The sequence below is a fragment of the Phyllobates terribilis genome, unplaced genomic scaffold, assembly GCF_046119375.1.
Source record: "Phyllobates terribilis strain yellow unplaced genomic scaffold, ASM4611937v1 Scaffold_69__1_contigs__length_7402412, whole genome shotgun sequence".
Lineage (NCBI taxonomy): Eukaryota > Metazoa > Chordata > Amphibia > Anura > Dendrobatidae > Phyllobates > Phyllobates terribilis.
Window position 1 is genome coordinate 1,493,652 of NW_027362829.1, and position 72,089 is coordinate 1,565,740.

General features: G+C 44.6%; 2 protein-coding genes across 2 annotated transcripts; both read left to right on the top strand.

Moving 5' to 3' along the window:
- The first annotated feature begins 4,842 nt into the window (after window positions 1-4,842).
- LOC141194317 (uncharacterized) lies at window positions 4,843-22,227 on the top strand. Its single transcript, XM_073662220.1, has 7 exons — window positions 4,843-5,046; window positions 13,905-14,054; window positions 14,184-14,363; window positions 14,446-14,566; window positions 14,650-14,747; window positions 16,585-16,675; window positions 21,240-22,227. Exons 1-7 carry the CDS (start codon window positions 4,843-4,845, stop codon window positions 22,193-22,195), a joined length of 1,800 nt encoding a protein of 599 aa, XP_073518321.1. The 3' UTR covers window positions 22,196-22,227.
- Window positions 22,228-35,321: 13,094 nt separating this feature from the next.
- LOC141194351 (uncharacterized) lies at window positions 35,322-55,116 on the top strand. The gene is made up of 7 exons (XM_073662254.1): window positions 35,322-35,384; window positions 49,796-49,945; window positions 50,075-50,251; window positions 50,335-50,458; window positions 50,542-50,639; window positions 50,838-50,928; window positions 53,431-55,116. The coding sequence occupies exons 2-7, from the start codon at window positions 49,868-49,870 to the stop codon at window positions 54,870-54,872; spliced, it is 2,010 nt and encodes a 669-aa protein (XP_073518355.1). The 5' UTR covers window positions 35,322-35,384; window positions 49,796-49,867; the 3' UTR covers window positions 54,873-55,116.
- The last annotated feature ends 16,973 nt before the right edge of the window (window positions 55,117-72,089 follow it).

A 72,089-nucleotide genomic window follows, 5' to 3' on the forward strand; every position in this document is an offset into this window, starting at 1 on the left:
AACATACAAGGTAGGAGACATGGTTTGGCTTTCAACAAAGAACTTAAAACTAAGAACTCCAACGTCTAAATTGGGGCAGAAGTATGTTGGGCCATACAAAATCGGTAAATTGGTAAGCCCTGTAGCCTGTCTACTCAAGTTGCCAAAATCTTTGAAAGTACACCCTGTTTTTCATGTCTCTCTGCTCAAACCGGTAGTACCAAATCCTTTTTCCGGACGCATACCTGTTCCACCCGATCCAGTTGTTATTGACGGACAAGAGGAATTCATCGTGGAGGGGATCATCGATTCTCGCATTTATAGAGGACGGCTCCAGTACCTAGTGAAATGGCAAGGCTATCCATCGGAGGAGAATTCTTGGGAACCTCGGGAGAACATCCACGCTACTCGTTTGATTAAACTGTTCCACAGCAGATATCCCAACAAACCGGCTCCAAGGTTGTCCGGAGGACACCCTTTAAGGGGGGTGTAATGTAAGGATCTGAGTCATGTGTCTGTTCTGTCCGGTTTCTGCCCTTGTCCAAGATGGAGCTGTATGTACATGTTCTGTTTGGTTCTGCCCTTGTCCAAAATGGAATTGACAGCCTCGGGGGCCATCTTGTTTCCTGTCTGATATCTCCTGCTTCCTGTGTGCTATATATATAAAGAGACTCCGGCCAATTATACTTTGCTTGTGTATCTTGTATCTTACCTGCTGCCAAGCTTGAAGGACTTGCATCTTGCCTGTTGCTTCTCTACACTGGGATTCCCCACCTGTTACCTGCCTGCCGTTTATCTGGACTTTCATCTGTGTGCAAAGACCCGCTCTGCATCCACCTGCAGTTCAGCCTGCTCCCTGCAAGGAGCCTGGTCCGGGCTCAGGATCCTGTGGACTGTGCACCTGGGACATCTAACGATTTGTACTGACATCACAACCGTTTTCCATAGACTGTTTAACTGATCTCCCACCTGTTACCTGCCTGCCGTTTATCTGGACTTTCATCTGTGTGCAAAGACCCACTCTGCATCCACCTGCAGTTCAGCCTGCTCCCTGCAAGGAGCCTGGTCCGGGCACTGGATCCTGTGGACTGTGCACCTGGGACATCTATCGGTTTGTACTGATATTACAACCGTTTTCCATAGACTGGTTACTGATTGCTTATTGCCTATTCCTGCCTGCTATAACATATGCTTGTCTGCTGCAATATACCCTGTTAATACAAAAATATCGTGTTTGTCTTCATTCCGACCCACGCTATCGATCTCCACAAGTATATAGTTGACAGGCAGACTGTCGGGCTGGAGAGTAGTCAGACTGGCGGACTGGAACAGTAGTCAGGCTGGCAACTGGACCTGAGGGCTGAAGCAGAGGTAAGTATGCTGTGCATCAACTTTTGCCTGGGCACCTCCATTTTGGAGGAGGAGCCTTATATATGGGAGGACCCTCGGCTATTGGCCGGGGACTCTTTAGGACGGCGCGCGTGGCCCCTTTAAGAGAGAGGGAGTGCGCGCGCACCCTAAGCACAGTGCCCGGGAAGCTGCGCGCGCCGGCAGCAGCAGGAAGAGGAGCGCAGGAGGATGCCGCGCAGTGAGCGGGGAGGTGAGAGGGACGGCGTCTCTGCCTGGCAGGAGGCTGAGACGCCAATGCTACAATACTGAAGCAACATCTTAAGACATCAGCCAGGAAGTTAAAGCTTGGGCGGAAATGGGTCTTCCAAATGGACAATGACCCGAAGCATACTGCCAGAGAGTGGCTTAAGAATAACAAAGTCAATGTTTTGGAGTGGCCATCACAAAGTCCTGATCTAAATCCTATTGAAAATTTATGGGGAAAGCTGAAAAGGCTGCGAGCAAGGCGACCTACAAACCTGGATCAGTTACACCAGTTATGTCAGGAGGAATGGGCCCAAATTCCAACCAACTATTGAGAGAAGCTTGTGGAAGGATATCCCAAACGTTTGACCCAAGTCATTCAGTTTAAGAGCAATGGTACCAAATACTAATGAAATGTATGGAAACTTTTCACTTTGCAGTAAGTAATAAAAATTCCTTAAAACATTCTCTCTCTCTCTCATTATTCTGGCATTTGGCAAATATTAAAATTTATGGTAATCCTAATTGACCTAAAACCGGAAAGGTTTATTCTGATTTCATGTCAGATAGTGAGAAAAACATGCATGTGTGTCTTTTTATATAGTGTATGTAAACTTCTGGTTTCAACTGTACTTGAACTTTATGTCCATATCTATATATAGATATATATGTGTGTGTGTGTGTGTGTGTGTATATATATACATATATATATATATATATATACTACAGACCAAAAGTTTGGACACACCTTCTCATTTAAAGATTTTTCTTTACTTTCATGACTATGAAAATTGTATATTCGCACTGAAGGCATCAAAACTATGAATTAACACATGTCGAATTATATACTTAACAAAAAAGTGTGAAACAACTGAAAATATGTCTTATATTCTAGGTTCTTCAAAGTAGCCACCTTTTGCTTTGATGACTGCTTTGCACACTCTTGGCATTCTCTTGATGAGCTTCAAGAGGTAGTCACCGGAAATGGTTTTCACTTCACAGGTGTGCCCTGTCAGGTTTAATAAGTGGGATTTCTTGCCTTATAAATGGGGTTGGGACCATCAGTTGTGTTGTGCAGAAGTCTGGTGGATACACAGCTGATAATCCTACTGAATAGACTGTTAGAATTTGTATTATGGCAAGAAAAAAGCAGCTAAGGAAAGAAAAACGAGTGGCCATCATTACTTTAAGAAATGAAGGTCAGTCAGTGCGAAAAATTGGGAAAACTTTGAAAGTGTCCCCAAGTGCAGTTGCAAAAACCATCAAGTGCTACAAAGAAACTGGCTCACGTGAGGACCGCCCCAAGAAAGGAAGACCAAGAGTCACCTCTGCTTCTTAAGATGTTTATCTGAGTCACCAGCCTCAGAAATGGCAGGTTAACAGCAGCTCAGATTAGAGACCAGGTCAATGCCACACAGAGTTCTAGCAGCAGACACATCTCTTCAACAACTGTTAAGAGGAGACTTTGTGCAGCAGGCCTTCATGGTAAAATAGCTGCTAGGAAACCACTGCTAAGGACAGGCAACAAGTAGAAGAGACTATTTTGGGCTAAAGAACACAAGGAATGGACATTAGACCAGTGGAAATCTGTGCTTTGGTCTGATGAGTCCAAATTTGAGATCTTTGGTTCCAACCACCGTGTCTTTGTGCGACGCAGAAAAGGTGAACGGATGGACTCTACATGCCTGGTTCCCACCGTGAAGCATGGAGGAGGAGGTGTGATGGTGTGGGGGTGCTTTGCTGGTGACACTTTTGGAGATTTATTCAAAATCGAAGGCATACTGAACCAGCATGCAAGTATATAATTCCACATGTGTTAATTCATAGTTTTGATGCCTTCAGTGTGAATGTACAATTTTCATAGTCATGAAAATAGAGAAAAATCTTTAAATGAGAAGGTGTGTCCAAACTTTTGGTCTGTACTGTATATAGTTGAATATTTATATATATATATATCTATGTGAGGACACAGCATTTCTTCTTAATTCTGCCAAATGCAGTTAGTAGTGGGCACAGGGACAGGAGCTATTGTCGCTGACTCTAGTTGTAGATGTAAATAATTGTTGGAATCTTGAATGGCTGCTGTGTACAGATTATAGCGCCCCCTACAGCTTATTGTCCTGCTGTCCTCGTGGAACAAAGGCACAGGATAACTGACAGATTGATCATTGTTAGTTTTGCTGTCTACCTGTTGTATTAGTGAGTTCAAGGTTGTTCTGCAAATATTGAAGGTCAAACTATGAACACTTCGACAATGAGAGATGACTTTCTCCCAATCCTGTAGAAAAAAATGCCTGAATACGAGGTGTGACCTAGAAAAGTAGGATCTGCCTCTTTTCCCACACACTCTACAGCAAGCCACCGACCAGCTGGAGGAACACAGATCTGCTCCACTGACCATCACTGAACCCTCAAAGACGCTGGAGAATCCAGGTTGGGACAATCAGGTCACCTGGCCACGTACCTCACTGCACTCACTCAGCTTCCTAAGCTTGCCACTACCTCGTCTCTGGTTGCCGGCCAATAGATGGGGTAGTCAGCCCTGGATGCTCCAAAGTCACAGCCCTGGATGCTCAGAGCCAGTGGAAAGGTGAGACTATGTCATGTGCACCATCTTTTGTACTTGCTGGGGCTGTACTGTATGTGACTGGCTGGTGTTGGTGCAATAAATTATTGCCGCACTGTGTTACCCTCACTCTGTCTGGTCTGAGTAGTGTCTGGCCCACGGGAAAGGAGATCGGGCGTTCAATGGAATGAGCCCTGGTCCATATGATTTTCTAAAGATGAGACCACCCACTGACCCTCGTGTCTCCACTCTATCTATCTATTAGATTTCAAAATGTTTATGAATTTCTCTAGAAAAATATTTAGATTTGAGAGTCCTCAGTGGTTGATACCTTTTAATGGCTAACTGAAAAGATGGTAACAAATTGCAAGCTTTCAAGACTACTCAGCTCTCTTCATCAGGCTAGTATACCACAAAATCTGAAGAGTCACATATTTATACACAATAAGGGTATGTGCACACGATGCAGAAATGAAGCAGAAAATTTCTGCATCATTTCTGCATCTCCCTGGCAGAAAAAACGCATGCGGATTGTACATGTGTTTTTCCTGCGTAATACATGCGGATTCACATGCGTTTCCGCATGCGGATTGACAAGCGCTTTCCAGGCGATTTTAGCATCACTTGGAAAGTGCTTGACAACTAGGTCACACTATATAAATCCATGCAACCGGCATGGATTTATATAGTGTGACCGTATAAGAATGTTTAAAAATAAAAAAATAAAGGTACACTTATCTTCTGATGCCCCGACGTGTGCTGCCTCATTCGTTCCTGGCTTGTTCCTGGCTGCCGGGATATCGCGAGACACTGCACTGAAGGGCCTGCGGTCACATGACTGTGACGTCACCGAAGGTCCTTCAGTCTTGCACGCGAGCAGAGGGAAGGAGACCGGGGGCCGTCAGAAGGTGAATATATCTTTATTTTTTATTTTATTCTTGTTTTTACAGTTTCTATGGTACCTGGGTGTGGAGGAGGGTCTCCTGTCCTCCACACCCGGGTACCATCCGCACATTAGAACGCGCCAATAATGCAAGTACAAATGCAGTCTTGCGGAATTGGCGCATTATAATGCAAGTCAATGGCGGCAAAAACGCCGCGTTTCCGCAAAATTAATGGACATGCTGCGGATATTTGAGCGCAGCATAAACGCTGCGGAAAAATCCGCAGCATGGGCACAGCACATGCGGATTATCATTGGGGAACATTGTTGCCCTTCTACCATGCGTTTTTAATGCATTTCCGCAGCCGCAGAAACGCTGTGGAAACGCATAAAAAACGCATCGTGTGCACACAGCCTAAGACACACAAATTATGCAATAGGTAAGACAGGTGATGAAAAGCAGAGTTATTATTAAAGAGATAAACAGTTCTGGCTATAAATATTTTTGTAGATAAGGAGTGTGAAGGTTTTATTGTCCTGTGTCCAGTGTTGTGATGACCTCACAGGTCTGAGTCTGAGGAGCACATTCCTTAGTTGATGTAGAATGACATAAATCCATGCGACACATTCATTCCTGTTCTGAAAGTGTTAAAGGTCACCATCAGTTTATATTCTGAGATTCTTCTTTTTCTTTGAGATTTGAAGTTACCTTTTAATACCAGTAATTTCATGGCTTTTGTGCTGTGATCAGGGGAACAAAAATGCTTGGCTACAGGCAGATCTATTCTTTTTTCTTTTATTGTGTGGCGATGATGATTTTTGCCCTGTCTCCCCTACATACAGACCCCCAGCTGGACATTTGGTACATATAATTAAGTATACTACATTAGATGTGATACAGCTGAACGTACCTGGGATCTTATAGTCCTGATGTGAATTGGGGATCTTCATCTTGTCTGTGGTCGTTATAAAAGGACAGGTTTTGCATTTTTTCTGGTTGCAAGGAAAGGTTCCTGTAGCTGGTGGAGATGACAGGGAGCTTCTGACTTTGTCAGGAAAACTTGGTCAGACCTTGCAGCCCTCTGGCGCCCCCTTATCCTGCTGGTTAAACACAGTATTGACCGAGGATAAGCAACAGGGCGCAGCTGCTCTCATTTATGTCGACTATTGTGGCACGTGATGTGACTGGACGTATATATACCACCAGTTCCTTGAATTTCTCTATAAAATGATCTATGACAATGATTATATAATGTACATTGTGGACCATTCAGCCTCAGATGCAGAGTGTGAACATTGCCAAAAATCTATATTGCACATTTAACTGAAATAAATGATACAATTCATCAGAAATGTTAACCATTTAGACGCTTTTCCAAAGTTCCGGATAAATATGAACAAAATGTAAATGTTGATTCATAAGCCGTGAATTCAGCGGGTCAGTCCTGAGGGAATTTACATCCCATGTAGGAATTCAGAGGATCTGGGAAGGGATTTTGCGACAAATGAACAACACCGGATGGAATGGGCCCAGATAACCCGGCACCCAGGCTGGAATAGATCCATAAGCTGGTTTTCTTCGATGCCGATATGAAAGAAATAAAAACAAATATTTTCTAACACTTTTCTATTTTTTTTATAATTATTTGATATTAACCCCTTTACTACCTTGGGTCAGGCCCCTGTGACGTGCCGGGGAGGAGGGGGGATATGGAAATGAAGCTAATAGGCGGGGATTTCTTCGCGTTCCCCAGACGTGAAGCTTGCCAAAACTAATTTAATAAAAAGCTATTACACAGCAAGTAGACCTCTAATATGGGACATACAGGTGAGTATAGATTCACACTTCTATCACCTGTATCCCCATATTAGAGGTCAGATAGGTCCCAGGGGGTGACAGATTCCCTGTAACATGTTAACTGCCATGGGTGGACTCCACCTGTGGCTGTTAGGGGCACATGACAGCTGTACTGATCAGCTGTCATGTCCCTGGAAAGGTGCGGTGTCATCACCGAAGTCCACACGCTTCGCACACGCGCAGTTCCACATGCGTCGTACACACGCGGCTCCTCTCCGTGCACCTCGTACACGCTTCTCCGTACACCTCGTACACACGCGGCTCCGCTCCCTACACCTCGTACACACGCGGCTCCGCTCCGTACACCTCGTACACACGCGGCTCCGCTCCCTACACCTCGTACACACGCGGCTCCGCTCCGTACACCTCGTACACACGCGGCTCCGCTCCCTACACCTCGTACACACGCGGCTCCGCTCCCTACACCTCGTACACACGCGGCTCCGCTCCCTACACCTCGTACACACGCGGCTCTGCTCCGTACACACGCGGCTCTGCTCCGTACACCTCGTACACACACGGCTCCGCTCCGTACACCTCGTACACGCACGGCTCCGCTCCGTACACCTCGTACACGCGCGGCTCTGCTCCGTACACCTCGTACACGCGCGGCTCTGCTCCGTACACCTCGTACACACGCGGCTCTGCTCTGTACACCTCGTACACACGCGGCTCTGCTACATCCACACTGTAAACCCCTCCTGACCCCACACATAAACTTCAGCTCATCCAGCACCATGACAACCAGCACAGCAGAGTCCTGCATCCACTGAGGCCCCTGATCATGTGACCCCTGACTCCTCCCCTCCTGTGACCTCATCACAGCTCCTGTGCGCACAGAGCAGCCATATATGTGGTGGCGGCTCTGCAGGTGGAGGTATGTGGAGACCCCCGTTACTGGGCGCAGGGGGCATTAACCCCTTCTGCACGGAGACTCTTTTGGGGTCTTGTGTTGCCCCTTTATAAGAATCATAAGGTTTTTGTTCTGTCTCCTGTAATAGATACATACGACCCAACTATGGAGACAGGAAGGGAGGAAACGTATTGTTCTCATAGTACAGGACCCCTTTACTGGCCCCACAGTGTAATGCCCCCAATATGCCCCTTATGCAGGATGTATGATGCCCCCACACAGTGTAATGCCCCCATTATGCCCCTTATGCAGTATGTATGATGCCCCCACACAGTGTAATGCCCCCATTATGCCCCTTATGCAGGATGTATGATGCCCCCACACAGTGTAATGCCCCCATTATGCCCCTTGTGCAGGATGTATGATGCCCCCACACAGTGTAATGCCCCTATTATGCCCCTTGTGCAAGATGTATGATGCCCCCACACAGTGTAATGCCCCCATTATGCCCCTTATGCTGGATGTATGATGCCCCCCACAGTGTAATGCCCCCATTATGCCCCTTATGCAGGATGTATGATGCCCCCCCACAGTGTAATGCCCCCATTATGCCCCTTATGCAGGATGTATGATGCCTCCACACAGTGTAATGCCCCCATTATGCCCCCTATGCAGGATGTATGATGCCCCCCCACAGTGTAATGCCCCCATTATGCCCCTTATGCAGGATGTATGATGCCCCCCCACAGTGTAATGCCCCCATTTTGCCCCTTATGCAGGATGTATGATGCCCCCACACAGTGTAATGCCCCCATTATGCCCCTTATGCAGTATGTATGATGCCCCCACACAGTGTAATGCCCCCATTATGACTCTTATGCAGTATGGATGATGCCCCCACAGTATAATGTTCCCACAGTACCGCCTGAGATCCTGCAGTTGGAATAAGTCCTGAGGTTTTACTGTTGGAATAAAACCTCTGGAACATGGTTTTCCCTTTTTCTGCTCCCCTACATAAATACTCTTGATATCGAGGCTTTGTACAATAATATACCGCATGAGGATGGTATCAGAGGAGTAAGACATTTCTTGAAATGGAGATCAGTAGAGTGTAGCAGACATAATGACTTCATGGAGGATCTTATAAAATTCACTCTTACACATAACTTCTTTCTTTTTGATAGGAAGTACTTCCCCCGAGCTCAGCGGTACTGTGATGGGGAGCCTCTGTGCCCCCTTGTATGCTAACCTTTTTCCTGGGCTGGTGGGAGGAAACCACAATATGCAGAGATGATCATAAGTGGTGACATCCATATATTGGGGTGTGGTATAGATATATTGACAAAATTTTTATCATCTGATCAGGGACGAGTGAACAGTTTCTTGAATTTGTCAGGAAACTCAACATCAATAGAGTGGGCCTGAGATTTACAACGGAGTTTAGTTATAACCCCTTGCCTTTCCTGGATGTACTAATCAAGAAAGAACTGGATGTGACCCTAGGGACATTCATCTACCATAAACCTACAAGCACTAATAAACTATTGAAGTGGGATAGCCACCACCCCATCTCCCTGAAAAAAAGAATACTCAAGGGCAAATTTTTATGGTCGAGAAGGACGTGTTCAAATGTCACATTTTAATATACAGACAATAGACATGAACACAAGATTAATGCAAAAGGTTACCCACAGTACATTTTGGATTTCGCACGATTGTGTACAGAAAAACGGGAGAGACAGACTCTTCTCCATACCTAACCAAGAGACCAAGAAAAAGATGGGATAACACGAGTAATAGGAACTGAGTAACCAAATCTTTAATATCTTAACAAAACACTAGGATGTACTTGTGGCCGACCTGGACCTGAAGGGAGCTGTGGGACCTATTCCCACAATAACTTCCAGAAAGAGTCGGTCAATTAGGGACCATTTAGTGCATAGTGTCTATAAAAAACCTGCACGCAAGGGGACTTGGCTGGATAGAAGAATCTGTAGTTTTTTTTAGATGTGGAGAATGTTGTACATGTAATTGGATGAGTGCATATAAATCTTTCTCGAGTTCCTCCGCCGGTAAAACCTTTTTCCAGAGGGATTAATCCAACTGTAAAACCTCAGGATGGGTATATATGGCCATATGCACCTGCTCCCTAGATAATGTAGGCAACAAGACCAAGACGGGATCTATGAGGAGGGTGGGGGAGCATTTGACCAATATACGCCATGGTCGGGACACCCCATTATCGAGACACATGAACAGTGTACATGTTACATAGTTACATAGTTTATAAGGCCGAAAAAAGACAAGCGTCCATCCAGTTCAGCCTATTTCTTGTGCACTGCAGCTATTCCGCAGCGTTGATCCAGGGGAAGGCAAAAAAAACCCATGCAGTATAGGCCAATTTACATCATTGAGGAAAAATTCACTTCCCGACTCCAATCTGGCAGTCAGATTAAATCCCTGGATTAATTAACTATCACTAAGCATAAGATGTAATTTTATTGTTCTCAAGAAAGGCGTCCAGGCCTCTCTTGAACTCATTAAGTGAGTTGGACATCACCACTTCCTCTCCCAGAGAGTTCCAGAGTCTCACGGCTCTGACCGTAAAGAATCCCCTTCTATGCTGGTGCAGGAACCTCCTTTCCTCCAGACGCATAGTGTGCCCCCTCGTCTTTGTCACCATCCTTGGTATAAACAGATCATGGGAGAGATCTCTACTGCCCCCTGATGTATTTATACATGTTTATGAGGTCTCCCCTAAGCCTTCTCTTTTCCAACGTAAATAGGTCTAATTTTGACAACCTCTCTGGGTATTCTAGTCCCTCCATTCCCTTTATTACCTTAGTCGCCCTCCTTTGTACCCTCTCTAGCTCCAATATGTCTTTCCTGAGCACCGGAGCCAGTGTACAGTGAAACCGAAGACATCTCCAATTGCATCATTGAGGTGGTTAAACCCAATGTAAGAGGAGTTGGTCACAATAGATGTATCCTCAAAAAGGAAAGTGAGTGGGTCTCCTGACTGTATTCACTAGTCCCGAAGGGACTCAATGAGCAAATTTCATATGCCTGTTTTGTGTGAATACAGCCCCATCCTGGATTACATTTTTGGATTTTATACTCTACCCATTGCTACTCAGTTCCCTGTGAATGGGGTTCACATTTTGTTGTACTTTATCGAGATATATTCTACATTTACTATATAGTAATTAACAAGTATGATGATACTTGTGTATCTCTAATTATGCAATAGGGTTCAAATTTGACCATTTAGGAATATACTGTGGGCCATCATCCAATATTTTTTGTAGTGATGAAGTAGATCTAAAAGCCTATTGCATGATGTGAGGCTGTGCAATATGTGACGCTGAGTCACTTTTCACGGCCAGGCCATGAGAAGGAATAGTCAAGGAGTCCGAAGTCAAAAGCCAGGAGGGTACGTCATAAACCGAGGGAAGAGGCAAAGGCATAGTCAGGTAACAGTCCATTGGTCAGAATACCAGAAGGATAGCGGATCAGAGCAGAAGGGGTCAGGCATCAGAAGATCAATACACAGAACACTAAGGCACAGAGCCACAAACCTCACACTACGTGAATGTACGTCTGGCAGAAAAAGCCCAGTTAAGTAGCCTGGCAGTCACCTGGAATAATGAACACCTGAAGATAGCCGGTGCCTCCCAGTCTCAGATTGGACAGCCGAGCTGTCAATAAACACACTGACTGCTTCAGCACGCCCCTGTACCTGACTGGATGACCGAGCTGTCAATCAAAGTACCGACAGCTTCAGCATGCCCCTGTACATGATTGGACGGCTGAGCTGTCAGTAACTGCATCCCGGACACAGTGAGGGGTGGAACCGTGACCCAATACTTGTTTTTAATCTCCCATGATGCTGATCTCAGAGACAGGACTTTTCTATATTGGTGGAATGCAATACAAATTCATTATGCACTTCGGCGTAGAACATATACTTCTGGACATGGGCAGTCACAGATAGGAGACTGGGATGCTCTTCAGAGTGGAAAGCACACATCCAGGCATACGTAATCTCCGACAATGTTCCTAGATACGCTCTGGTGTGTAACACATAACTACGGACATGCGCAGTCACGGATATGAGTGGAGCGGCAGCAATCAGTTTATCTGGAGTTTCAGTTAAAGCGCGTCACTTCCGGACATGCACACTAGGGGATGGACATTATCGGACCTCTAGCGCATGAGAATTAACGCAGGCGCAGTACATTATTGTAGACAGACTCCATTCTATATACACTATGTCAATTCACCTCTAGGAATGGGAATGAGTCTCCTAGTCTGGGGAGGGGTTTTGGATGAAGTTGAATATTTAAACATGGACACCTGGCTATTAGGCACACTCCTGAAGATGATGTGTGTTCAGATGTTTTAGCTGCCTTTGATTCAGCCTGTCTCATCTGTTTCCCTTCAAGCCAGGACTTGCGTTTTTTATTTGTCTCAGCTATCTAATAATTGAATCTACACATATAAAGCATACAGTGTATCACTTCCTCACAGTAAGACTCTTCTAGTTGTCCATAGCAACCAATCAGTGCTCAGCTTTCATTTTACCTCAGCAGCTTCATTGTTGAAAGCTACAATCTGGTTGCTATAGCCAACCAAAAAGATCTTACTGTGAGGCAATTCTCAAAAATGAGGCCCCAGTTACCTCTGCAACAGCCGTTGCTATAATTACAGACTTTAGACCAACTTATCAGGTTTCCCCCCCTTGCGACTATATGGTTGCTGCACCTTTAAGAGTGACTCCTTGGATGCAGTCTCTAACTCTTTGAGACCCTTTGGGCAAAAACTGTGGTTTGGCATTTGTGGCACCCCAGTGGTCCAGTTGCCACTGTGGCCTTGCCTCCCTCACAGGGGGTAATGCCATGCCTGGTTTACCAGTATACAACACTTTCCTGGCTCCAAACCAGAAAGGGGAGCTCCTCCCCTTCAAATTGGAATCTGGAGGCGGGGTTAGAAAGAGTTAGTGGAGAGGAGTTGGAGACAGGAGAGCGACGAGGAAGGACCTGGGGAAGGGAGCTGTGTACAAGCTCGCCCCAGAAGAGAGAAGCGCAAAGGAACCGGACACCGGAGTCCGTGGTTGTGGGGCACTGAAGGCCCAGCAGCCGAATCCGGAGGGCAGGAGACTGCAGGTCTCCTGGCCCCACCAGACGCCCGGCGGCACAGCAGCACGATAGGGCACAGCACCGCCACGTGGGAGCGACACTTAAGGAAGGCCCGAGCTGTCTGCCATACGGGTAAGGAAGAGACGTTTTACTCAGGGACAAGGGCCGCAGCATAGCTTCAAGTAGCAGGGCCAAAGAGAATAGCGCAGAGGGAAGGCCTACAACTCTACATGGCGAGGTGGATCCCCAACTTGCTTCCAGGCCGCCTGGACCTCTACTACCAGCTAGTATCCGTGCCCCGGTCTGCCTAACTACCGCAAGTAAAGATAAAAGGAAACCGCCATTAAGCTGTGGACTGGTCATTATCTGCGGTATCACCTGCATTACACCGTATCAACAACATAAACCTCCACAATTCTACATATACTGCCCTGGAGCTTAGCTCTGCCTGTGGAGAGCTGAACCAACTCTGCTGTGTGACCATCAGCTCCAGAGGATCTGCACCGCAGCGGCGGCCCCATATAGCCGCATGCCACAGGTGGCGTCACGAACATTATCTCTAAAAACTTTATTTCCCCTTTTACTTTCCCTTTAATTGACCGCCCTGGGTCACGGACCAGGTCACTGCCACCGTGACATCCCCAGCACCAACCGGCCCGTCTACTGAGTACCCCACGGCCCAGGGGGTGCATCACATTAAACACACAGACACCCATTTTTTTCTTTATTTCTATAGAGCCTAAATTCTGGGGACAAATCTTGTCAAGGTGAACAATTTTTAGGTTTCATGTTTGCAGTATTTTTAGTCTGATGTTAAAGACGGCAGCGCAAAATTTCACTCAAACCAGATGAAAAATGTTTTGTATTCTATGGGCTCCACACACAGATTTACTGCTTTATATATGTAGATATAAAGAAGAAAGCTAAATAGTGTAAAATAATAAATCTCATATCTTTCCCTTATTACCTCCAATAATTGTATTATTACACAGGATTTTTATGATGTTACATCTGCTCATCTTCGTCTCATTAAGGTCTTTACAATATTGGATCCTCTCAGCGAAGATCTCCTATATAAGAGAATTTTCCTTTTTGATCCATCAAAGATGGATATGGACAGAGACAAGATGGCGGAGAGGATATTACACCTCACCCTGGAGATCCTCTTCCGGCTTACTGGAGAGGTGAGAGATTCTGATGACGTCACATTACATCATTCTTATCTATGGGAATAACAGATGGACAGAACTGGAGAGGTGAGGACTCTGGAAATGTCTGGAGGGAGATTTATTAATGTGTCTCTCCATAACCAGAATTACACAGTAGTGAAGAAGACCTCTAGTGAGCGCTGTCAGGACCCTGTGTCTGAGGGATGGAGAAGACCCCTGAGCCCAATCACGAGACCTCCACCTCACCCCCTGATACATGAGGACATCAATGACCAGAAGATCCTAGAACTCACCTACAAGATGATTGAGCTGCTGACTGGAGAGGTGACACTGCTGGGAATGCTGGGACATTATACAGTAACACTATGAAGGGATCGGGGGGTGACGGTATCATTTTATATGTCAGGTTCCTATAAGGTGTCAGGATGTCGCTGTCTATTTCTCCATGGAGGAGTGGGAGTATTTAGAAGGACCCAAAGATCTGTACAAGGATGTCATGGAGGTTCCCCAGCCCCTCACATCATCAGGTAATAGACAGGACAAAATACACACGGCCTATAATTATTTGTATGGAAAGAATGAATTCAGTCCCTGTATGTGTTTCCTCCAGATCTATCCAGTAAGAGGACAACACCAGAGAGATGTCCCCGTTCTCTTCTTCCACAGGACTGTAAACAAGAAGATCCCAATGTTCCTCAGGATCATCAGGTAGATGGAGAGAAGGTGTCATGAGATCTTCCCTATGATGTGTAGACGGCTGTGAAAGTCTTGTTTTATCCACCAGTATTACAGTTATATGAAAAAGTTTGGGCACCCCTATTAATCTTAAGCTTAATGTTTTATAAAAATTAGTGTTTTTGCAACAGCTATTTCAGTTTGATATATGTAATAACTGTTGGACACAGTAATGTTTCTGCCTTGAAATGAGGTTTATTGTACTAACAGAAAATGTGCAATCTGCATTCAAACAAAATTTGACAGGTGCATAAGTATGGGCACCTCACCAGAAAAGTGACATTAATATTTAGTAGATCCTCCTTTTGCAAAAATGACAGCCTCTAGTCGCTTCCTGTAGCTTTTAGTGAGTTCCTGGATCCTGGATAAAGGTATTTTTGAGCATTCCTCTTTACAAAACAATTCCAGTTCAGTTAAGTTTGATGGTCGCCGAGCATGGACAGCCCTCTTCAAATGATCCCACAGATGTTCAATGATATTCAGGTCTGGGGACTGGGATGGCCATTCCAGAACATTGTAATTGTTCCTCTGCATGAATGCCTGAGTAGATTTGGAGCGGTGTTTTGGATCATTGTCTTGCTGAAAGATCCATCCCCTGCATAACTTCAACTTTATCACTGATTCTTGAACATTATTGTCAAGAATCTGCTGATACTGAGTGGAATCCATGCGTCCCTCAACTTTAACAAGATTCCCGGTGCCGGCATTGGCCACACAGCCCCAAAGCATGATGGAACCTCCACCAAATTTTACTGTGGGTAGCAAGTGTTTTTCTTGGAATGCTGTGTTTTTTTGCCACCATGCATAACGCCTTTTTGTATGACCAAACAACTCAATCTTGGTTTCATCAGTCCACAGGACCTTCTTCCAAAAAGAAATTGGCTTCTCCAAATGTGCTTTTGCATACCTCAGCCGACTCTGTTTGTGGCGTGCTTGCAGAAACGGCTTCTTTCGCATCACTCTCCCATACAGCTTCTCCTTGTGCAAAGTGCGTTGTATAGTTGACCGATGCACAGTGACACCATCTGCAGCAAGTTGATGCTGCAGCTCTCTGGAGGTGGTCTGAGGATTGTCCTTGACTGATCTTACCATTCTTCTTCTCTGCCTTTCTAATGTTTTTCTTGGCCTGCCACTTCTGGCCTTAACAAGAACTGTCCCTGTGTTCTTCCATTTCCTTACTATGTTCCTCACAGTGGAAACTGACAGGTTAAATCTCTGATACAGCTTTTTGTATCCTTCCCCTGAACAACTATGTTGAATAATCTTTGTTTTCAGATCATTTGACAGTTGTTTTGAGGAGCCCATGATGCCACTCTTCAGAGGAGATTCAAACAGGAGAACAGCTTGCAAGTGGCCACTTTAAGTAGCTTTTCTCATGATTGCATACACCTGGCTATGAAGTTCAAAGCTCAATGAGGTTACAAAACCAAAAAAAGTGCTTTAGTAAGTCAGTAAAAAGTAGGTAGGAGTATTTAAAACAAGAAAATGATAAGGGTGCCCATACTTATGCACCTGTCAAATTTTGTTTGAATGCAGATTGCACATTTTCTGTTAGTACAATAAACCTCATTTCAAGGCAGAAACATTACTGTGTCCAACAGTTATTACATATATCAAACTGAAATAGCTGTTGCAAAAAAACCAATTTTAAGAAAACATTAAGCTTAAGATTAATAGGGGTGCCCAAACTTTTTCATATAACTGTATATGCTCTATATTTGTGTCATGAGAATGGTGGAGATGGCAGGATTAGAGCTGATCATAGATATGACTTCTTATCTGTTTGTGACTATTACAATATTTGTTTCAGGGTGAAGATCTGACCCATATTAGTACTACAGAGACATATGTAAGGGGTGATGAGTGGTGTAAAGAGGAGATTCCTACATATGACCATCCAGGTGAGTAGTAACCACTAAATACAGAAAATAACAGATTTATCTCAGTCACCGGCTGTAGCTGTTTTATCGGTTGTGTAGTCCAATCTTATCACAATCATGTGACCACCATTTTGCCACTAGACCACAACATTCTCTTAGACCCAAAACTGTTCAAATGACTTCAGGCATTGAAAGCCCTCCTGTATAGAACTTACAACCTGAAGGATCCCCTTACCCCTGGGATTGGAAGACGTTGACCGTGACCTGCTCAGATCTGTAAACTACAAAGCCAAATGACAGCGTACGTAGAATGAGCTGAAAAGTTAAAAATCACTTGATAAAAAATTATCATGATGGGCCTTTAAGAGAAAGCGGAGGGTAATGATGCTGTTGGCTTCTTAGAACCCTGATATCTTATTGGATGAATCTACATACTCCATTCTGTGCTGCTGAATAAGCTCATATGGTCCCTACAAGACCAGGTCCAGTCTTTGCGGCCAAACTTGGCTGTAATATACATTTATTCACGCCTGCAGGAGATGTGTTGGCATGGCTTGAGCCCTGGTTTCATGGATTCACTCCACGTCATAAAGTACATTGTTTTCAGTCCCAAGGAATTCGGATTAGCACAATCTCTCCTGAAATGGGGGCACTAATACTTTCTCTACTCTCCTGAACGGAACTTATAGTAGCTCCAATGGTCCATACTACATGAGTGCATCTACGGTTTAGTGTTGTAGTTCTCTGCCGATACATACGTTCTTGATGTGGGTGAAACATGTTTTTTTTTATTCTATGTCTATTTGTTTACAGTTTTTCCTTTTGTATGATTTGTGGTGGGATTTGCCTGCCTCACTTACAGTTAGGTCCATATATATTTGGACAGAGACAACATTTTTCTAATTTTGGTTCTAGACATTACCACATTGAATTTTAAACAAAACAATTCAGATGCAGTTGAAGTTCAGACTTTCAGCTTTCATTTGAGGGTATCCACATCAAAATTGGATGAAGGGTTTAGGAGTTTCAGCTCCTTAACATGTGCCACCCTATTTTTAAAGGGAACAAAAGTAATTGGACAGATTTAATAATTGTAAATAAAATGTTCATTTCTAGTACTTGGTTGAAAACCCTTTGTTGGCAATGACGGCCTGAAGTCTTAAACTCATGGACATCATCAGACGCTGTGTTTCCTCCTTTTTAATGCTCTGCAGGCCTTCACTGCGGTGGTTTTCAGTTGCTGTTTGTTTGTGGGCCTTTCTGTCTGAAGTTTAGTCTTTAACAAGTGAAATGCATGCTAAATTGGGTTGAGATCAGGTGACTGACTTGGCCTTTCAAGAATATTCCACTTCTTTGCTTTAATAAACTCCTGGGTTGCTTTGGCTTTATGTTTTGGGTCATTGGTCGTCGTTTCATACTACAGATGGACAATCAGTTTGGCTGTATTTGGCTGGATCTGAGCACACAGTATGGCTCTGAATACATCAGAATTCATTCGGCTGCTTCTGTCCTGTGTCACATCATCAATAAACACTAGTGACCCAGTGCCACTGGCAGCCATGCATGCCCAAGCCATCACACTGCCTCCGCCGTGTTTTACAGATGATGTGGTATGCTTTGGATCATGAGCTGTACCACGCCTTCGCCATACTTTTCTCTTTCCATCATTCTGGTAGCGGTTGATCTTGGTTTCATCTGTCCAAAGAATGTTCTTCCAGAACTGTGCTGACTTTTTTAGATGTTTTTTAGCAAAGTCCAGTCTAGCCTTTTTATTCTTGATGCTTATGAGTTGCTTGCACCGTGCAGTGAACCCTCTGTATTTACTTTCATGCAGTCTTCTCTTTATGGTAGATTTGGATATTGATATGCCTACCTCCTGGAGAGTGTTGTTCACTTGGTTGGCTGTTGTGAAGGGGTTTCTCTTCACCATGGAATTTTCTGCAATCATCCACCACTCTTGTCTTCCGTGGGCGCCCAGGTCTTTTTGCATTGATGAGTTCACCAGTGCTTTCTGTCTTTCTCAGGATGTACCAAACTGTAGATTTTGCCACTCCTAATATTGTAGCAATTTCTCGGATGGTTTTTTTCTGTTTTTTCAGCTTAAGGATGGCTTGTTTCACCTGCATGGAGAGCTCCTTTGACCACATGTTTACTTCACAGCAAAACCTTCCAAATGCAAGCACCACACCTCAAATCAACTCCAGGCCTTTTATCTGCTTAATTGAGAATGACATAACGAAGGGATTGCCCACACCTGTCCATGAAATAGCCTTGGAGTCAATTGTCCAATTACTTTTGATCCCTTTAAAAACAGGGTGGCACATGTTAAGGAGTTGAAACTCCTAAACCCTTCATCCAGTTTTAATGTGGATACCATCAAATGAAAGCTGAAAGTCTGAACTTCAACTGCATCTGAATTGTTTTGTTTAAAATTCCTTGTGGTAATGTCTAGAACCAAAATTAGAAAAATGTTGTCTCTGTCCAAATATATATGGACCTAACTGTATGTGAGTCTGCAAGTCCCTGATAGTCTTTAAAAAAAGGTCTCCATTGACTCTTCCAAATGCCTGAGATCTAAATTTAAGACACCTCAGCTCTGCACTATTATAAAAAGTTCTATTTAGATGTCTAATATTTCTTCTTGAAACTAATCTGATAGAAAATATTGGCATTTTTTGATAATTTAGATTGCCAAGAGCCCCCGAGCCCCATTACCCCAGAGAGGTTTCACCACTAGTTACTCATCTCAATTTTTTTTTGCTGATGAAGACTGTTGAGTTTTTATTCATTTCAGTAGATGTGTTATTGTCTTTAGTCACAGTTTTGCCCATCAACATTTAATACCTCTACGTGGATATGGACTTACACAGAGACCCCTAGGCTTGGGCCACTGTGTTACCTTCTGTTCTGTGGAGTGAGATGGGAAGAATAGTCAGATAGCCGGGTGAGAATGAGGAGGGCAGAGAAAATACAAAATCAGAAGTCACAAGAGTAGTCATTCAACGTGCCGGGGTCACAACAAGAAACAAATACACAAGCCGGGAGCTGAGCACAGAGGACTGAACCAGAGGAGAACAAGGCTGTATCTGGCAGCTTCCAGCAATATGCTTCCAGCTTTAGTAGGGTGCGGTGCTTTCCAGTTGGCTGAAGCAGGGAGCAGATTACTCCAGCTGGACAGCACACACACCCATACTGCAAGACTGGATGGTACTACTGGTCCCAGGCTCCCAAATCTTAGTGGCTGGACAGATCCTGCGTTGCCCAGAGCTTCTGGTTCTGACGTCTCTTCCATCACCAGCGCCACCTGCAGAATGAATAAGGCGACTCCTGGTGAGAGAAGCAGACGTCGCAGGAGCAGATCCCAGAGGAGATGGGACACACCATTTGCAGAAGCCCTAATATGACAAAATGGTAGTAAATGAGAGCAATAAAAATCCCCATTGTGGAGATTATAACCCTCAATGAATAGTAGTGACTATTATGACTTCACAGCCACTTTACAGAAATTTGTGCACAGTGGATGTTGGAGAGTGAAAATTGCAAATATACCATTTCATTACCCAACACATAGTGCCCAGATTGTGCTCCAGGAGACACACACCGTAAATTAAGTGGGTTCTTCTCAATATAATAATGCCAAATACATGGATGCTAAATGTGGTTTGGGCGCGCTGCAAGGCTCAGAAGTGAGGGGGAGACTATACTTTGGGAGAGTGGATATTTCTGGATTGGTTTATGGGTACATGTTGCTTTTCAAGAGCTTTTGAGCCACTAATAATGGGGAAACCTCTGTTTTTCCATTGACAGATGATGGACCTGAGTGGGGACTTGTTTTTTTTTAGATGAGTAACAGTTTTTATTAGTATTATTTTTGCCTACATAATATTGTTTGGTGGTTTTTTATTCCATGTTTGGGAGGCAGGATGAACAAACAATTGAACACCACGCTCCACTGGTTCATCCTATGATGTTTTCTATTAGGCCGGAGTCACACCAGCGTATGGTATCTGATACAAGAGCATCAGATGTGATATGCTATTGACCTTCGGTTCCTGCTCTTCAGCGATCAGGAGCCGAGTGTCCTGCTACTGTGCTGCGATTTTCTTGCATGAGATGATCGCAGCACAGGTGCAGAAGAGATGGAGAAAGTATTTTCTCCATCTCCTCCATGGTCTGACCCGGCGTATATCGGACTGCACTGGGTTGACATCCGTGTGCAGTCCGTTGTTTCACTTCCACCCATAGACTTGTATGGGTGCGAATGAATCGAGTATCGCTGCTAATCACAGCATACTGCGATTGTCTTCTCATGTCGAATCAGCATGAGTAAATAATCGCTGATCTGAGCTGGCCGATATAATAACACTGGGCCGAGTGCTATGCGATGTTTTATTGCATAGCACTTGGCCATGTTATACAGTAGTGTTACTCCGGCCTTATACTGTGAACTGTCATTGTCTTGGTGAATAATTCAATATTTTTACATAACTTGGCATTTCTACTGACAGTTTAAGTAGAAATGTTCAAAAATATAAAATTCGAGGATATTTTATTCAAAAATAATAATTGGTTTTATTCTTGGCAGATGACTGTACCAGGAGATCAGAGGGACAGCTGACATCTTCAATTTTTAAATTAGTTGAGCTTGAGATCCCACAGGATACAACTAAAGTGAATGCCACTACTGCAGATATACCATCATCCCTTCACAGCAAAGATCTGTCATCTGATCCTATGAAACAGGTCCTGTCTTCTGATTCATTACCGACTACTAAGGAAAATCAAAGTCACAAAATAAGCATTAAAAAACAAACTACTGGTAAAGCTAAGAAGCCATTTTCACAATCAGAATATGGAAATAGTTTTCCCCTCGAAAAGTCTTTTCTTAAACATCCAAAAATTCACACAACGAAGAAAATATTTTCTTGTTCCACGTGTGGAAAATGTTTTAACCACAAATTAGGTCTTGTTAAACACCAGAGAAGTCACACAGAGGAAAAGCCATTTTCATGGTCAGAATGTAGGAAATATTTTAAGCAGAAATGGAATATTGTTATACACCAAAGAATGTACACAGGGGAAAAGCCTTTTTCATGTTCAGAATGTGGTAAATATTTTACATGGAAATCAAATTTGTTTCAGCACCAAAGAATTCACACAGGAGAGAAGCCTTTTTCATGTTCAGAATGTGGGAAATTTTTTACCCGGAAAGCGAATCTTGATATCCACCAGAGAACCCACACAGGGGAGAAGCCATTTTCCTGTTCAGAATGTTTAAAATGTTTTAATTTTAAATCGCTTCTTGATAGACACCAGAGAACCCACACAGGGGAGAAGCCTTTTTCTTGTTCAGAATGTGGAAAATGTTTTAACCAGAAATCAGATCTTGTTATTCACCAGAGAACTCACACAGGGGAGAAGCCATTTTCATGTTCAGAATGTGGGAAATATTTTACATGGAAATCAAATTTGGTTCAGCACCAGAGAACTCACAGAGGAGAGAAGCCTTTTTTCATGTTCAGAATGTGGGAAATGTTTTAACCAAATTTCAACTTTGCTTGACCACCAGAGAACTCACACAAGCAAAAAGCCTTTTTCATGTTCAAAATGTGGGAAATGTTTTATCCATAAATCAGCTTTGGTTAAGCACCAGAGAGCTCATACAGAGGAGACGCCTTTTTCCTGTTCAAAATGTGGAAAATGTTTTACCCGAAAAGCGCATCTTGATATCCACAAAAGAACCCACACAGGAGATAAGCCTTTTTCCTGTTCAGAATGTGGAAAATGTTTTAATTTTAAATCGTTTCTTGATAGACACCAGAGAACCCACACAGGGGAGAAACCTTTTTCCTGTTCAGAATGTGGAAAATGTTTTAATCAGAAATCAGATCTTGTTATTCACCATAGGACTCACACAGGGGAGAAGCCTTTTTCATGTTCAGAATGTGGGCAATATTTTACATGGAAATCAAATTTGGTTCAGCACCAGAGAAGTCACACAGGAGAGAAGCCTTTTTCCTGTTCAGAATGTTGGAAATGTTTTGTAAAGAAATCTTCTCTTCTTAGTCACCAAAGAATTCACACAGGGGAGAAGCCTTTTCCATGTTCGTAATGTGGGGAATGTTTTACACAGAATTCATCTCTTAATAAACTTTAAAGAAATCACACAGGGGAAAAGCCTTTTTCATGTTCAGAATGTTGGAACTGTTTTAACTCTTCTGTTCCTAGGGTACATGTGAAGTTGTTACATCACATGAGCCCTGCGCCCAATCAGCTTCATTCGGCTTCACTGTCCCCTTCTTCGGACGTATTGAACATCAACAAGAAGCCAGGGCTGCTGCTGCTTTCTGATTTCCTCTTATTGTTCGATGTGTCCAAAGGTGGGGACAGTGATGCCAGCGTGAATGGCCGCAGAGCTCAGATGACATAAAAATGTCACATAAGCCTCGGAAACGCAAGTGCTCACACCACTGAAACTGCACAGGCATGGGACGTTTGTATAATTGTTTTCATTTTAACAGGACCAAATATGAGGAATGAGAAGGGGTTGTCTAAGAGTAAAGATGTGCGGTTGTGGATGTTAATAATCACCTAGGCAGGTTATCGATGCAATTAGTTTTATTCCTTCCGGCCATGGTGAACAGCAATTCCAGGTAAATGTCCAACAGGCAATTCTCTTAGTCCTAGAGTTCCAACCTGTGATCAGTAGTTCCACTGCCCCGTACCAGGTGATACCCACTGTCCCCCAAGTTTTGGTTGGCCCACAGCTTTTTGTATCTCCCGCCGGTATATTGGCAGTCACAGCATATGCTCCTTTGGATGATGGATATCACAACCGCAGCCCGTGATTCCACCCAGCTCTCCGTCCGACTAGCAATGAATCTTCCCTTTCTCCTGCACAGGGTTCAGCCCCCTGAATCGGCAGAAGAGCTCACCCCTCCCTCCCCCAGCTAATTGTGCCTTAGTGGAGATATTTTCTCAGGTGGAACCCTCCCCTGGTTTTGCATGTGAGACTACCTGTGGTGACGGAGAGAACAATGGCCCAAGGTCTTGGAGCTATGGTCACTGAATGGAATAGATACCGGAGGTTGAACTGATGAGCAAACAAATCACTAACAAAACACAGCAAGCAAATTTCTAACAAAATACAAAATTAAGATTGATGAAAAGGGGTGCTCAGTGCTGGAAAAGTATTTAGAAAGCGGCCAGGTCCTCACACTAAGTACTGGACAACCTCTTTGAAGATCAAAAATTCCACACAGAGAGAAGCCATTATCGTACCTAAAGTGTGAAAAAAGAATTACCGGAACATCGTATTTTGTTGACCATCAAAAATAACTCAGACGAGGAGAAAATATATATGTTATTGACAAATTGTACAAAAACATATAACAGACAAGCATATAATTAGATGAGAAAGGGAAATTACTTTAAAACTTTTTTTTTGACTATAAGACACACTTTTACCAAGAAAAAAATCTTGCTAATAAGTGAGTGCATCTTATCGACAGTGTCCTTCCAGATCACTGAGAGAACTGCTCTTCCACCTCCAGCCCCACACTTATCTAACTGATTGGTGCAGACCAGGAGAGGAAAGTAGCGGGATCTGCACAGAGGCTGCATGTCCTGAGTTAGCAGCTGAAGAACCTTCTACTTGACTAGCTCAAGGACCTTCCAGATCATGTAATCAAATCACATCACCTGGAAGAAACTGCAAAACGGGGTAATGTATATACAGTATATGTGTATGCAAATGTGCATATGTAACAGAGGTGTGTGTGTATATAAATGTGCATATATAGCAGAGCTGAGTGTGCATGTACTGTCCATGCAGCAGTGTTATGTGCTTGCCTGACTGTCTATGCAAATGCTGGAGCTCATCCCATTGATTGCCCGTACTCCTTTCCTGTGGGCATACCACTACTCAGACAATGCAGGGTGAGGGTACCACACTCCGGTAAGAATTTATTAGTCACCAATGGTTAACAGCATATGGTATTAGGTATTCAGTGGCGCTGGTAGGTATGCCTCTTTGAACCTGCTGCAAGTAAGACAACTTACCACAAGTGGTCAGGGAATGTTAGAATAATATGCTTATGAACTTGCGCTCAATGGAGGCATATACAAAAGTGGGGTGACACTCGAGTTAATTAAACATAAGACAATTTATTAAGAAAAAATGATAAAAATAGGTCTTTTTGATAAAATTAGTTAAATAATTTAAAAAGGAGGGATGAGGTGATGCGTCATATGGGGTATAGTTGGATGGGTGGCAGGCGTTCTTCTCTGTTGAGGAAATACTTGGCACGTTGTAGGACGAGTTTGCACCTGGTTAAAAAGCGGATAAGTATTAAGTGAAAGGGAGGGGAGTTTGGTAAACAGTTCTTAGGGAGTGTATTATTGGAAGCTACAAACACGAAACGCGCGTTAGGGGCACTCTGGACCACTTGTCCTGACCTTGGGTAATTATAATTGATTTGATGGTTATTGATGTACTTTAACCAACACATATACTGTTTTGTTAGGTATTTTCTATTCATGTTTATGGCAGGGTTTCCTTTGGTTTAAATCCTATGACAGGATGATAAGCATCTGTTATTAGCATTGGTGATGGTGTGACATTTGTTCACTCTAACACAGTGGAACTATACAGAATTTAGTATTTATATGTGATACATATTTTTTTGATGCCCTGTTGTGTCTACCTGCTGTCTATGCGATTTATCAATACTTACCCACTGCAATAAGTATATAGTGTCTGTGATTTCCCAGATATATCTACACTTACCTCTTGTTAAATTTGTCATACAATATATATGCCCCCTAGGTCAGGTTTATATTCTTGGTACAACTTATTTTTCGGTATTTAATATTTTTATTATTTCTGCTCAATACAATTTCTTATATTGTATCTCTATTTGGCTGTATACTCCTAATTTCTTCTATGTAGGATTTATGCTTGATACATAGGAGGGCCTTTGATTTATTGGTCTTATATCGGTACCTTTGCAACCATATTGTTCAAGATATACTGATGGTATTGATTACAGAAAAAATTCCAAACTACTGAAGGTTCCAGTGAGTGCTGTTGCAGCAGTAATCTGGTAGTTGAAAGAACATCATTTCACCATAAACCTGCCACAGCCAGATTTCAGACCGAAGAGTGAAACAAATTATCCTAAAAATTGTCCAAGAGCCAACTATTATCTGAGGAAAGCTACAGGAGGACCTGGAATCAGGAGGTAAAATTGTTTCAAAGAAAACTATAAGTGATGCACTCTAGCTCCATTTCTGAACAAAAAGCATGTTCAAGCATGTTTAACCCCTTAAGCCCCGAGGGTGGTTGGCACGTTAATGACCAGGCCAATTTTTACAATTCTGACCACTGTCACTTTATGAGGTAATTACTCTGGAACGCTTCAACAGATCCCCCTGATTCTGAGACTGTTTTTTCGTGACATATTGTACTTCATGATTGTGGAAAAATTTCTTCGATATCACTTGTGTTTATTTGTGAAAAAAACGGAAATTTGGCGAAAATTTTGAAAATTTTGCAATTTTCAAAATTTGAATTTTTAAGCCCTGAAATCAGAGAGATATGTCACACAAAAGAGTTAATAAATAACATTTCCCACATGTCTACTTTACATCAGCACAATTTTGGAACCAAAATTTTTTTTTGTTAGGGAGCTATAAGGGTTAAAAGTTGAGCAGCGATTTCTCATTTTTCCAACAAAATTTACAAAACCATTTTTTTAGGGACCACGTCACATTTGAAGTCACTTTGAGAGGTCTTTATGACAGAAAATACTCAAAAGTGACACCATTCTAAAAACTGCACCCCTCAAGGTGCTCAAAACCACATTCAAGACCTTTATTAACCCTTCAGGTGCTTCATAGGAATTTTTTGAATGTGGAAGAAAAAAATGAACATTTAACTTTTTTCACAAAAATGTTTCTTTAGACCCAATTTTTTTTATTTTCACAGGGGTAACAAGAAAAAATGGACCCCAAAATTTGTTGTGCAATTTCCCCTGGGCACGCAGATACCCAATATGTGGGGAAAAAACACTGTTTGGGCACACGGCAGGGCTTGGAAGGGAAGGAGCGCCATTTGACTTTTTGATTGTAAAATTTGCTTGAATAATTAGCGGACGCCATGTTGTGTTTGGAGAGCCCCTGTGTGCCCAAACTTTGGAGCTCCCCCACAAGTGACCCCATTTTGGAAACTAGACCCCCCCCAAGGCACCTATCTAGATGCATAGTGAGCACTTGGAACCCCCAGGTGCTTCACAAATTGATTCGAAAAAATGAAAAAAAAAACCTTTTTCATTTTTACGAATCAATTTGTGAAGCACCTGGGGGTTCCAACTGCTCACTATGCATCTAGATAGGTGCCTTGGGGGGTCTAGTTTCCAAAATGGGGTCACTTGTGGGGGAGCTCCAATGTTTGGGCACACAGACTCTCCAAATGCAACATGGTAACCGCTAACAAATTGAAGGGAAAATCGGCTCAAATTGTTAGCGGACACCATGTTGCGTTTGGAGAGCCCCTCTGTGCCCAAACTTTGGAGCTCCCCCACAAGTGACCCCATTTTGGAAACTAGACCCCCAAGGCACCTTTCTAGATGCATAGTGAGCACTTGGAACCCCCAGGTGCTTCACAAATTGATTCGTAAAAATGAAAAAGTGAAAGAAAAACCACTTTTTCATTTTTATGAATCAATTTGTGAAGCACTTGGGGGTTCCAAGTGCTCATTATGCATCTAGCTAGGTGCCTTGGGGGGTCTAGTTTCCAAAATGGGGTCACTTGTGGGGGAGCTCCAAAGTTTGGGCACAGAGGGGCTCTCCAAACGCAACATGGTGTCCGCTAACAATTTGAGCCGATTTTCCCTTCAATTTGTTAGCTAGGTGCCTTGGGGGATCTAGTTTCCAAAATGGGGTCACTTGTGGGGGAGCTCCAATGTTTGAGCACACAGGGACTCTCCAAATGCAACATGGTATCCGCTAACAAAGTGAATGGAAAATCGGCTCAAATTGTTAGCGGACACCATGTTGCGTTTGGATAGCCCCTGTGTGCCCAAACTTTGGAGCTCCCCCACAAGTGACCCCATTTTAGAAACTAGACCCCCCACAGCACCTATCTAGATGCATAGTGAGCACTTGGAACCCCCAGGTGCTTCACAAATTGATTCGTAAAAATGAAAAAGTGAAAAAAAAAACACTTTTTTATTTTTATGAATCAATTTGTGAAGCACCTGGGGTTCTAAGTGCTCACTATGCATCTAGATAGGTGCCTTGGGGGTCTAGTTTCCAAAATGGGGTCACTTGTGGGGGAGCTCCAATGTTTGGGCACACAGGGACTCTCCAAATGCAACATGATATCCGCTAACAAATTGCCGGCTCAAATTGTTAGCGGACACCATGTTGCGTTTGGAGAGCCCCTGTGTGCCCAAACTTTGAATCTCCCCCACAAGTGACCCCATTTTGGAAACTAGACCCCCCAAGGCACCTATCAGGATGCAAAGTGAGCACTTGGAACCCCCAGGTGCTTCACAAATTGATTCATAAAAATAAAAAAGTGGTTTTTTTTTCACTTTTTAATTTTTACGAATCAATTTGTGAAGCACCTGGGGGTTCCAAGTGCTCACTATGCATCTAGATAGGTGCCGTGGGGGGTCTAGGTTCTAAAATGGGGTCACTTGTGGGGGAGCTCCAAAGTTTGGGCACACAGGGGCTATCCAAACGCAACATGGTGTCCGCTAACAATTTGAGCCGATTTTCCATTCACTTTGTTAGCGGATACCATGTTGCATTTGGAGAGTCCCTGTGTGCTCAAACATTGGAGCTCCCCCACAAGTGACCCCATTTTGGAAACTAGACCCCCCAAGGCACCTATCTAGACGCATAGTGAGCACTTGGAACCCCCAGGTGCTTCACAAATTGATTCATAAAAATGAAAAAGTGTTTTTTTTTTCCACTTTTTCATTTTTATGAATCAATTTGTGAAGCACCTGGGGGTTCCAAGTGCTCACTATGCATCTAGATAGGTGCCTTGGGGGGTCTAGTTTCCAAAATGGGGTCACTTGTGGGGGAGCTCCAATGTTTGGGCGCACAGGGGCGCACAGGGGCTCTCCAAACGCAACATGGCGTGCGCTAACAATTTGAGCCGATTTTCCATTCAATTTGTTAGTGGACACCATGTCGCGTTTGGAGAGCTCGTGATGTGCCTAAACAGTGGAGCTCCCCCACAAGTGACCCCATTTTGGAAACTATACCCCTCAAGGATTTTATTAAGGTGTATAGTGAACATTTTGAACCCAGAGGTACGACACAGAATTTGTTTACATTACGTCATCATATTGAATAAGTTGTCATTAGTCTTGAGCGCAAGTGCTCGCTACTTGAGTTTGCATCGGGTACTCAGGTATGCACCATGTACAGCGTGTGCTCGAGTGACATGCTCGAGTTCCTGCTCCGCATGTTTCACGGTTATTAGACACCCAAAAAAAAAACATGCGGGGATCGCTCGTGCATGGCAGGCAATCCCCGTAAAGTTTTTTTTGGCCGCGAAGCATATGGGGCAGAGACTCGAGCATGTCACTCAAATACCCACAATACTCAATACATACCAGAGCACCCGATGCAAACTCAAGTAGCGAGCACTTGCGCTCAACACTATTCGCCATATCGTCATCTTTTTTTTCTTACTTTTGAAAAAAATCCCAACCCCATCACAACCCTAGCCCTAACCCTAGTATAACCCTAACCATAGCACAACCCTAGCCCCAGCACAACCCTAGCCCCAAACCCAGCCCTAACCCTAGCCCAATCCTAACCCAAGAGTTTATTTTTGACGCCGTTCCTTGTGCGGTATAAGTGATTAGATGACTTTATTCTTCGGGTCGGTGTGATTACAGCAATGCCAGAATCATATGGGGTTTTTATGACTGACAGCTGTCACACACTAAAAGACGCATTTTTTGTAAAATCTAGTTTTTGCATCGCCATATTTTGAGAGCTATAATTTTTCCAGATTTTGGCAGACAGTCATGTGACGGCTCGTTTTTTGCGGGATGACTTGACGTTGTTATTGGTGCCATTTTCAGGCACGTGACATTTTTTGATCGCTTTCTATTCCGATTTTTGGGAGGCAGAATAAACAAAAACCAACAATTCAGGAATTGTTTTTTTTTTTTATTTATTCTGTTCCGCGTGTGGTAAAATTGATGAGGTAGCGTTATTCTTCGGGTCAGTACGTTTACAGCGGTACCACATTTATATTGTTTTTTCTATGTTTTGCACTTTTACATAATAAAAGCAATTTTATAGAAAAAAATATTTTTTAGCATCGCTTTATTCTGAGAGCTATAACTTTTTTATTTTTCGGCTGATGGAGCTGTATGTCGGCTTGTTTTTTGCGGGACGAGATGACGTTTTCAGCGGTACCATTTTTATTTACATGCGTCATTTTGATCACCTTTTATTCCACTTTTTGTTTGGCGGTATGGTGATAAAGCATTGTTTTTTGCTTCGTTTTTTTTTTTTTTTTTTTTTACAGTGTTCACTGAAGGGGTTAACTAGTGGGACATTTTATAGGTCAGGTTGTTCCGGACGCGGCGATACCAAATATGTGTACTTTTATTGTTTTTTTTGTTTTTTTTAATAATAATATTTATTGATGGGTACATTATATTTTTATTTTTGGTGGATTATTTTTTTTTAATATTTTTGCAATTTTTTTTTTTTTTTCACTTACAGACAGTTTATACACTTTATTACTTTGTCCCATTCTGGGACTTTCACTTTTTTTTCTCTGATCGCCTGCATGGCACAGGAATGCAGCACCATCCCTGAGTCATGCAGGCTGTCAGCGGTGCACATTGAGAAGATTGTTTGGAGATGCACTGCGCATGTCCAAACAATCTTCCTGCTGTCTGGTGACCCGGATGTTGTCATGACGAAGCCTTTGCAGACTGCGCTGGAAGCCGGAAGAGGAGGTGAGTATCGCCGATCACCTCCCCTTGCCCCCGCAATGCCGCGATCGACTTCGATAGACTTCGATCGCAGCATCGCGGGGGTTAATGTGCTGGGAGCGGTGCAGGACCGCTCCCTGCACATAGTATCGGGTGTCAGCTGTGACAATCAGCTGACACCCGGCGGCGATCGCGCCCGCACAGCCTGTGTGCGCGCGTGATCGCCATGACGTACTAATACGGGTCTGGCTCTTAAGTCCCAGGGCACAGACGCGTATTAGTACGTCAGATGTTGTTAAGGGGTTAAAGTTTGTTCAACAACATGTGGACAAGAATGTGAATTACATAGTCTGATCAGATGAGACCAAAAGTGAACTCTTTGGATGCCATAATACACTCCAAGTTTTGACACTAAAAGGCACTGCATATCACCCCCAAAACAACATACCAACAGTGAAGTTTGGAGGTGGGAGCATCATGGTATGGGGCAGTTTTTCAGCATACGGCACTAGCAAACTTTGTATAAATGAAGGAAGGATGAATGCACAAATATACAGAAACATTTGTGATAAAAAATCAGCCATCTTCCAGGATGATGAACATGAATCTAGGGTTTACATTTCAGCAAGATAATGATCCCAAACACACAGCCAAGGAAACTCTGAAAAAAAGCTGGTAGAATGACCCCGCCAATCACCTGACCTGAATTCAATAGAAAATGTATGGAAGAAACTAAAGGCCAGAGTTCATAGAAGAAGCCCATGGGACCTTAGGATTTGAAGAGCGTTTGTGTTGAAGAATTGTCCAAAATCACGCTTGAGTAATGCATGCTACTAGTTTCTCCATACAGGAGGCATCTTCAAGCTGTCATCACCAACAAAGGCTTTTGTACGAAGTATTACTTTTATTTTATTTTTCATGATTACACATAATTAAATTTATGGCTATCTATGATTGGATTTCTTTACCTGTGTGGATTAGATGGGTTGTTACCGACAACTGGTGAAAATTTCATGTCAATAGAACGTTTAGATAGTTAGGTCCAAAAAATATTTGGACAGTGACATAAGTTTTGGAATTTTAGCAGTTTACCAAAAGATATTCAAGATAAAATTATATAATCAATCTGGGCTTATAGTGCCAACTTTCAGCTTTAATTTGAAGGTATTAACATCCTAATTGGAGTAAAGGTTTAGAAATTACAGCTCTGTTATATGGAGCCGCCTCTTTTGGTCAATTCTCAAAAGCTCTTTCATTGGCTGTATGGGCTCTTCTCTCATTAATCCATCATCAATGAAGCAAGTAAAAGGTCTTGAGCTGATTCCAGGTGTGGCTTTTCTATTTGGAAGCTGTTGCTATGAACCCATAACACAGAAAGATGCTCTCAATGGAAGTGAAAAGATCAAATCACCAAAGGGATTGCAGAAATGTTAGGAGTGACCAAATCAACAGTTTGATACATTCTTCTAAAAAAAGTGCACTGTTGAGCTTGGAAACTCAAAAAGTTGTGGACGTCCACTGAACAAAAACAGTGGTGGCTGATTGAATAATTCTTTCCATGGTGAAGAAAAGCCCCTTTACAATATCAACCTAAAGCCCCCGTCTCACATAGCGATATCGCTAGCGAGATTGCTGCTGTGTCACGGTTTTGGTGACGCAACAGCGACCTCACCAGCGATGTCGCTATGTGTGACACTTTGCAGCGATCAGGCCCCTGCTGTGAGGTCGCTGATCGCTGCAAAGTATCCTGGACCATTTTTTGGTCGTTGGCCTCCCGCTGGCCAGCACACATCGCTGTGTGTGACCAGCGGGACCAACAATCAGGCTGGTATCCATGGTAAACAGCGGGTTACTAAGTGCGCGCGTGCCCCTAGTAACACGATGTTTACCATGGATACCAGCCTGATCGTTGGTCCCGCTGGTCACACACAGCGATGTGTGCTGGCCAGCGGGACCAACGATCAGGCTGGTATCCATGGTAAACATCGGGTCACTAGGGGCACGCGCGCACTTAGTAACCCGCTGTTTACCATGGATACCACTCTGCTACGGTGCGCGGGAGGTTACCGTTCACCTTAGCAGAGTCGTATCCATGATAAACATCTGGTTACTAAGTGCGCGTATGCCCCTAGTAACCCGATGTTTACCATAGTTACCAGCCTGCTTCTGCTTCAGCAGCAGGCTGGTAACCGGGAGCAGAACATCGTGGACGATATCGCTGCTTCCCTCATCGCTGGTGAGCCTGCCTGTTTGACAGCTCACCAGCGATGTATTAGCGATGCAGCAACGATCCCTGACAGGTCGTATCGTTGTCGGGATCGCTGCTGCATCGCTTAGTGTGACGGGGCCTTAAGTGATGAACACTGTCCAGGAAGTAGGTGTTTTTTAGTGTCTAGGTCCAACATAAAAGAGAAGACTTCAAGAGAGAGCAAATACAGAGGGTTCACCACAAGGTGCAAAGCATTAATGAGCCTTAAAAATACAAAGGCTAGATTAGACAATATGAGGCGGGTGTGTAGTACCGTGCCACGGCCACTACCAGAAGACAGCTAGCTCCGCAAGTGAGTATTTCTGGACGGCAACAATAAGTGATCGGCAGGGGAGTCGGGTGTTTGACCCCAACCCATCAAACATCGATGACCTATCCTAAGGATAGATCATCAATGAAAAAGTAGTGGACAACCTCTTTTAGTTGCCCCATTACTTTTGAGCCCTCGAAATGAAGAGGCTTTGTAGACCAATGGATGCAATTCCTAAACGTTTCACAGGGTATTTTTGTTCAACCCCTTTTTTTGTATAATTTTAAATCCAAATTAGTGGCTTGCGGAGCTTAAATCACGAATATTCAGTCACATTCCAAATACTTCTGGACCTAACTGTATTCATATATTTTCTAATGATGAGCAAGCATGCTTGCCACTGCTCGATACTTAATAGATCATCGCGGTGCTCGGATTTTCAATCAAATATCTCTGGTGCCATAGTTCCTGCCCCACATGTTTCGCGGATGTTAGACAACCATTAAACACACAGGGATTGCCTGCCTTACACGGTAATGCCGTGTTGCCATGTTGGCTACTTGAATTACTGTGATTGGCCGGCCGCATTCCTTCATCTGGTTTTATACTCGAACAAGTAATGAGCGCACCCCGATGACTGATTAAGTATCGAGCAATGGCGAGCACGCTCGCTCATCACTAATATTTACAATACATGGACAGATATTGCATCTCTCATACACGCGCGGCTCCGCTCCGTACACCTCATACACACGCGGCTCTGCTCTGTACACCACGTACACGTGGCTCCGCTCCGTACACGCGCGGCTCCGCTCCGTACACCTCGTACACGCGCGGCTCCGCTCCGTATACCTCATACACACGCGGCTCCGTTCTGTACACCTTGTACACGTGCGGCTCCACTCCGTACATGTGCGGCTCCGCTCCGTATGCCTCGTACACGCGCGGCTCCGCTCCATACACCTCGTACACACGTTGCTCCGCTCCGACACCTCGTACACGCGGCTCCGCTCCCTACACCTCGTACACACGCGGCTCCGCTCCGTACACCTCGTACACACGCGGCTCCGTTCCGTACACCTCTTACACATGCGGCTCTGCTCCGTACACCTCGTACACGCGCGGCTCCGCTCCGTACACGCGCGGCTCCGCTCCGTACACCTCGTACACGCGCGGCTCCGCTCCGTACACCTCGTACACGCGCGGCTCCGCTCCGTACACCTCGTACACGCGCGGCTCCGCTCCGTACACCTCGTACCCGCGCGGCTCCGCTCCGTACACCTCGTACCCGCGCGGCTCCGCTCCGTACACCTCGTACCCGCGCGGCTGCGCTCCGTACACCTCGTACCCGCGCGGCTGCGCTCCGTACACCTCGTACACGCGCGGCTCCGCTCCGTACACCTCGTACACGCGCGGCTCCGCTCCGTACACCTCGTACACGCGCGGCTCCGCACACCTCGTACACGCGCGGCTCCGCTCCGTACACCTCGTACACGCGCGGCTCCGCTCCGTACACCTCGTACACGCGCGGCTCCGCTCCGTACACCTCGTACACACGCGGCTCTGCTCTGTACACACGCGGCTCTGCTCTGTACACCTCGTACACACGCGGCTCTGCTCCGTACACCTCGTACACGCGCGGCTCCGCTCCGTACACCTCCTACACACGCGGCTCCGCTCCGTACACCTCGTACACACGCGGCTCCGCTCCGTACACCTCGTACACACGCGGCTCTGCTCCGTACACCTCGTACACACGGCTCTGCTCCGTACACCTCCTACACACGCGGCTCTGCTCCATACACCTCGTACACACGCGGCTCTGCTCCGTACACCTCGTACACACACGGCTCCGCTCCGTACGCCTCGTACACACGCGGCTCTGCTCCGTACACCTCGTACACACACGGCTCTGCTCCGTACACCTCGTACACACACGGCTCCGCTCCGTACACCTCGTACACGCGCGGCTCTGCTCCGTACACCTCGTACACACACGGCTCCGCTCCGTACGCCTCGTACACACGCGGCTCTGCTACATCCACACTGTAAACCCCTCCTGACCCCACACATAAACTTCAGCTCATCCAGCACCATGACAACCAGCACAGCAGAGTCCTGCATCCACTGAGGCCCCTGATCATGTGACCCCTGACTCCTCCCCTCCTGTGACCTCATCACAGGTCCTGTGGGCACAGAGCAGCCATATATGTGGTGGCGGCTCTGCAGGTGGAGGTATGTGGAGACCCCATTACTGGGCGCAGGGGGCATTAACCCCTTCAGCACGGAGACTCTTTTGGGGGTCTTGTGTTGCCCCTTTATAAGAATCATAAGGTTTTTGTTCTGTTTCCTGTAATAGATACATACGACCCAACTATGGAGACAGGAAGGTGGAAACGTATTGTTCTCATAGTACAGGACCCCTTTACTGGCCCCACAGTGTAATGCCCCCATTATGCCCCTTATGTAGGATGTATGATGCCCCCACAGTGTAATGCCCCCATTATGCCCCTTATGTAGTATGTATGATGCCCCACACAGTGTAATGCCCCCATTATGCCCCTTATGCAGGATGTATGATGCCCCCCACACAGTATAATGCCCCCATTGTGCCCCTTATGCAGGATGTATGATGCCCCCACAGTGTAATGCCCCCATTATACCCCTTATGCAGGATGTATGATGCCCCCACACAGTGTAATGCCCCATTATGCCCCTTATGCAGTATGTGTGATGCCCCCACACAGTGTAATGCCCCCATTATGCCCCTTATGCAAGATGTATGATGCCCCCACACAGTGTAATGCCCCCATTATGCCCCTTATGCAGGATGTATGATGCCCCCACACAGTTTAATGCCCCAATTATGCCCCTTATGCACGATGTATGATGCCCCCCACACAGTTTAATGCCCCAATTATGCCCCTTATTTAGTATGTATGATGCCCCCCACACAATGTAATGTTCCCCCAGTACTGCTTGAGGTTTTACAGTTGGAATAATCCCTCTGGAAAATGGTTTTCCCTCTGCCTACTCCCCTCCATGTATACCCTCGAGCATGTATACAGGCATGTAGGGGAGCAGGCCTTACTAGATATTGAGGCTTTGTACAGTAATATTCCGCATGAGGATGATATCAGAGGAGTAAGACATTTCTTGAAATCAAGATCAATAGAGTGTAGCAGACATAATGACTTCATCGAGGATCTTCTAAAATTCCCTCTTACTCAAAACTTCTTTCTTTTTGACAGGAAGTACTTCCACCAGCTCAGGGGTACTGCGATGGGGAGCCCCTGTACCTCCTTGTATGCTAACCTATTCCTGGACTGGTGGGAAGAAACCATAATATTCAGGGATGATCATAAAGTGGTGGCATCCATATATTGGGGTACAGTATAGATATATTGACTACATTTTTATCATCTGGTCAGGGACGAGTGAACAGTTTCTTGAATTTGTCAGGGAACTCAACATCAATAGAGTGGGCCTGAGATTTACATCTGATTTTTTTTTACCAGTTTCCTTTCCAGGATGTATTAATTTAGAAATAACAGGATTGGACCCTAGGGACACTCTACCATAAACCTACAAGCACTAATAAACTATTGAAGTGGGATAGCCACCACCTCATCCCCTAAAAAAAGGAAAACCCAATGGGTCAATTTTTACGGTTGAGAACTAACTGTACTAATGTCACAGATTCTAATATACAGCGAATATACATGAACACCAGATTCAGGGATAAGGGTTACCCACAGTACATTTTGGATTCCACACAATCGTTTGCAGAAAAACGAGAGAGATAGAAACCCCTCCATACCAGACCATGAGACCAAGAAAAAGATGGTGTTTTAAAACCTCACCTTGCCACCCCGCCTGACGTTACTATTACAAATATCAAAGAAGACTGACCGTCACTATCAAAATAGAAAACTGGTGTGTACAGGTGCTTACTAAGAGTAGCCATCTCCATATATAACAATCAAATAAAGTAGTACTCTGTAATGCTAAGTATGCAAATATGAAAAATATGAAATTTGAATTGCATTACTGCTGTAGAAAGTAGAAATAACTGAGAAATCTTAGTGCTTAAATTGGCCAATTCATGTGTACCCGGCAGCCATGATAAGGAGTTTCTCTTTGCCAGGGCCTAAATAGTGTGAATCCTCTCTTGGGCCGGTTTCACATGTCCTTATATTTCCGGGACCGGAAAAACTGGTACCTGAGATATCCGTGTGTCCGTCTGTGGCAACCGTGTGCCGCCTGTGTGCAGCATCAGGATCACACGGACCGGCGCCTGGGAATCAGCGCTACAGTTAGCACTGTCCCCAAGCGCCGGGTGCTGAACACTGACTCATCCTGGTTCCCTGCACAAAGAAGACTGACCGTCCCTGCACCTCCTCATCTTCCATCTCCAAATTGTCGTCCATATCAGTGACAAACTGGAAGCACTGCCTCAGTGAAGCGGCAACAGGTTCTGTTGAAACTCTTTTCTTAAGGTGACAAACAGCACACCACTGCAGAGTTGTTGAAAGGTCTAACAGACCAGGCAGATCTGTGGCTCTCGCCACTGAACCTACAACCAGGTATGGTTGTGTGTGATAATGGTCTTAACCTGGTGGTGGCTCTGAAACTTGGCAAGCTCGTATACGCTCCATGCCTGGCCCACGTGCTCAACTTAATGGTTCAGCGTTTTCTGAAACCTACCCCGATTTGCCTGAGCTACTTGTGACGGTACACCGCATGTGCGCCCATTTCCGCAAGGCAGCCATAGCTGTTGCCGGACTGGCAGTGCTGCAGCAGCTTTCAAGTTCGAGCTTACAGACTGTTGTGCAACGTGACCACGCACTGGAACTCCATATTACATGTGTTGGCAAAGCTTTGTGAGCAGAAGAAAGTTGTAGTTGAATACCAGCTACATCATGCTCGGCCTCCGCGCATAACAACCGAGAAGTAGGCATGGATGTCTGACATCTGTGAGATTATACCAAACTTTGAGGAATCGACAAAGAGGGTGAGTGGCAAAGATGCCATAATCAGGGTAACCAATCCGCTTCTGTGTCTACTCAAACACTCGCTGCTCACAATTATAGAGGAAGCTTTGCATGTGAACCAGGAGGAGATGGAGGAAGAATGAAGACAGGGTAATACTACCAAGCCCAGCCTCATGTCAACTTCTCTGGATGGGATGATAATGAGGAGGAGGAACAGGAGATGATTGCCTATGCTACAGAGGGTGCTAGCCACACCAGATTCATCCTATCTGTTTAGCGTGAATGGGGTGAAGAGGAGGAGGAGAGCGAGGAGGAAAAGGAGGAGATGGATAGTAGTCCTCCTGGTGAGGACAGGGAAGTCTGTTGGGAATCTGGCACACATGGCTGACTTTATGTCCCGCTGCTTTCCCGTGACGCTTGCGTTGCACGAAGTTTAGCCAACACTGATTACTGGTTGTTCACTCTTCTTGACCTATTCTACAAGCAGAACTTTCAATCTCTCCTTCCTGCAATGGAGAGGGCTAGTAAAATGGTGCAATACCAGAAGTCCCTAGTTGAACAATTAGTACAAAAATTACCATCTGACAACACTGGCAGCAGAGGTCATAGATCCTTGGACAACCGAGGAGCAGAGATGAAGGAGACTCAAACCAGGTCACACAGAGGCAGGGGGAGACTATCAAAGGTCTGGGACAGTATCATTAGACCCTCCCAGTGCCCTAATGCACGGGATACTCTAACAAGGAGGGAAACGTTTTGGAACAGCATCCCCCATGATTCCTCTGTGCCATACAACTATAGGATATCCGAACTGGACATGTGGCATCAACTGTTTCTCTACGCCTTGGAGGTGATGGCCTGTCCTGACACTAGGGTTTTGTCAGAGTGGGTTTTTAGTGCCGCTGGGGCATAATAACTGATAGGTGCATCCTTCTGTCAAATGAAAAGGCTGACAGGTTGACTCATATCAAAATGAACAAGATCTAGATTGGCACAGGCTTTTCAACCCCACCGGATGACACTAGCAGAACATAAATCCAATTAAAATGTTCCTTTTTTTCTGGTGCATTCCCATACACCCCTTTTCCACTCAAACAAGTGTATACGGTTCATGGTTTATTATTTTCCGTGTCCTCCTCCTTATCCACCATATCAACAGGGTGATCGTGAGACCCTCGCTCTTATTTTTTTTACAGGGTGTGTATGATGCCCTTCGTCATCATTTTGAGAGGCCTACCTCTAAAAATCTCTTACACGCACACATATCTATGTGTATAATCCCCAGGGGGAAATGTTTTTCAGCCCTTGCACTTAGTGAATATGCTTTACCAATCTAGGAGTCCCACTCCTTTCAACTGGAATACAAATGTTTTCTGAGGCCCTCCTCTACGTCTCTTCTAAGCCATATTGAAATCCCTCCTTCTAATTTTTGGCTGCCCTTGCACTATCTAACAATTTTAACAGAATGTGTATGAGGACCTTTTTATGTCTAATACAGGGTATATCAGAGATCCTTCTCCTTCTTATTTTTGGCAGTTCTTAATAGGGAAAAGAAAATATGTAGCCTGAAAAGGACTTTTGTTTTAGGTTGTTGCAGCAGTAAATATTGTAGTGCGGCAGTGTTCACAATGTGCGGTAATGAGGCAGTGACCCAAGGAAAGTTCAGCTTAAATGTCTTTATTTGCAAAAACTCACAATTTAAATGCAAATGATGTCCTCCGGATTGCAGCTGGGTGGTCCAAACCCCCGTGTAAACTGGTTGACGTGGGCGACTGCAGCGCTGTTTTCCTCTGAGGTGCGCCAGTAACATTGCCTTCACAGGCCTGTGTTATACCTTCACACAGGCTTGCAGTGCACAGAGTCTCCTGCACTGGAGCTAGCAAACAAACCACTGACATTCCCAAACCTTTGCTGCAGGTTTTTAAATGAAAACTGTTGACATGAGCCACTTGTAAGACTCGGGCTGGAGGGAGTGATCCACCCCACTTCCATCCTGTAGATCACTCCAAAAATAAAAGCCCATGTCGGGTTTTCTTAACCCAACTTCTTAAGCTTGACCTAGTCCAAACTTACTTTTATTTTGCACTACAACCATAGCTATGTCTGTGATTGCAATGCACTCTAGCGGGTTCAATAACCTTCTATGAGAATGCTGGGGGATACATACCATCTCTTGCATATGATCCTCCTCACTGCCTCACAATGGACTTTACCAGTCTAGGAGACACACTCCATACAAATGGGAAAAATTTCAGAAATCTCATGCATACTATTCCTTTTTTTTCCTGACATGGAAGACTGCTGCATTTTTGAAACAAGCAACATGTCAATTCTTTTAGCATTTTTCCAGCGTTTGTGCTGCATTTTTTCAAAATTGAAAGCAATGAGAAAGTGCAAAATGCAGTAAAAATGCTACGGGTGAACATAGCCTAAGGAGTGGAGGAGGCGGTTTTTTTTTCTCTTTTTATTTTTGCCGCTATGGTGCCCATAAATTGAGAAGGCTCGTGCGGCTCAGCACCAGACACCATCTCTTTTCCCATCATCACAATTTCAACGATCTCCACATTCCCACGATAGTGATGCAATTGAAAAAAATAGTAAATCAGGGAGTCGAAAACTCGCTGACACACCAATCAGCCTTTGCCTGTGAGTCTGAGACTCCGTGCACTGCAGGCACAATGACGTCACACCTGTAGGGCCTCAGTACTCACACTGTAAACAGTACTGTGTTGTTTTTTTTAAATATCAGGAATAGTGGGGGCATCATATTACGTGAAGGACTGTGGGGGCTCTCATACTGAGTGGGCGGCTGGTGGGGCTATTATACTGAGTGTGGGTCTGTGGTGGACTGTAAGGGCCTCCATACAGGGTGGGGGTCCTCATTTTGTGTAGCAGGCTGTTGTTGCCATAATACTGTGCGAGGTCCTGTGGGGGCCATCATACTGTGTGGGAGCCCTCATTCTGAGCTACATGGGCACACAGGAGAACAATTTTCTTGGTGATGAGTCAGATAGAGATAAGTAAGTGAGAAATGCAGACCTTTGGTCTATCTGGTTGCAAACTTAAATTTATATGGTGCTGTGTGTCAGGAGGGAGATATCAGATCTGATCCGATCTGAAGGAAAGCAAAGATTTAATGGCAATGTGAATCCAAATTCCAGGCAGGGAGCATAGCCGAGACAAAGAGCAGGGCGAGGTCCTTATCTCAGGCCAGGAGGCCTACTTGAACGGTATGGAAGGTCTAATTAAAGGGGATTAAGTTAAGGAAGGATTCCTTATCTTAGGCCAGGATTTAATCAATAATCTACTAGAGAAGAAGCCACAGTGTCTCTAAAGTGGGACGCAAGTTCTCCTACTGAAAGCTGAAGAAGCTGTGCCACTGCAAGGTGTGTGTGGCCCTCATCGAATGGACTTTGAGAGCACAAGTAACGAGTCGTACCAATGCACCTCAACCAATGAGGTCCTCACAAATCAACTAGGAGTTGCTCTGAGGGGCCATAGTGACACATCTCGACCGGTAAGGTCCCCACAGGGTATGAAGTGCCTTCCCACATTTTTTTCTTGCTGGCTGTCATAGCTTGTACAAACAAGTTATGTACCACCACATGTAACTGGAAAGTTCCTGACTCTGCATAATGCAGGAGAAGCATTCATAAAGTGTTGTGCCTGCTATCTGATGTATATAACTCTCATCAGGTTCTTGTTAAAGAAAAGTTTATTTTTAGACTTTGGTCTCCTGCATTCGACTCCACTCCAACTGGTCCGGACCTGCCAAGTACAACAGCAGCATGTGGTCTGTAGAGTCGGGGAATATGACTCGACTAAATATATATATATATATATATATATATATATATATATATATATATATATATATATATATATATATATAATGTATTTACCGTATATATATAATATATATATTGTAATGCAGCTTCTTGCTGCATTGCTAAAATGTCCAGGGGGTGTGTTCTGGCTGACCATTTACCTCCCCCTCAGGTGACTGATCACATGAGTGTGACATCATCACAGGTCCTGTGTGCACAAAAGGATATATAAATCCTGGTGGTTTTGAAACAGTAGAGAGTGAGAGGCCTGGTGATGCCTGGAAGGCAGAGGCTGTGTCCCGGATACCAGTAGCCTTGGAAGGCAAGAGGCTTGGTAGGCCTGGAGTGATGCCTGGAAGGCAGAGGCTGTATCCCTGTGTCCCGGATACCAGTAGCCTTGGAAGGCAATCGGCTTGGTAGGCAAGAGGCCTGCAAGGCGGAGGCTGGATCCCTGTGTGTGTGGGGGGGATACCGGTAGCCTTGGAAGGCACGCCACCTGGAGACTACGTCTGGGGAGCCTTAAAGTCACAGCTGTGGCAGAACAGAGCTGATAGAAGCAGCTGAGACCCGGCAAAGGTAAATCGGCGCTATAAATGAATATTGTTGCTGTACCTTGCTGAAGTCTGTATTTGAAGTCAAGCAGGCATAGCTGCCACTGGAAAGGCTCTAGGATACATGTGTAACATTCCTGCGAGCTACTAAGATGGACTGTGTTCTAAGCGGTTTATGATGTGTAATAAACTGCTGAACTTCATATTACCGGAAAATGTTGCATGTGTGCTTTAATTGACCTGGTGAAGTGAGTGCCCCCAGCATGATGAATAGCGCTACCTTACAATATATATACAGTACAGACCAAAAGTTTGGACACACCTTTTCATTTAAAGATTTTTCTTGAAGGAGTTCCCAGAGATGCTTAGAACTTGTTGGCCCTCTTGCCTTCACTCTGCGGTCCAGCTCACCCCTAACCATCTCGATTGGCTTCAGGTCTGGTGACTGTGGAGGCCAGGTCATCTGGCGTAGCACCCCATCACTCTCCTTCTTGTTCAAATAGTCCCCCTTACTCAGCCTGGAGGTGTGTTTGGGGTCATTGTCCTGTTGAAAAATAAATGATGGTCCAACTAAACGCAAACCGGATTGAATAGCATGCCGCTGCAAGATGCTGTGGTAGCCATGCTGGTTCAGTATGCCTTCAATTTTGAATAAATCCCCAACAGTGTCACCAGCAAAGCACCCCCACACCATCACACCTCCTCCTCCATGCTTCAGATATATATATATATATATATATATATATATATATATATATATATATATATATATATATATATATATATATATAAATATTCAACTATATACAGTACAGACCAAAAGTTTGGACACACCTTCTCATTTAAAGATTTTTCTCTATTTTCATGACTATGAAAATTGTACATTCACACTGAAGGCATCAAAACTATGAATTAACACATGTGGAATTATATACTTGCATGCTGGTTCAGTATGCCTTCAATTTTGAATAAATCTCCAACAGTGTCACCAGCAAAGCACCCCCACACCATCACACCTCCTTCTCCATGCTTCACGGTGGGAACCAGGCATGTTGAGTCTATCCGTTCACCTTTTCTGCGTCGCACAAAGACACGGTGGTTGGAACCAAAGATCTCAAATTTGGACTCATCAGACCAAAGCACAGATTTCCACTGGTCTAATGTCCATTCCTTGTATTCTTTAGCCCAAACAATTCTCTTCTGCTTGTTGCCTGTCCTTAGCAGTGGTTTCCTAGCAGCTATTTTACCATGAAGGCCAGCTGCACAAAGTCTCCTCTTAACAGTTGTTGTAGAGATGTGTCTGCTGCTAGAACTCTGTGTGGCATTGACCTGGTCTCTAATCTGAGCTGCTGTTAACCTGCGATTTCTGAGGCTGGTGACCTTGGATAAACTTATCCTCAGAAGCAGAGGTGACTCTTGGTCTTCCTTTCCTGGGGTGGTCCTCATGTGAGCCAGTTTTGTAGCGCTTGATGGTTTTTGCTGCTGCACTTGGGGACACTTTCAAAGTTTTCCCAATTTTTCGCACTGACTGACCCTCATTTCTTAAAGTAATGATGGCCACTCGTTTTTCCTTACTTAGCTGCTTTTTTTTTGCTGTAATACAAATTCTAACAGTGTATTCAGTGGGACTATCAGCTGTGTATCCACCAGACTTCTGCACAACATAACTGATGGTCCCAACCCAATTTATAAGGCAAGAAATCCCACTTATTAAACCTGACAGGGCACACCTGTGAAGTGAAAACCATTTCCGGTGACTACCTCTTGAAGCTCATCAAGAGAATGCCAAGAGTGTGCAAAGCAGTCATCAAAGCAAAAGGTGGCTACTTTGAAGAACCTAGAATATAAGACATATTTTCAGTTGTTTCACACGTTTTTGTTAAGTATATAATTCCACATGTGTTAATTCATAGTTTTGATGCCTTCATTGTGAATGTACAATTTTCATAGTCATGAAAATACAGAAAAATCTTTAAATGAGAAGGTGTGTCCAAACTTTTGGTCTTTACTGTGTATATATATATATATATATATATATATATATATATATATATATTTTTTTTTTTTTTTCTCCCTTAGAGGTCGGGGAGCCCAATAACATCTATTGCTGTTTGACCTGTGATTTCTATCTACGCCACTGTGTATAGGATAATAGAGTATATTAAAGTTGTTATGGACGAGACTTAACCACTTCGGACCAGAGCCTGTTTTTGCCTTCGTGACCGGGCCAATTTTTTCAATTCTGACCACTGTCACTTTATGATGTAATTACTCTGGAACGCTTCAACGGATTCCCCTGATTCTGAGATTGTTTTTTCGTGACATCAGGATAGTGGTAAAATGTCTTCGATATCACTTGCGTTTATTTGTGAAAAAATCGGAAATTTGGCGAAAATTTTGAAAATTTTGCAATTTTCAAACTTTGAATTTTCATGCCCTTAAATCAGAGAGATATGTCACACAAAATAGTTAATAAATAACATTTCCCACATGTTTACTTTACATCAGCACAATTTTGGAACCCCAATTTTTTTTTGTTAGGGAGCTATAAGGGTTAAAAGTTGACCAGCGATTTCTCATTTTTCCAACAAAATTTACAAAAACATTTTTTTAGGGACCACATCATATTTGAAGTCACTTTGAGGGGTCTTTATGACAGAAAATACCCAAGTGACACCATTCTAAAAACTGCACCCCTCAAGGTGCTCAAAACCACATTCAAGAACTTTATTAACCCTTCAGGTGCTTCACAGGAATTTTTGGAATGTGGAAGAAAAAAATTAACATTTAACTTTTTTCACAAAAATGTTACTTTAGACCCATTTTTTTTTATTTTCACAGGGGTAGCAGGAAAAAATGGACCCCAAAATTTTTGTGCAATTTCTTTTGAGCGCGCTGATACCCCATATGTGGAGGCACACCACTGTTTGGGCGCACGGCAGGGTTTGGAAGGGAAGGAGCGCCATTTGACTTTTTGAATGTAAAATTTGTTTGAATAATTAGCGGACGCCATGTTGCATTTGGGGGGCCCCTAATGTGCCTAAACAGTGGAAACCCCCCACAAGTGACACCATTTTGGAAACTAGACCCCTTAGGGAACTTATCTAGATGTGTGGTGAGCACCTTGCACCCCCAGGTGCTTCACAGAAGTTTATAATATTGAGCCATAAAAATACAATTTTCACATTTTTCCCACAAAAAATGTTTTTCATTCCCTAATTTTGCATTATCATAAGGGTAACAGGAGAAATTGCACCATGAAATTTGTTGTGCAATTTCTCCTGAGTACGCCGATACCCCATATGTGGGGGAAAACCACTGCTTTGGTGTACGGCAGGGTTCGGAAGAGAAAGGAGAGCTATGTTGGCTGGGATAGGTTGCAGACACCATGTCACATTTGAAGAGTCGCTGACATGCCGAAACAGCAGAAACCCCCACAAGTGACCCCATTTTGTAAACTACACCTCTCAAGGAATTCATCTAGGGAAGTAGTGAGTATTTTTTAATTTTTAAATTTATACCATTGGGCAGTGAAAAAAGCATAATTATATTTTTACCGCAAAAAAATGTTTTACCCTCAGATTTTACATTTTCACACAGGGCAATGGGTAAAAATGGTGCCGAAATGTGTCACACAATTTCTTCTAAAAGTGGCAATACCCCATATGTGGCTGTATCGTACCGCTCAGCCATACGGCGAGATCTGGGGGGGACGGAGCGCTATTTGACAATTGGAGAACAAATTATTGTAGAATAGGCATTTGGATTTGGGAGCACAAAATTTTATGAATTTCTTTTGGGGGGCAAGCGCCATTTCGCTTTTCCAGAGCCTTTCTGCTACCAGTAACTTGGAAGTCCCTTATATTTTTAACAGATGACGGACCTGAGTGGGGACTAGCTTTTTTTGAGGACTGAGTTGAAGCTTTTATTGGGAACATTTTACCTAACATTTATCCGGCGCTCTAGGCTGAGCACTTACTTCGGGGTTTCCATCTAAATTTCCAAGTGATCTAATTCAGATGAAACCCCTGCGGGATCCATTCACTGTAATGAGGCAGCAGAGTTACTCTGGACTCCATCTGGCCTCTGTTTAGCGGTGTCCTTTTTTTCAGAAGTGCACAAAACTGTGGCCAACCACACTTTTATGCACGCCTAAAACAAATGACACCGTGGGATCACAGGCCAGACGGCATTCACAGTGACCTATATCTGCCTCATTACAGGGAATCTTCCGTCATGGGTTCCGTCTGAATCACTTATTTCAGAGATTTACACGGAAACTCTGGCGTAAGTGCTCAGCGCAGAGCACAGGATAAATGTGAGCAGAGCATTACTGCGATCTTTGGGAGACATAATAAACAAATCAGTAGCAGGTGAAGAATTGGTTTTATTTATTTTTTACGCCGTTCCTCGTGTAATATAACTGATTAGATTACTTTATTCTTCGGGTCGGTGCGATTACAGAGATACCAGATTTATATCGGGTTTTTATGACTGACAGCTGTCACACACTAAGAGACACTTTTTTTTTGCAAAATCTAGTTTTTGCATCGCCATATTTTGAGAGCTATAATTTTTCCATATTTCGGCCGACAGAGTCATGTCACGGCTTGTTTTTTGCGGGACGAGTTGACATTTTTATTGGGTACGTGACATCTTTTGATCGCTTTCTATTCCGTTTTTTGGGAGGTAAAATTAACAAAAGCCAATAATTCAGGAATTGTTCTTTGAGGGTTTTTTTTATGCCGTCCTGCATGTGGTAAAAGTGATCAGGCAGCGTTATTCTTCGGGTCAGTATGTTTACAGCGATACTACACTTACTGTATATTTTTTTTTTATGTTTTAGCGCTTTTACACAATAAAACAATTTTATAGAAAAAATATTTTTTTTGCATTGCTTTATTCTGAGCGCTATAACTTTTTTATTTTTCGGCTGATGGAGGTGTATGGCGGCTTTTTTTTTGCGGAACAAGATGACGTTTTCAGCGGTACCATTTTTATTTCCATTTTGCTTTTTGATCGCATTTTTTTCCACTTTTTGTTTGGCGATATGAGGAAAAAGCATAGTTTTTTGCTCCGTTTATTATTTATTTTTATTACGGTGTGCACAGAAGGAGTTAATTAGTGTGACAGGTTTATAGCTCGGGTTGTTTCGGACGCGGCGATACCAAATATGTATACTTTTTTTATTTTTGCATAAACATACGGATTTATCGGTTTAATATTTTATTTATTTATTTTGTTGTTTTTTTTTTAACAGTTTGAAAACATTTTTTTTTTTTTTTTTTACATTTTTACTTAGTCCCTGTATGGGACAATAATTTTTATTTTTCTGATCACTGATCTCATGTAATGTAATAGACATATATTACATTACATGAGATCTTCACTGACTGTTTCACAGTCAGAGTCTCCTGCCTGGCTTCAGAAGCAGGCTGAGCCAGGCAGGACACCATATATGGCAGAGCTGGAGGCGGTCATGTGACCTCCAGCTGCCATAGCAACCCAAGGTCCTGGAAGGTATCAGGGGTCTTCGGAGAGGTAAGTATACCACCCCCTCTCCTCCTGCTGTCTTCTATATGTCTCGATCACTATAGATTGTGGCATATAGAAGACAGCAAAGGGTTAACATCACTGGGACCTGATCCAATCAGGTCCCGATGATGTTCCCTGTCAGAGCTATCGCTCTGCACCGCTCCTGCAGCGCTTGCAGGACCCTGGGGGTCCTGAGCGCTGCGGGACCACCCACCGTTTTTAAACGTCCGTGCTGCACGGGTGGTCGGGAAGCGGTTAACTAACATTGTGCAGTGACTCTGTTTTCCGTATAGTGATGGATATTTTTTGTTGCTAAATCTTTTATATTGTTTTTTCACTTTTAACCTTTTACTAAACTTTTTTAAACAATTCTGATTAGTGCGATCATACAACATACAAGCCTCTGATTGCTCTGGTGCTGCACTGTACTACTGTAGTGCTGTGTATCATCACTGCCTGTCAGTGTAATACTAATTACCCCATACACATGAGTTAAGTGTTGGCTGAATGGTCATTTGGCAGATGGCTATCTCTCCTAACTCCCCTATACACACAAATGTTCAAGCTATGGTTGGTATAAGAGAGTCGGCTCCAGACTCCTCTACAGGAAGAGCAAACGGATTAGTCTCTGAAATTCACGATGCCAAATCCTTCTCTGCCCTGACATCATAGGTCAGAAGGCCCCAAATAAATTATATAGTCCACCAAACCTCCCAAAAATCAGTGCTTTCATGCAACTTTAGTCTAATGTGAATAGGGGGCGATAAAAGGTAACTTATTGGAAGCTGTCTCTGGCCCGGCATAGTAGACTTTCATACATTGCAGGCCCAGACACCATTATTAGGCATTTAAGTATTGTAGTAACTAAGTAGCTCCATATAATCGAGTACTTGGGGGAGGAGGGGCATTTAGCCCATCTGTGTCAAACCTTATTAGATGCCATGTTTGCTTTTGACAGCAGCAAGTGGTTAAACTACCAGGGTTTTTATTACAGCCGCACCTGTGCCATCCCTGCGGTGAACATCTATGTTCTGGTGCCCAAAAGAGTTAATTTTTTTTACAACAAATGTTTAACGTGTTAAAAAATAACAAAATATGTTCTTTGGTATTTGCATGTTTTTTTCTTTTTACAAGAATTGTTGGTGCCAATAATATCTACTTTTTTCTGGTGTTTTTCTTGTAATATAGGAAAGCCTAATGCTAGAAATAAACCCCATAATACACTGTACATGGAGACTTTGTTATCAAATCATTTCTGCCCTCGGTGTTTGTGCAAACAAAACAGCTTTATAAATGCCTCAAACTTCTGTGTGTGAATCAGACATGAGATCTAACGTGATAGAAGATTACAGTCCGGGGAAGACGGGAAACATTCATATAGACGGCCGGTGGAGATGTAGTCAGTGACGGACTGTGGCTAACTATGTTTTAGAGCCGTAGTAGAAGATGTTTTCCTTATTATGAAGTAGTTATTTCCATGTCACGTGTAATAAATATCTCCTGCAGTATTGCTAATGCCGATTCCAGTGTCGGTAAATGAGACGAGAATTAGCTTTATGGAAGATGAGTCTATGAGAAACATGTTCAGCTGCAGACTCCGAGGAAGAAACTGCTTGTTGTCTGTGGCCTAAAATATAAAGGTTTTATTACTAGATGTAAAGAAAAAATGAAATACTGTAAAATAATAAATCTCCTCATATGTTTCCCTTATTATCTCCAGTAATTGTATTATTACACAGGTCTCTACAATATTGAATCCTCTCAATGAAGATCTTCTATATAAGAGAATTTTCCTGATTTACCCATCAAGGATGGGTATGGACAGAGACAAGATGGCGGAGAGGATATTACACCTCACCCTAGAGATCCTCTTCCGGGTTACTGGAGAGGTGAGAGATTCTGATGATGTCACATTACATCATTCTTATCTATGGAAATAACAGATGGACAGAACTGGAGAGGTGAGGACTCTGGAAATGTCTGTAGTGAGATTTATTAATGTGTCTCTCTATAACCAGGATTACACAGTAGTGAAGACCTCTAGTGAGCGCTGTCAGGACCCGGTGTCTGAGGGATGGGGAAGACCCCTGAGCCTAATCACTGGGCCTCCACCTCACCCTCTGATACATAAGGACATCAATGACCAGAAGATCCTAGAACTCACCTACAAGATGATTGAGCTGCTGACTGGAGAGGTGACACTGCTGGGAATGCTGGGACATTATACAGTAACGCTATGAAGGGATCGGGGGAATGACGGTATCATTGTATGTGTCAGGTTCCTATAAGGTGTCAGGATGTTTCCGTCTATTTCTCCATGGAGGAGTGGGAGTATTTAGAAGGACACAAAGATCTGTACAAGGACATCATGATGGAGGTTCCCCAGGCCCTCACATCACCAGGTAATAGACAGGACTAAATACACACAACCTATAATTATCTGTATGTAAAGAATGAATTCAGTCCCTGTATGTGTTTCCTCCAGATCTATCCAGTAAGAGGACAACACCAGAGAGATGTCCCCGTCCTCTTCTTCCACAGGACTGTAAACAAGAAGATCCCAATGTTCCTCAGGATCATCAGGTAGATGGAGAGAAGGTGTCATGAGATCTCCCCTATGATGTGTAGACGGCTGTGAAGGTCTTGTGTTCAGTCTTGTTTTATCCACCAGTATTATATGTTTTATACTTGTGTAATGAGAACGGTGGAGATGGCTGGATTAGAGCTGATCATAGATGGGACTTCTCCTTCTGTCTGTGACTTTTACAATATTTGTTTCAGGGTGAAGATCTGACCCATATTAATACTACAGAGACATATGTGAGGGGTGAAGATCAGTGTACAGAGGAGATTCCTACATATGACTACCCAGGTGAGTAGTAACCACTAAATGCAGAGAAGTCACAGATTCTTCCCAGTCACCGGCTGTGGCTGCTTTATTGGTCGTGTAGTCCGGTCATATCACAATCGTGTGATCACCATTTTGCCGCTAGAGCATAGCATTCTCCCCTAGTTACTCATTTTTCTGATGGAGACTGTTGAGTTTGATCATTTCAGTAGATGTGTTATTGTCTATAGTCACAGTTTTTTACTACAGTAGTTAGTGCCCAAAATACTGATTTAACCCCTTCCTGCAGCCAGATTTGTGTTCCTAATCAGGGCCCATTTTTCAAATCGTGTGTCACTTTATGTGGTGATAACTTTGGAATTCTTCACAAAGGATAATAGGAAACAAATGGACCTTACAAATTATTTTCAAACTTCTCTTGAATCCGACAATCCCCTATATACGGTTGTACACTACTGTCTGGGCACATGGCAGGTTAAGAAGGGAAGGAGCGCCATTTAGCTATTTGAATGCAGATCTTGCTGGAATAGTTTACAGACACAATGTATTGGGAGCACTGTTCATGGTCACATGGCAGCTGAAAAGATGGCTACCATCTACTCCGGAGCTATCTACTCCGTTTTCCAGATCCCAGGGATTGTCTTGCTCATCACTTATTTAACCCCTCTACATGGATCTGGAGTTACACAGAGACCCCTAGGCTTGCGCCTCGGTGTTACCTGCTATTCTGTGGAGTGAGATGGAAAGAAGAATAGTCAGGTAGCCGGGTCAGAACCAGGAGGGCAGAGAAAATACAAAATCAGAAGACACAAGAGTAGTCAGTAAACAGGCCGAGGTCACAAGAGGAAACAAATACACAAGCCGGGAGCTGAGCACAGAGGACTGAACCAGAGGAGAGCAAGGCTGTATCTGGCAGCTTCCGGCAATATGCTTCCAGCTTTAGTAGGGTGTGGTGCTTTCCAAATGGCTGAAGCAGGGAGCAGATTACTCCAGCTGGACAGCACACACACCCATACTGCCAGACAGGATGGTACTACAGGTCCCAGGCACCCAAATCATAGTGGCTGGACAGAGCCTGTGCCGCCCAGAGCTTCTGGTTCTTACGCCGCCTCCATTACCAGCGCCCCCTGCAGGATGAATAAGTCATTGCCTGATGATAGAAACAGACGTCACAGGAGCAGATCCCAGAGGAGATGGGACCCACCATTTGCAGAAGCCCTTATATGTCACAATGTCAGAAAACCAGGGCTGTAGAAATCCCCATAAAGTGACTCCATTTTGGAAATTATAACCCTCAGTGAATTAATCTATAGGAGTAGTGACTATTTTGACTCCACAGCCAATTTCCTGGAAATTAGCACGCAGTGGATTTTGGTGAGTGAAAATTGCAAATACGAGGGTCAGTCAATAAGTAATGCCTCCTATTTTTTCTCCTTTTAATTGGCAAGAAATTCAAATGCAATTAGATAGGTTGAAAACCACAACATTAACGATTAATTTGTCACTTTTCAATATAAACTCCATCCATTTCCACAGTCTTTGTTTAACAAGGGCATGTATTCCAGCATGGTAAAAAGCATGGTCTTGCTTCCTAAGCCATTGACGCACGGACTTTTTCACGGCCTCCTCAAACTCAAAGTGAATCCCACGATGAGCTTCTTTTAGCAGCCCGAACAGATGGAAGGTCACCACGAATGATGTCATCGACTCGCTGAATGTTGCTTGGAGTCACTGCAGTTACTGGCCTGCCACTCCGCATTTTGTCAGTCAACGGTGATGGCCCTTCAGCTGTGTTACAGCGACAAACCCATCGTCTAACAGTACTGACATCCACTGTTGCATCACCGTACACATTTTTCAGTCTCTCATGAATTTGAATGAGCGTTTCACCTTCTGCATGCAAGAATTCAATCACAGAACGTTGTCTAATACGAACATCGATGTCAGCCATTTTGCAAGCAGATACAGTCCTGCCACCTGTTGGTGCAGGAAGTTGCAATTGCTGTGGATTGGAGAAGAAGGTTTGAGGAACTGTGCCAAATTCGAATATTTAACATAACTACCTTATTTAAGGAGAAAAAAAATAAGAGGCATTACTTAATGACTGACCCTCGTATATTAATTTATTACCCAACACATAGTGCCCAGATTGTGCTCCAGGAGACACACACCGTAAATTAAGTGGGTTCTTCTCACTATAGTAATGCCAAATACATGGAGGCTAAATGTGGTTTGGGTGCACTGCAAGGCTCAGAAGTGAGGGGGAGATCTGACTTTGGGAGAGTGGATATTGCTGGATTGGTTTATGGAAGCCATGTTGTTTTTCAAGAGCCTTTGAGCCACTAATAATATGAAAACATCTGTTTTTCCACTGATAGATGATGGACCTGAGTGGAGACTTGTTTTTTGTGAAATGAATTGAAGTTTTTATTGGTATTATTATCACTTACATAACATTGGTATGAAATGGAATGTAAAATTCAAGGATATTATATTAAAAAATAATATTTTTTTTATTCTTAGCAGATGACTGTATCAGGAGATCAGAGGGACAGCTGACATCTTCAATTTTTAAATCAAATGATCTTGAGATTACACAGTATACAATTGAAGTAAATACCATTACTCCAGATATACCATCATCCCTTCACAGCAAAGATCTGTCATCTGATCCTTTGAAACAGGTCCTGTCCTCTGATTCATTACCGACTACTAAGGAAAAAAAGAGTCACAAAATAAGCATTAAAAAACGAACTGCTCCTAAAGCAAAAAAGCCATCTTCACATTCAAAACCTGGAAATAGTTTTCCCCTCAAAAAGTCTCTTCTTAAACATCAAAAAATTCACACAGCAGAGACTAGATTTTCTTGTTCCAAGTGTGGGAAATGTTTTAACCATAAATCATATCTTGTTTGTCATGAGAGAACTCACACACAGGAGAAGCCATTTTCATGTTCAGAATGTGGGAAATGTTTTAACCGGAAATCAGATCTTGTTAGGCACCAAAGAATTCACACAGGGGAGAAGCTTTTTTCATGTTCGGAATGTGGGAAATGTATTAACCAGAAATCAGATTTTGTTAAGCACCAAAGAACCCACACAGGAGAGAAGCCTTTTTCATGTTCAGAATGTGGGAAAAGTTTTAACCGGAAAGCAAATCTTACTAGCCACCTCAGAATTCACACAGGGGAGAAGCCTTTTTCATGTTCAAAATGTGGGAAATGTTTTAACCGGAAAGCGAGTCTAGATATCCACAAGACAACCCACACAGGGGTGATGCCTTTTTCATGTTCAGAATGTGAGAAATGTTTTAACCAGAAATCAGATTTTGTTAGTCACCAGAGAACTCACACAGGGGTGATGCCTTTTTCCTGTTCAGAATGTGGGAAATGTTTTGTGAAGAAATCATCTCTTCTTAGTCACCAAAGAATTCACACAGGGGAGAAGCCTTTTTCATGTTTAGAATGTGGGAAATGTTTTGTAGAGAAATCAAATCTTAATAAACATCAGAGAACCCACAAAGGGGAGAAGCCTTTTTCATGTTCAGAATGTGGGAAATGCTTTAACAGGAAAGCGCATCTTGAAAGCCACCAGAGAACCCACATAGGGGATAAGCCTTTTTCATGTTCAGAATGTGGGAAATGTTTTGTTGAGAAATCAAATTTTAATAAACATCAGAGAAGCCACATAGGGGAGAAGCCTTTTTCATGTTCAGAATGTGGGAAATGCTTTAACCGGAAAGGGCATCTTGATAGCCACCAGAGAACTCACAGAGGGGAGAAGCCTTTTTCATGTCCAGAATGTGGGAAATGCTATAACCAGAAAGAGCATCTTGATAGACACCAGAGAACCCACACAGGGGAGAAGCCTTTTTCCTGTCAAAAGTGTGGCAAATGTTTTGTACAGAAATCATCTCTTCTTAGTCACCAAAGAAATCACACAGGGGAGAAGCCTTTATCATGTTCTTAATGTTGAATATGTTGGAAATCAACTCTTAATAAAAATCAGAGAAGTCACACCGGGGGGAAGCCTTTTTCATATTCAAAATGTTGGATATTTTTAACCGAAAATTATATCTCCTTAAAGGGGTTGTCCACTACTAAAGCAACCCCTTGTCATTCCTCATGTTTGGCCTGGCTAAAATAGCACTCATACTCACCGTTCCGGCGCTGTTCCTGCGTTGTCATCACTCGCATTTTCGGGGCTTATGTTAGGTTGTTACATCACTGGAGCCCTGCGCCCAATCAGCGCCGGATTCACTGTCCCCTTTTTCAGACTTATTGAACATCAACAGGAAGCCAGGAGTGTGGCTGCTCTCTGACTTCCTCTTGATGTTCAATTTGTCCAACTGTGGAGACAGTGACGCCAGTGCTGATTGGGCATAGGGCTCACATGAGCCCAGGGAATGCAAGTGCCGACAATGCTGGAATGGCGCCGGCATGGGAGATTAGTTTGTGTTTTCACAGAAGAAAACCTGTATGTGTTTGAAAATGTGCATATTGCTCCCCCATCTTAATTAAACAGACGTGATAGAATTCTAATAATCCTTCTACACTGATTGGGGACAGTTCATCAGCATTTCTTTACGCGCAGACACTAATGTCTTCCTTGCAAATAAACTCCACATGTAATTGATGAGAACCGACTCATATCCATTGCATCCACACATGTCGTCCTCCACACCCTGTGGTTCCTGTGTTAAATCCAATATAGTGTTGGTGGCCTGGTATTCAATCCGTTGAAGCTGGCACAGTTCCTGTAGTTGCCATTTCTTGTTGCGACTATGCATCCACTCTGGTACTCTTCCCAAGGCGTAGCTTCTGGGGTTGGACATGGTAGCATCTGAAACCTGCTATGTATGCCTCACCTATGGTCTCCTGGGTCTGTCTATATTCCTCCCTGGTTGTGGAACCTTTGAACGGTGTCTACAACCACTAGTCCCCTGCAGCTCCCCCGGATCGGCCGGGCTGAGTAGTATCCCACCGCTGCCACCAAATGTGAAGACACGGGGTCTTCCATGGACATAATACTACTCAGACATCATAGAGTCAAGCAATATGGCAATACTTTATTTAACCAAAAACAATAAACATATAGAGCAGTCCTAGCAATGACCCAAGATGGTGCAAAATTACACAGTCTGGCCCCTGCGCTTACCCTTCCAGGACCAACTACCTCAACCCCGCACCCCGCTTTGGTTGGACACCCACAGAAAGGAAGTAGCTGCAAGCTTAGGAAGCTGATAGTCCATTCAAGTAAGTGGCCAGGAAATCCGAGGATCCTACCCTGGCTTCTCCGAACATATCCATGGAACCAGGTGACTGGATGGTACCAACCTGGCTTTCTCCGAGTGTACCATGGGTTCCAGTTGACCAAAGGGTCCCACCTGGCAACCCCAAAAAACATATCTGTAGCATCGGCGTCTCTGCCTCGTACTAGGCAGAGACGCTGTCCCTCTCACCTCCCCACTCCTGGAGCGGCGCCCTCCAGCTCTTCTCTCCCTGCTGCTTCCGGCACGCGCTCCTTCCCCGGCAGTGTGCTTAGGGCGCGCGCGCTCCCCCGCTCTTAAAGGGACCGCGCGCGCCGTCCTAAGGAGTCCTCGGCCAATTGCCGGAGGACCTCCCATTTATAAGGCACCTCCTCCAAAATGGAGGTACCCGAGCAATGTTGTTTGCACTATGTCTCACCTGTGCTTCAGCCCTCAGGTTCCGCTGCTAGCCTGACTTCTCGTCCTGCCTGCCAGCCTGTTACTTACCTGCCTTGTCCGTCAGACCGCTCACCTGGGAGCGTCTCCTACTTACCTGCCTTGTCCGTCAGACCGCTCACCTGGGAGCGTCTCCTACTTACCTGCCTTGTCTGCCAGTCCGCTCACCTGGGAGCGTCCTTCAGTTACCTGCCTGTTACCTGCCTCGTCAGTCAGACCGCTCACCTGGGAGCGTACACCAGTTACTTGCCTGTTACCTGCCTTGTCTGCTGACTGCTCACCTGGGAGCGTCCACCAGTCACCTGCCTGTCTCCTGCCTCGTCTGTCAGACTGCTCACCTGGGAGCGTCCACCAGTTACCTGCCTGTTACCTACTGTCTCCGTCAGCCTGCTCACCTGGGAGTGCCTGCCAGCTACCTGTCAGGTACCCGCCTCGCCTGTCTACCCAGAGACTGTCCCGGTCACTTGCTGTGACCACCTGCCTATCTACCCAGAGACTGCCCCGGTCACTTGCCGTAACCACCTGCCCATCTATCCAGAGACTGCCCCGGTCACTTGCCGTGACCAACTGCCTGTCTACCCAGAGACTGCCCCCGTCACTTGCCGTGACCACCTGCCTATCTACCCAGAGATTGCCCCGGTCACTTGCCGTGACCACCTGCCTGTCTTCCCAGAGACTCCCTGTCACCTGCCGTGACCACTTGCCCGCTTACCCAGAGACTGTCCCCGTCACTTGCTGTGACTACCTGCTTGCCCTCCCTGGGAGTCACCCGCTTCCTTACAAGGACTTCCCCCTTGTATTGCAGCTCAGAGGTTCCACCTCCCAGACCCGTTACAGTTTGCTCGGGCCATGGAACCCGGTGGCACCCAAGCTCCCTCGCTCTCGGACCTATGTCATGAACTGTCCCGTCAGAGGTCCCAACAGGAGTCCATCCTGAGTCACCTGCGGAATGTCAACTCTCGCCTGGACACTCTGACTGCTCCACCAGCAACCACCGCTAGTGTCATGACTCGCAACCCGGCAGCGCCGCTGCCCACCAATACCATGGCATCCTGTCCCGGACCCCGGCTGTCTGCACCTCCTCGCTTCGGAGGCGACCCCGCTCAAGCTCGGGGCTTCATAAACCAGTGCACCCTGCACTTTGAACTCTTGACTCACCAGTTTATCTCCAACCGGGACAAAGTGGCATTCATCATGTCCCATCTCACTGGGGAGGCACTGGCATGGCTTAACCCCCTGTGGGAGAGAGGGGATCCCCTGGTGTCCGACCTGTCGTCTTTCCTCATTGCTTTCCAGAGAGTCTTCGATGAACCGGGACGAAAGACCTCATCTGCCTCCTCTTTGCTACGTCTCCGTCAAGGGAGTCTCACCGTGGGCCAATATGCCATACGGTTCCGCACCCTCGCTTCTGAGCTTGCCTGGGATAATGAGGCCCTGGTGTCCGTCTTCTGGGAGGGTCTTTCCGGTCAGATTAAAGATGAGCTCGCCGGTCGGGATATTCCTACCACCCTGGATGACCTGGTGTCGCTGGCTACCCGGATTGACATCCGGTTTCAGGAACGCACCAAAGAGACCACCCGTGAGAGAAGGTTTCCCCGCCTAGCTCCTACTTTCCAGAAACCTGTCTCCTCTTCTGTCACTCACCCGAGCCCATGCAGATCGACCTGACCAAGGTGGTCAAATCTCGCCAAGAGTCTCGCCGAGCCGAGGGGAGCTGCTTCTATTGTGGCAGTAAGGAGCACCTGATTCGTTCCTGCCCGGAGAGGCCGGGAAACTCCAGTGTCTAGGACCGCTCGGAGAGGTCGCCCTAGACAAAAATAAATCCTCTCCAACCCTGACTTTGTCTGTATCTATCTCCTGGGGAGAGAACCATCACTTTGAACTCGCCCACCTGGATTCTGGATCCGCTGGAAACCTCATCTCCCAGTCTCTGGTTGAGAAATACCGTATTCCCACCAAGTCTCTGGCTGAACCCTTGTCGGTCGCCTCAGTGGATGGAAGACTCCTTCCGGTGACCATCCTGCTCGACACGGAACCCATAACCCTGCAGGTGGAAATGCTACACTCTGAGGTAATCTCCTTCCATGTGTTGCCCGGACTCTCCCACTCCCTATTGCTAGGTCTACCTTGGCTCCAGACACATGAACCCGTGTTGAACTGGCATTCCGGTGAAGTACTCCGGTGGGGGCCGGACTGCCAAAAGACCTGCCTGGTTCCAGTTCGTCCGGTTCGTCCTCCACCTACCCCAGCTAATTTACCCGGTCTTCCGGCTCCTTACTGGACCTATGCTGACGTCTTTGGTAAGAAGGAGGCAGAGACATTGCCACCTCATAGGCCATATGATTGCCCGATCGACCTGGTACCTGGCGCCACTCCACCCCGTGGGCGTATTTATCCGTTGTCTGCGGCCGAAACCCGGGCCATGTCTGAGTACATAGAGGAGAATCTGGCCAGGGGATTCATCCGGAAGTCTACTTCCCCGGCTGGAGCCGGATTCTTCTTTGTCAAGAAAAAGGATGGCTCGCTACGCCCCTGTATTGACTATAGAGGACTCAATCAGATCACGGTTAAAAATAAATACCCCCTTCCGCTCATCTCTGAGTTATTTGATCGCCTTAAAGGCGCCAGGATCTTTTCCAAGCTGGATCTACGTGGAGCGTATAACCTGGTCCGTATCCGTCAGGGAGACGAGTGGAAAACGGCATTTAATACCCGTGACGGACACTATGAGTACCGTGTGATGCCCTTCGGTCTCTGCAATGCTCCCGCCGTCTTCCAGGAACTGGTCAACGACATCTTCCGTGACCTTCTTTACTCCTGCGTGGTGGTATACCTGGACGACATCTTGGTCTTCTCTCCGGATCTTCCCTCACACCGGAGGGATGTTCGTCGGGTCCTGCTGAGGCTCAGGCAGAACCACCTCTATTCTAAATACGAGAAGTGCCTTTTTGAGCAGACCTCTCTTCCATTCCTGGGCTATGTTATCTCCCAGACAGGTTTGCAAATGGATCCCGAGAAGCTCTCTGCTGTTCTAAAGTGGCCCCGTCCGGAGGGCTTGAAGGCGATACAGCGATTCCTGGGTTTCGCTAATTACTATCGTCTCTTCATTCCTCACTTCTCGTCTCGGACTGCGCCCATATCTGCGCTCACCCGTAAGGGAGCAAATCCCAAGGTATGGCCACCCGAAGCTGAGGAGGCCTTCCTTTCCCTGAAGCTAGCCTTCTCCTCTGCCCCTGTGCTGCACCATCCGGACTGCAACAAACAGTTCTACCTGGAGGTTGATGCTTCCTCCTCTGGAGCCGGAGCGGTACTCACCCAAAAGTCTTCTTCCGGGAGAATGGTAACCTGCGGCTTCTTCTCTAAAATCTTCTCCTCCTCTGAGCGCAATTACTCCATTGGAGACCGAGAACTGTTAGCTGTTAAATTGGCACTGGAGGAGTGGCGTTACCTGCTTGAAGGGGCTCTATACCCGGTGATCATCTACACGGATCACAAAAACCTGGCATATCTCCAAAATGCCCAGAGACTTAATCCACGTCAGGCCCGGTGGTCTTTGTTTTTTGCCCGCTTCGATTTCATTCTTCATTTCCGCCCGGCGGACAAGAATGTCAAAGCTGATGCCTTGTCCCGATCCTTCCTGTCCTCCGACCAAGAGGAGGAGCCTATGCACATTATCGACCCCTCCAAGGTAATGAATGTGGCCCCCCTGGATTTGACTCGTCTTCCACCCGGCAAGACGTTCGTGGCGCCTCCTGACCGTGAGAAGGTTCTTCACTGGGGTCATTCTTCTAAACTTGCTGGCCATGCCGGACAAAAAAAGACCTTCCTACTCATTTCCCGGCATTACTGGTGGCCTACCCTGCGTAAGGATGTGGTAGACTTCGTCTCTGCTTGTTCATCTTGTGGCCGCAACAAGGTTCCCAGACACTTACCAGCTGGTCATCTCCTGCCGCTTCCCATACCTGTTGCCCCGTGGCAACACATCGCTATGGACTTCATTACCGATCTTCCTGTCTCTGCCGGGTGTACTGTCATTTGGGTGGTCGCGGACTGCTTTTCTAAAATGGCCCACTTCATTCCCCTGCCTGGTCTTCCATCTGCACCTGAGCTGGCTAAGGACTTTATCCGCCATATCTTCCGTCTTCATGGCCTACCCCTCCACATCGTATCGGATCGAGGGGTTCAGTTTACCTCGCGCTTCTGGAGAGCCACATGTAAACTGCTGGACATCACCCTGGACTTCTCCTCCGCTTACCACCCTCAGTCCAATGGTCAAGTGGAGCGGATCAATCAGATCCTTACCAGCTATCTCCGGCACTTTGTTAATGCCCACCATTCTGATTGGGTGGACCTCCTCCCTTGGGCCGAGTTCTCTTACAATAACCACGAGAGCGAGTCCTCTTCCAAATCCCCGTTCTTTGTTGTCTATGGCCAGCACCCCCGGATTCCGTTTCCCGTCTCCGCCTCTGTGGACAACCCTGCCGCGCAGTCTCTTGTCAGCGAGTTTTCTACCATTTGGGAGAGTACCAGGTCCGCTCTTCTTCTGTCCTCCGAGCGGATGAAGAGATATGCTGATAAGAGACGTCTGGATCCGCCTCAATTCCGTCCGGGAGACAAGGTTTGGCTCTCCTCCAAACATGTACGGCTCAAGATACCCTCCTACAAGTTAGGTCCTCCCCTCATCGGCCCATTCGAAATCCTCAGGCAAATTAATCCAGTGGCCTACAAATTAAAACTCCCGGGCACCTTACGGATTCCTAACTCCTTCCATGTATCTCTCCTCAAACCCGTTCTCTTTAACTCTTTTTCCAATAATCCAGGTGCCCCTCCTGCTCCGGTTTCCGCTGATGACGTCTTTGAGGTAGAGCGTATTCTGGCCTCCAAGAGGGTAAGAGGAAAGACCTTTTTTCTGGTAGATTGGAGGGGGTTTGGTCCTGAGGAGAGAACTTGGGAGCCCAGGGAAAACATCAACGCCCCGCTTCTCCTTGAAAAATTTCTTTCTGGCCAAAAAAAGAGGGGGCCTAAAGGGGGGGGTACTGTAGCATCAGCGTCTCTGCCCCGTACTAGGCAGAGATGCCGTCCCTCTCACCTCCCCACTCCTGGCGCGGCGTCCTCCAGCGCTTCTCTCCCCGCTGCTTCCGGCACACGCTCCTTCCCCGGCAGTGTGCTTAGGGCGCGCGCGCGCGCTCCCCCGCTCTTAAAGGGACCGCGCGCGCCGTCCTAAGGAGTCCCCGGCCAATTGCCGGAGGACCTCCCATTTATAAGGCACCTCCTCCAAAATGGAGGTGCCCGAGCAATGTTGTTTGCACTGTGTCTCACCTGTGCTTCAGCCATCAGGTTCCGCTGCTAGCCTGACTTCTCGTCCTGCCTGCCAGCCTGTTACTTACCTGCCTTGTCCGTCAGACCGCTCACCTGGGAGCGTCTCCTACTTACCTGCCTTGTCCGTCAGACCGCTCACCTGGGAGCGTCTCCTACTTACCTGCCTTGTCTGCCTGTCCGCTCACCTGGGAGCGTCCTTCAGTTACCTGCCTGTTACCTGCCTCGTCAGTCAGACCGCTCACCTGGGAGCGTACACCAGTTACTTGCCTGTTACCTGCCTTGTCTGCTGACTGCTCACCTGGGAGCGTCCACCAGTCACCTGCCTGTCTCCTGCCTCGTCTGTCAGACTGCTCACCTGGGAGCGTCCACCAGTTACCTGCCTGTTACCTACTGTCTCCGTCAGCCCGCTCACCTGGGTGCGCCCGCCAGCTACCTGTCAGGTACCCGCCTCGCCTGTCTACCCAGAGACTGTCCCGGTCACTTGCTGTGACCACCTGCCTATCTACCCAGAGACTGCCCCGGTCACTTGCCGTGACCACCTGCCCATCTATCCAGAGACTGCCCCCGTCACTTGCCGTGACCAACTGCCTGTCTACCCAGAGACTGCCCCCGTCACTTGCCGTGACCACCTGCCTATCTACCCAGAGACTGCCCCGGTCACTTGCCGTGACCACCTGCCTGTCTTCCCAGAGACTGTCCCTGTCACCTGCCGTGACCACTTGCCCGCTTACCCAGAGACTGTCCCCGTCACTTGCTGTGACTACCTGCTTGCCCTCCCTGGGAGTCACCCGCTTCCTTACAAGGACTTCCCCCTTGTATTGCAGCTCAGAGGTTCCACCTCCCAGACCCGTTACAATATCCATGGGACCAGGTGACCTCATTGTCCCAACCTGCTTTCCCCAAATGTATCCATGGGTTCTGTGATCGTCAATGGCGCAGATCTGTATCCCTTTCAGCTGAGCCGGGGTCCTCCTAAGCTAACATCCTGTATCCCGCTTGATCGAGCCATGTGTCCTGCATGCTGTCCTAAATAGTCTCTCAATCTACTTGCAGCATGACAGAAATCCCTTTTTATATTTAAATCTGTGGCTCATTCACAGGTATGGGGGGAAGGTGGCAGAGGCTTAGGTTTCATTATTTGAGCATTTAATCGATTTGCATAGTTTGTCCTCTGTTTTGCGAGTCAACAAGCCACAGGGCTCACATAGTTAATCAACATATATAGCAAAATTGTTCAAAGACCATACATCTCTGTCTCACAAAATTATCAGGGAATAAGTTGCAGTAAATATCAACTTAAGTGTCAACATTCAGATAATATGACAAAGTCTCCTGACTTACTGAAAATAGACGTCTGAATAATTAAGATTAAACTCTGTGTTACAGCAAATGTGCATATGTAGCAGAGCTGTGTGTGTATGTAAATGTGCTTATGTAGCAAATCTGTGTGTATGTAAATGTGCATATGTTGCAGAGCTTTGAATGTATGTAAATGTGCATATGTAGCCGAGCTGTTAATGTATGTAAATGTGCTTATGTTGCAGAGCTGTGAATGTATGTAAATTGGTGTATATAGCAGAGCTGAGTGCATGCATTGTCTATTCAGCAGTGTTGCGTGTGTATATATGTGCGCTGTAGAGTGTTCATTAATGTTCTTGCTGTGAACCTATATGTGAATAAAACACATGGTGCAGAGAAACACTAACAATAGATCTACTAGTTCCATATTCTACCCTAGTACATTAAAATGTGTAATATTCACCCCTCCACTTTACACCAGCAAGGAAAATTTAATTAGTAGAAAAAATATTTTTCCTTTTTTCTGCAGTCTTAACCTTGGATGTGTCTTATGATTAGGTGTGTTTTATAGTCGGCAAAGTATAGTATATTAGAATTAAAAATATATGCAGTTACTAATATCTTTAATCCAAAAAGCTATGTTCAATGTGCATTCAATATTTCACATTGTTATACAGTGGGTGAAATAAGTATTGAACACGTTGTCAAGTACACACTTCTCAACATGTGACGTGGGGTGTGCCTGCAAGGGTTAATTCATCTCCTCACACTCAACCCAACACTCAACCTCTGTTCTAGGCTATAAAATGAGCGTAAATAACACCCCGACTTGGTCCGCACACCCCGGTTACAGAACACGATGCCACCACTCATCAAACCCCAGGTGATAAGTCCCCTAAATACAGTGGGTACGGAAAGTATTCAGACCCCTTTAAATTTTTCACTCTTTGTTTCATTGCAGCCATTTGGTAAATTCTAAAAAGTTCATTTTTTTCTCATTAAAGTACACTCTGCACCCCATCTTGACTGAAAAAAAACAGAAATGTAGACATTTTTGCAAATTTATTAAAAAAGAAACACTGAAATATCACATGGTCATAAGTATTCAGACCCTTTGCTCAGACACTCATATTTAAGTAACATGCTGTCCATTTCCTTGTGATCCTCCTTGAGATGGTTCTACTCCTTCATTGGAGTCCAAATGTGTTTAATTAAACTGATAGGACTTGATTTGGAAAGGCACACACCTGTCTATATAAGACCTCATAGCTCACAGTGCATGTCAGACCAAATGAGAATCATGAGCTCAAAGGAACTGCCCAAGGAGCTCAGAGACAGAATTGTGGCAAGGCACAGATCTGGCCAAGGTTACAAAAGAATTTCTGCATTACTCAAGGTTCCTAAGAGCACACTGGCCTCCATAATCCTTAAATGGAAGAAGTTTGGGACCACCAGAAGTCTTCCTAGACGTGGCCATCCAGCCAAACTGAGCAATCATGGAAGAAGAGCCTTGGTGAGAGAGGTAAAGAAGAACCCCAAGATCACTGTGGCTGAGCTCCAGAGATGCATTGGGGAGATGGGAGAAAGTTCCACAAAGTCAACTATTACTGCAGCCCTCCACCAGTCGGGCCTTTATGGCAGAGTGGCCCGACGGAAGCCTTTCATTAGTGTAAGACATGAAAGCCCGCATAGAGTTTGCTCAAGAACACATGAAGGACTCCCAGACTATGAGAAATAAGATTCTCTGGTCTGATGAGATGAAGATAGAATTATCACCAAAAAGTTCTAAGCGGTATGCGTGGAGAAAACAAGGCACTGCTCATCACCTGCCCAATAAAATCCCAACAGTGTAACATGGTGGTGGCAGCATCATGCTATGGTGGTGTTTTTTAGCTGCACGGACCGGACGACTGGTTGCAATTGAAGGAAACATGAATGCGGCCAAGTACAGAGATATCCTGAATGAAAACCTCTTCCAGAGTGCTCTGGACCTTAGACTTGGCTAAAGGTTCACCTTCCAACAAGACAATGACCCTAAGCACACAGCTAAAATAACAAAGGAGTGGCTTCAGAACAACTTTTTGACCATTCTTGACTGGCCCAGCCAGAGCCCTGACCTAAACCCAATTGAGGATCTCTGGAGACCTGAAAATGGCTGTCCACCAACGTTCACCATCCAACCTGACGGAACTGGAGAGGATCTGCAAGGAAGAATGGCAGAGGATCCCCAAATCCAGGTGTGAAAAACTTGTTGCATCATTCCCAAGAAGAATCATGGCTGTACTAGCTCAAAAGGGGGCTTCTACTCAATACTGAGCAAAGGGTCTGAATACTTATGACCATGTGATATTTCAGTTTTTCTTTTTTAATAAATTTGCAAAAAATTCTACATTTGTTTATTTTCTGTCAAGATGGGGTGCAGAGTATATTTTAATGAGAAAAAAATGAACTTTTTAGAATTTACCAAACGGCTGCAATGAAACAAAGAGTGAAAAAATTTAAAGGGGTCTGAATACTTTCCGTACCCACTGTATGTTAGTGTCAGACAATCAAAAAGGCCACACACTCTCTGAAAGGCTATGGATTCTTTAAAGCATACAAGGATCAAACCTATTAAAGATTTTAAGCTTTAATATAAAAATATACAGTGTTTACAAATAAAGGTATAAAAAGGTAAAAATAAAACCACACAAATATGCAAAACAGCTATAAAATAAAAAGGGATAAATAACAGAATGCCTTAATGTTTACATCTACAATTAAGTTCTATTTCCTTGAGGGAAGGGGAATGAATTCTGAATCAGACCGACACATCAGGCCCTCACATGTGATCAACTTTCTTTTGTGCAACCCATTTTTTATATGCCTGGTCCTGGGCTCATGTTTCCTGGACGGACTGGATTAGAATATTACAATTGCTGGTCTGTGACTGGATCCTGGGCTAATTTAGGGGCAAGCACTTTGCATTTTAACCCCTTAAGCCCCGCGGGTGGTTTGCATGTTAATGACCGGGCCAATTTTTACAATTCTGACCACTGTCACTTTATGAGGTAATTACTCTGGAACGCTTCAACGGATCCCCCTGATTCTGAGATTGTTTTTCGTGACATATTGTACTTCATGATTGTGGAAAACTTTCTTCGATATCACTTGCGTTTATTTGTGAAAAAAACGGAAATTTGGCGAAAATTTTGAAAATTTTGCAATTTTCAAAATTTGAATTTTTAAGCCCTGAAATCAGAGCGATATGTCACACAAAAGAGTTAATAAATAACATTTCCCACATGTCTACTTTACATCAGCACAATTTTGGAACCAAAATTTTTTTTTGTTAGGGAGCTATAAGGGTTAAAAGTTGACCAGCGATTTCTCATTTTTCCAACAAAATTTACAAAACCATTTTTTTAGGGACCACATCACATTTGAAGTCACTTTGAGAGGTCTTTATGACAGAAAATACCCAAAAGTGACACCATTCTAAAAACTGCACCCCTCAAGGTGCTCAAAACCACATTCAAGAACTTTATTAACCCTTCAGGTGCTTCATAGGAATTTTTTGAATGTGGAAGAAAAAAATGAACATTTAACTTTTTTCACAAAAATGTTACTTTAGACCCAATTTTTTTTATTTTCACAGGGGTAACAAGAAAAAATGGACCGCAAAATTTGTTGTGCAATTTCCCCTGGGCACGCAGATACCCAATATTTGGGGAAAAAACACTGTTTGGGCGCACTGTAGGGCTCGGAAGGGAAGGAGCGCCATTTGACTTTTTGATTGTAAAATTTGCTTGAATAATTAGCGGACACCATGTTACGTTTAGAGAGCCCCTGTGTGCCCAAACATTGGAGCTCCCCCACAAGTGACCCCATTTTGGAAACTAGACCCCACAAGGCACCTTTCTAGATGCATAGTGAGCACTTGGAACCCCCAGGTGCTTCACAAATTGATTCGTAATAATGAAAAAGTGAAAAAAAAAACACATTTTCATTTTTACGAATCAATTTGTGAAGCACCTAGGGGTTCCAAGTGCTCACTATGCATCTAGATCGGTGCCTTGGGGGGTCTAGTTTCCAAAATGGGGTCACTTGTGGGGGAGCTCCAATGTTTGGGCACACAGGGACTCTCTAAATGCAACATGGTATCCGCTAACAAATTGAATGGAAAATCGGCTCAAATTGTTAGCGGACACCACATTGCGTTTGGAGAGCCCCTCTGTGCCCAAACTTTGGAGCTCCCCCACAAGTGACCCCATTTTGGAAACTAGACCCCCCAAGGCACCTTTCTAGATGCATATTGGGCACTTGGAACCCCCAGGTGCTTCACAAATTGATTCGTAATAATGAAAAAGTGAAAAAAAAAAAACTTTTTCATTTTTATGAATCAATTTGTGAAGCACCTGGGGTTCCAAGTGCTCACTATGCATCTAGATAGGTGCCTTGGGGGGTCTAGTTTCCAAAATGGGGTCACTTGTGGGGGAGCTCCAATGTTCGGGCACACAGGGGCTCTCCAAACGCAACATGGCGTCCGCTAACAATTTGAGCTGATTTTCCATTCAATTTGTTAGCGGACACCATGTCGCGTTTAGAGAGCCCGTGATGTGCCTAAACAGTGGAGCTCCCCCACAAGTGTCCCCATTTTGGAAACTATACCCCTCAAGGATTTTATTAAGGTGTATAGTGAACATTTTGAACCCAGAGGTACGGCACAGAATTTGTTTACATTAGGTCATCATATTGAATAAGTTGTCATTATTCTTGAGCGCAAGTGCTCGCTACTTGAGTTTGCATCGGGTACTCAGGTATGCACCATGTACTGCGTGTGCTCGAGTGACATGCTCGAGTCCCTGCTCCGCATGTTTCACGGTTATTAGACACCCAAAAAAAACCATGCGGGGATCGCTCGTGCATGGCAGGCAATCCCCGTAAAGTTTTTTGGCCGCGAAGCATATGGGGCAGAGACTCGAGCATGTCACTCAAATACCCACGATACTCAATGCATACCAGAGCACCCGATGCAAACTCAAGTAGCGAGCACTTGCTCTCAACACTAGTCGCCATATCGTCATCTTTTTTTCTTACTTTTGAAAAAAATCCCAACCCCAGCCCTAACCCTAGCACAACCCTAGCCCCAAACCCAGCCCTAACCCTAGCCCAATCCTAACCCAAGAGTTTATTTTTGACGCCGTTCCTTGTGCGGTATAAGTGATTAGACGACTTTATTCTTCGGGTCGGTGTGATTACAGCAATGCCAGAATCATATGGGGTTTTTATGACTGACAGCTGTCACACACTAAAAGACGCATTTTTTGTAAAATCTAGTTTTTGCATCGCCATATTTTGAGAGCTATAATTTTTCCAGATTTTGGCAGACAGTCATGTGACGGCTCGTTTTTTGCGGGATGACTTGACGTTGTTATTGGTGCCATTTTCAGGCACGTGACATTTTTTGATCGCTTTCTATTCCGATTTTTGGGAGGCAGAATAAACAAAAACCAACAATTCAGGAATTGTTTTTTTTTTTTTTTATTCTGTTCCGCGTGTGGTAAAATTGATGAGGTAGCTTTATTCTTCGGGTCAGTACGTTTACAGCGGTACCACATTTGTATCATTTTTCTATGTTTTGGCGCTTATACACAATAAAAGCTATTTTATAGAAAAAATTATTTTTTAGTATTGCTTTATTCTGAGAGCTATAACTTTTTTATTTTTCGGCTGATGGAGCTGTATGGCAGCTTGTTTTTTGCGGGACGAGATGACGTTTTCAGCGGTATCATTTTTATTTATATGCGTCTTTTTGATCGCGTGTTATTCCACTTTTTATTTGGCGGTATGGTGATAAAGCATTGTTTTTTGCTTCGTTTTTTTTTTTTTTTTTTTTTTACCGTGTTCACTGAAGGGGTTAACTAGTGGGACAGTTTTATAGGTCAGGTTTTTTCGGACCCGGCGATACCAAATATGTGTACTTTTATTGTTTTTTTTTAATTTTTTTTATAATAATATTTATTGATGGGTACATTATATTTTTATTTTTGGTGTATTATTTTTTTTATTTTTTTATAATATTTTTGCACATTTTTTTTTTTTTTCCACTTTCACACAGTTTATACACTTTATTACTTTGTCCCACTCTGGGACTTTCACTTTTTTTTTTCTGATTACCTGCATGGCACAGGAATGGAGCACCATCCCTATGCCATGAAGGCTGTCAGAAGTGCACAGTGTGAAGATTGCTTGGAGATGCACTGCGCATGTCCAAGCAATCTTCCTGCTCTCTGGTGACCCGGATGTTGTCATGACGACATCGGGTCGTCATGGCAACACCCGGGAAGCCTTTGCAGACTGCGCTGGAAGCCGGAAGAGGAGGTGAGTATCGCCGATCACCTCCCCTTGCCCCCGCAATGCCGCGATCGACTTCGATCGCAGCATCGCGGGGGTTAATGTGCTGGGAGCGGTGCAGGACCGCTCCCTGCACATAGTACCGGGTGTCAGCTGTGACAATCAGCTGACACCCGGCGGCGATCGCGCCCGCACAGCCTGTGTGCGCGCGCAATCGCGATGACGTACTAATACGGGTCTGGCTCTTAAGTCCCAGGGCACAGACGCGTATTAGTACGTCAGATGTTATTAAGGGGTTAAATAGTTTGTGTCTCAGTATTCTTCCAGGAGACTCCACTATGGTTCTGAGTTCCAGCAATAAGAGTAGGCAGACATTGTCTTTGTGTAGAGACGGTCATGTGGATGCTAACGTAACTAGTTATTTTACTGCTGTTCTACATTTCCTTTACAATGATAAGTTTCCTTCACACGCATTTCACCAATTTTGTAACTAAATATATTTCTAAATGTGCTATTGACATGAAATTCTCACCAGAATGTCACACAGGAAAGATCTCATCATGGGTAAAACCAGTGAGCTGTCTCAAGACCTATGCAACTTTATTGTTGCAAAACATACTGATGGCATTGGTTACAGAAGAATTTATAAACTACTGAAGGTCCCAGTGATCACTGTTGCATCAATTATCCGGTAGTTGAAAAAACATAATTTCAGCATAATTGGCCATAACCAGGTTTCAGACAGTTTTAGAAAGAGGAGTGAAAAGAATTATACAAAAATTGTCCAAGAGCCAAGGATTACATGAGGAGAGCTGCAGAAAGACCTGGAATCAGCAGGTACAATTTTTTTCAAAGAAAACTATACTCCTCCTTCATGGCCTGTATGTACGCTGACCACTCAAGACTCCATTGCTCAACAAAAAGTATGTTTAAGCGTGTTTTAAAGTTTGCTGAACAACATTTAGACAAGAATGTGAAATACTGGGAGAAAAAAGTCTGGTCAGATGAGACCAAAATTGAACTCTTTGGATGCCGTATTACACACCATGTTTGGTGACCGAAAGGCACTGCATGTCACCACCAAAACTCCATAGCCACATTGAAGTTTGGAAGTGGGAATATCATGATGTGGGGCTGTTTTTCAGCATACGGCAAACTTTATATCATTGAAGGAAGGATGAATGGACAAATGTACCGAGGCATTCTTGATAAAAATCTGCTGTCATCTACCAACATGATGAAGATGAAATGAGGGTTTACATTTCAGCAAGACACACAGCCAAGTAAACTTTCAATAGGTTTCAGATAAAAAAAAAAAAAGGTGCTACAATGACCATATTAGAGGTCTCAAATCTCCCAGTGGGTGACAGATTCCCTTTAAAGTGGCGAGTCTCAACTTTAATATAAGGGTAGTCACATCCTAATTGGAGTAAAGGTTTAGGAATCACAGCTATTTAAAACCACTTTGCAACCTATGACGTCTTAGTACGTCATAGGCTACCTCCCCCGCTTCAGTGAGGGCTGAGCCCGCACTGAACCGAGCACATGTCAGCTGATTCTTACAGCTGACGTGCCCGCAACAGCCGCGGGTGGAATCGCGATCCACCCGCGGCTGTTAACATGTTAAATGCCGCTGTCAATCTCCAACAGCGGCATTTAACGCGCGCTTCCGGGAAGCGCGTCCTAAGCCCCGCCCATCGGCAACCCCGTCATGTGATCGCGGGTCACCGATGGGTGGGCATGACATCCCAGGGTCTGCAGCAGACGCCTGTGGTTGTCATGCGCTGGTCGCTATGAGCGCCACCTAGTGGTCGGCGCTCATAGCACAGGACCAATTCTGCTATATGCAGGGGATCTGCTGATCCACTGTATGTAGCAGAGGCGATCGGATAGTTGCTGCTTCTAGTCTCCTACGGAGACTATAGAAGCATACATAAAGTGAAAAAAAAAGTTTTTAAAAATATAATTTTTAAAAAAAAAAAAATAAAAGTTTAAATCACCCCCCTTTCGCCCCATTCAAAATAAATTATTAAAAAAAAAAACCTACATACACATATTTGGTATTGCCGCGTTCAGAATCGCCCGATCTATCAATAGAAAAAAAAGAATTAATCCAAACGGTAAACGGCGTAACGAGAAAAAAATTCTAAACGCCAGAATTACGTTTTTTGGTCGCCGCAAAATTGCAATAAAATGCAATAACGGGTGATTAAAACATCGGATCTACCCCAAAATGTTATCAATAAAAACGTCAGCCCGGCGCGCAAAAAATAAGCCCTCACCCGGCCCCAGATCCCGAAAAATGGAGACGCTAAAGGTCTTAGAAAATGGTGCTATTTTTTTTTTTTACCAAATTTTGGAATTTTTTTTCACCACTTAAATATAAAAGAACCCATACATGTTTGGTGTCTACGAACTCGTAATGACCTGGAGAATAAGAAGGGCAGGTCAGTTTTAGCATTCAGTGAACATGTTAAAAAAAATAAATAAAAAACAACTGTGGTATTGCACTTTTTTTGCAATTTCAC

Coding starts and splice junctions, on each gene's coding strand:
- LOC141194317 (XM_073662220.1), top strand. CDS start 4,843: ATGTTTAAAAATAAAAAAATAAAGGTACACTTATCTTCTGATGCCCCG. Junction 14,055..14,183: donor TCTTCCGGCTTACTGGAGAG/GTGAGAGATTCT, acceptor CTCCATAACCAG/AATTACACAGTAGTGAAGAA. Junction 14,748..16,584: donor ATGTTCCTCAGGATCATCAG/GTAGATGGAGAG, acceptor TATTTGTTTCAG/GGTGAAGATCTGACCCATAT.
- LOC141194351 (XM_073662254.1), top strand. CDS start 49,868: ATGGGTATGGACAGAGACAAGATGGCGGAGAGGATATTACACCTCACC. Junction 50,459..50,541: donor CCAGGCCCTCACATCACCAG/GTAATAGACAGG, acceptor TGTTTCCTCCAG/ATCTATCCAGTAAGAGGACA. Junction 50,640..50,837: donor ATGTTCCTCAGGATCATCAG/GTAGATGGAGAG, acceptor TATTTGTTTCAG/GGTGAAGATCTGACCCATAT.